This window comes from Saccostrea echinata, unplaced genomic scaffold (assembly GCF_033153115.1).
Source record: "Saccostrea echinata isolate AGI-Se365-2 ecotype Australia unplaced genomic scaffold, CSIRO_AGI_Sech_v1 ptg000003l, whole genome shotgun sequence".
In the NCBI taxonomy this organism is placed as follows: domain Eukaryota; kingdom Metazoa; phylum Mollusca; class Bivalvia; order Ostreida; family Ostreidae; genus Saccostrea; species Saccostrea echinata.
The window spans coordinates 8,434,688-8,506,776 of record NW_026889752.1 but is presented as its reverse complement, the minus strand read 5'-3'; the positions used below and the strand labels follow the sequence as shown (position 1 = coordinate 8,506,776).

The 72,089-nt window shown below is 31.9% G+C and overlaps 3 protein-coding genes, 2 long non-coding RNA genes and 1 pseudogene across 7 annotated transcripts in view; 3 read left to right on the top strand and 3 right to left on the bottom strand.

The window, feature by feature from the left end:
• Positions 1-1,437, top strand: part of LOC133178838 (uncharacterized) — a 2,262-nt gene extending 825 nt beyond the window's left edge. The window contains exons 3-4 of the long non-coding RNA XR_009720050.1: positions 1-87; positions 1,306-1,437. The exon at positions 1-87 is cut by the window's left edge and continues 1 nt beyond it. This is a non-coding gene — a long non-coding RNA (uncharacterized LOC133178838). The remainder of the gene's footprint in view (positions 88-1,305) is intronic.
• LOC133178837 (uncharacterized) lies at positions 31-4,753 on the bottom strand. Of its 2 annotated transcripts, none has more exons than XM_061313515.1 (7): positions 4,738-4,753; positions 3,714-3,887; positions 3,404-3,474; positions 3,282-3,320; positions 3,068-3,089; positions 2,851-2,920; positions 31-128 (listed from the first exon to the last, which is right to left on the bottom strand). In XM_061313515.1, exons 1-6 carry the CDS (start codon positions 4,750-4,752, stop codon positions 2,870-2,872), a joined length of 372 nt encoding a protein of 123 aa, XP_061169499.1. In that variant the 5' UTR covers position 4,753; the 3' UTR covers positions 31-128; positions 2,851-2,869. The 2 variants fall into 2 exon arrangements, with proteins under 2 accessions (XP_061169499.1, XP_061169498.1); XM_061313514.1 differs by lacking the exon at positions 31-128 and adding an exon at positions 2,555-2,630.
• A 6,902-nt stretch (positions 4,754-11,655) lies between these two features.
• Positions 11,656-12,246, top strand: LOC133178853 (uncharacterized; annotated as a pseudogene).
• Positions 12,247-26,463: 14,217 nt separating this feature from the next.
• Positions 26,464-31,276, top strand: LOC133178836 (uncharacterized). 2 transcript variants are annotated; one of them, XM_061313513.1, is made up of 6 exons: positions 26,464-26,495; positions 26,889-27,065; positions 29,636-29,709; positions 30,719-30,803; positions 30,933-31,026; positions 31,199-31,276. In XM_061313513.1, the coding sequence occupies exons 1-5, from the start codon at positions 26,481-26,483 to the stop codon at positions 31,023-31,025; spliced, it is 444 nt and encodes a 147-aa protein (XP_061169497.1). In that variant the 5' UTR covers positions 26,464-26,480; the 3' UTR covers position 31,026; positions 31,199-31,276. The 2 variants fall into 2 exon arrangements, with proteins under 2 accessions (XP_061169497.1, XP_061169496.1); XM_061313512.1 differs by having other exon boundaries at positions 30,933-31,048.
• A 29,739-nt stretch (positions 31,277-61,015) lies between these two features.
• Positions 61,016-61,826, bottom strand: LOC133178852 (putative nuclease HARBI1). The gene is made up of 3 exons (XM_061313526.1): positions 61,781-61,826; positions 61,294-61,617; positions 61,016-61,173 (listed from the first exon to the last, which is right to left on the bottom strand). The coding sequence occupies exons 1-3, from the start codon at positions 61,824-61,826 to the stop codon at positions 61,016-61,018; spliced, it is 528 nt and encodes a 175-aa protein (XP_061169510.1).
• A 7,824-nt stretch (positions 61,827-69,650) lies between these two features.
• LOC133178835 (uncharacterized) lies at positions 69,651-71,052 on the bottom strand. Its single transcript, XR_009720048.1, has 3 exons — positions 70,922-71,052; positions 69,932-69,967; positions 69,651-69,796 (listed from the first exon to the last, which is right to left on the bottom strand). It is a non-coding gene; the product is annotated as an uncharacterized LOC133178835 (long non-coding RNA).
• Positions 71,053-72,089: the final 1,037 nt, after the last annotated feature.

Here is a 72,089-nt window from a genome sequence, read left to right as displayed (position 1 = left end):
ATTATAGATTGGCAGTTAAGCGGAGCCTTCCGAGGACCATTGCAGACATACTTCGCCATAAAAAGAAATTTAAGCACCATTAGAAAAGTAAGGCTATGTGTACTTTTATCCCCGTGTTGATGATGAATCTAGAATAAAAAAAAAAAGCAGCATTAAATGTTTAGATAGTTTTCATATGACTTATTTTCTCTCCGAGTTATTTGCCTTGACCGCCATCTTGGTGGTTAACATGGTGTTTTTTTTTTTCTCCTTGTCTTACCAAGTTTAAGAGGGTGTAACAAAAATATTTGGGGAAAAGTCTTTTTAAAACAAAAATTATGAAATAAAGGAGGCTTTAACAAATGAATACTTTTTTTTCATAAAAACAATGTTTCCTACCACACAATGGCCAGTATTAAACGTTAAAGTTCGTTGAATAATGAAGGAAAATGAGCATGTTGACCACCAATATGGCGGACAATAGAACATAACTCTTTTTAAATCAGGCCTACTGAAAACTGTCTATTGAAAGTTAACAAAATAAACAAACACAAGAACAAGCAAACAAAAAAATTAAGCAAGCAAAAGATCAAGTAAACAAACAAACAAACAAATAGATGAAAATTCTGTCCTTTTAGTGCTATTTTGATAAAAAAAAAAAATTTAAGGATTCCTCTGTCTTATATCTTAATAATTCAAAATAGTGAACATCTCTTTACCTAAATCCCTTGTTGTCAGAACATTAAACTATTCCTGATTAAGAAAAAAGAAAAAAAAAACATAATAGGATTTTTTTTTTAGTTTTTTAGAAACAAACCAGCGGTGTCAGTTTGTGTACAATAATGCGTGCAGCATTAGCAAATCAAACACATCCGGTAAAACCTCTACAAAAGCATTACATGAAACAGAACTCCTACGTATATTTACAAACACAATTGTTTTTATAAGGCTTTGAAGAATGCCGATGTCATTAAATATTAGAATTTTCATGTTTTTTTTTTAATTTATTAAACTGAAATTATTTTTCAAGTACAAAGAGAAATCAAAAATTATAAACGAATCAGCAATGCAACGATGTCTTTGCTTCGTTAAATCGTTCCTCACTTTGAATGGCTCGTTCTGTAGTTACATGTACATCCTCTTTTGCTTCGGACGAAAATTAAATATACATATTGATCCTATTAATTTACAAATTAATTTTAGTCATTTAAAAATCCTTAACAGTAATGCCAATCAATGGTTAAATTCAAATGCATAAATACAACTTAAAATAATACTGCTAAGAATTTTTTTTTTTTTTTTTTTTTTTTTTTTTTTTTTTTTCAGATGTTTTGAAAACTTGGATTTACAAAATACGACAGGACTTCAATCTGAATTGACCCCCAAGCGGCTTGATTTTATTTTTAAGAATTATATGTTTTCAGTAATAAAAATATATTCTATTGCATAATAATGAAACTGTTCTTAAATTAATTTTTGTTAATGTTTTTTATGCAAATCTTCATTACACAGTGTAATTTTGTTAACGATGCTTGTTAATCTGTTCCCGAACATTGATAGCTCGAATACTCTGTTTATACTTGATTTTGAAGTCCCAACCACAAGTTTTGTAAGTATTTTATTCTTGATATCTGATTTCTTTTAGTTTTTACTCGGTCCCATCTAGATTAAGATAACGAGGTTTTTCAGGATAAACAATTCATGTAGAATATCCACACATATTACAAATTGCATAGCAGCAAATTCATAAAAATTTGCAGATTTTTTTGACAATCTGATTAAAATATATGATTATAATATGCATTTAGATGAATATCTATCATGTTTGCTCGTACATGTTTATAACAATCGAGTTAAACGTTAACCTATCTCGAGGTATTGCAATCACACTACATGTACCTATTTGTATACATTTTTAAGAATAATGCAGAAATATCTATCTGGTTTGAGAAGATATAAATTTTGATGTAAAACATTGCACACATATGTTGCTGCTGTCTGTTCTTGTGCGTACTGCAGAATGAAAATTAAGCATATAAATGTACACTTTTTATTACCTTACATTTATAAGTAAATGACAAAGAAAACGAATTATTTCTGCAATATTTATTCTATACCAACAATTAAAGAAAATATTATTTTGTTTAAGTAATCTCTTAAGATTTGGGTAACAATATGTGCCGCACAAGTGTGCACATTTCGTCTTCAGTGACAATGAATTCGGATATCTTATTTTTCGTGGACAACAATATCTACTGATGGGCGACAATACGCGCAGTGTCATTCTGCGCGTAATGTCACCGGTCATAAAACACATTTGAGCATAAAGGTTGGATTCATTCCAGAAAGTTTTTCAAAGTTATAACCAAAATATGATAAAATTGCTACAAACTGATGGCTGAGTACCAGCGCAGTTAGCCACCATTAGAAAAATTTCGAACTGGATGCTAATTTGTCATTTCATGTCAGTATTATATATTGAACACCATCTTGTTTTTTGTTATTTACCAAATACTAAATGTATTATTATGAATTCATATATACTATATCAAACATATAAAACATTTCAAAAAATGCATTATTTTTATTCAAAGCATGACAAAAGGATTTTAGGCCGATGCCGATGAAAGGTGATTTTCTTTTTTCATCTCCTTTAAGAATAAATTATATGAAGCATTTAAAAATTAATAAATAATCTACCTAGAAGAAATTTTTGTATAGAAGTCATAATATTCTCAGATGCGGAAAAATTAATAAAATATGTTGAATAACATGATAAATCAAGCTACCCTCAACCCTAACCTGTTTGCCTTAATATTTTTTTTTTTTCAAATCGATTAAAAAAGTTGTTGGACATAAGGTTTAACTTACTCTATTCTAAAAGGTTTCGTTAGTTTGTCCTTCTGCTGAAAGCGTTTTGTATGCTGTCATACTCGTACTCCTTTTCAATAAAATAAAACATAATAAATAACGAGTAAAAGTGAGAAAAGTACGTAACTGTATATTATTTTGGTCTCAGATGAGAGAGAGAGAGAGAAGGAGAGAGAGAAAAAAGATTCATCTGTACGTTTTTCACGCTCGTTTTTACCTTAGCGTCTTTCTTCTCAATGCTAAAATTAGAAATACAAGTCAAATCAAGAATTTTAAAATTTTAGCTATATAATCATATTTTATATATATATATATATATATATATATATATACATACACCCACACACCCACCCACACCCATCCACACACACACACACACATACACACACACACACACACACACACCCTCACAATATTTTAATGACCGTTACCTTTCTCCTGCGTCTTTATTGATTCCGGCTAAACTTCTCCTGATAAAAAAAGATCAATTTCAATAATATTTTCAAAATATATCTGAAAATTCATATAGAAACATAGTACAGATTTAACTTACCTCTTACAACTGATCCTTTTATAATAGAGTTGCATTCCTAAAGATGTGATTCTAACCTCATATAAGTATGTCTGAAAAAAAAAAAAAATATATATATATATATATATATATATATATATATATATATATATATATATATATATGTATATATATATATATATATATATATATATATATATATATATATATATATATATATATATATATATATATATATATATATATATATATATTCAAAAATCTTGAATAAAGATAGAAAAGTGTGGTTACAGAGAGAGCACGGAAGCATTTAAAAAAAAAAAAACAATACCCCGGATGACGTGCAGTAACCTTTGTAGAGTTTGTACCATCTTGTAGTACAGCCATTAGATGAAGAGTACATTGATGTATAATAGTGTCCGTGATAGCCGCAGTGGACAGAGGCAGCGTCCAACTCAGATTGGAAGAGACTGAACACTGCCACCATAAGAACGAGTATCTTTACCTAAAATGACAGGATAAAAATATATCTAACATATTCTTTTGATTTCCCTATTTTATACTTAAAAAAAATATTACAGATCTCAAATAACAAGTACATAAATTTTGTTTAATACGAGGTGACATTTGATTACGATCTTTTGTATGTGTTTCAGAAAAATTAAAGTAACAGCATGTGATATATTTCGAGATTGGTGCTTCTAGCAAGAATCCATGGCTTATACTGTAAATTCCTCATAAACACAAAAATATAGCGTAATTTTGTTAGACGTTCAACAAGATTTATTCAATTTCATTTCAATATTGCTTAATTTCAGGTAAAAATTCATAACAATAATCCATTCGCGAAATAATGCTCTCGAGCTAAATTGCAACATTAAGAACTTGCAGTGTTTTGTCTGCAACCATATATTGTAGGGATGCGCGATTTTATCGGTATTCCGGTATATCGTGTTTTTTTTATTGCGTGATATGTATCGTGATACGGAAACTAAAATACTTGTACTTGGTGCATAATTATAAATTGCAGAAATTATTCATTTATTTCTTCGAACTAAAAAATAAAAATTACAGTTGGTCTAAAAAATGTTGAAAAAAAAACTACGGCATCCAAACATGCTTTTAATAAAAATGAAAAAAAAAGTGAAGTTATGTTTTGTACAGTGTATTTGTAAGAAAATTTTTAGAAGTTCATTAGAAATTGTAGTAAAAATTCCGTGTAAAAATATTACGATACGATCGTGATATTTTGGGGGAAAAAAATCTTTTTTGTTAATTATGAGAGAGAGAGAGACAGACAGACAGAGAGAGAGAGTCAAATATTGTTTAACTTTCCAGTTCAATAATACATGTACCATTACAGACACCATTTTAAGGAGAGCTTTTATTCCTCTGAAAAAAGAGAAAAGATTTGATGATTGTCAAAATATAAAGACATTTATTCCAATTGAAAAAAAAAATGTCGCTTAAAATCAATTAGTCAGTTAACAAATTTTTTAATGGACAAAAAAATCTTACCTTTTAAACGACTGTTTTGGAACCAGAAATGAAGGGGTATTTATAATGATATGCTTTAAATTAGCACGCAGTTTATGTTTACAAGGAGATCCGCAAGCATGTTGTTTAAGTATGTTTTTATGTAATAAATCTGCTAGAAAACCTGACCTATAAAATCCGGGATCACAACAACATGAAACGAGTTGATTTCTGCCAATCAATTATATCTACATTTCTTGTAGTTTCTGGAGAGTATTGCTATAAAGATTTATAGTAACTGCTCTCTTAGAATTTTTTTACAAGTACCCCTATCTTTACCCCTTTTCAATGGAAAGGGAGGAATGTAGTCTAAATCTACATCATATCCGACAAAACACATTGTGAAAATGTTGATCAATGAGATGATGATACAATGGTATCAACAACCTTGTTTAAAGTCATCTTTTCGCAAATAATATGGTCCATATTACGTATTTTACACAAAATGTAAGGTGATTATCTTATCATTGATTTTTCCAATTACTCCATAATGATAAATAGTAAACGATGAGTGTGACAGGTTTGCAGGGGATCATCAGTCCTCCATTGCATATGATCCATCCTCTGTTTGCAGAGGTCCGTCATTGCGCTGCTCACAACTTATATTGTTTAAATTGACTTTTGAGCATAATAACTTTTGCCCTTCCTTGATTGATTGTATGTTGTTTTATGTTCCGATCGAGAATTTGTCACTCATATAAAGACGTGACCATACAGGAAAAGGGAATTAAATTTAGACCTTTACTCGGCACTCAGGGCCATTGAGGAGTGAGGGTTTTTTTATCGTGCCAACACCCACCGTGACACTGTTTTTAAGGTCTCATCCGAAGGACCCGCAACTTTTACTTCAAAGTGCCGAGCGCTTGGCGAAGGAACAGTTGCTACCTATTTGTTATCGACTTAGATCAGTCGCGGCCGTGATTCGAACACACGATCTTCCGATTACGGAGCGAGCGCTCTACCGATTGAGCTACCGCGACGGCTCATCTTTGCAAAACATTGTATATTCACTAATTTTACTCTGAAAATTATGTTTGAAAAATTAAAAAAAAATATTCTAGAGTTTTGAAAGAAATTCAAAGATTCAATTTTAAGGGTCAATGAGATCTCTGACAGGGTTAAATGGAATATATTGTAAATTGATGTGTCCCACTTTGCCGTCCTGGATTTTCTTTGTTTACAGAGTGGACACATATGACCCTAAAAAGTGGGTCGTGGGGCATGTATACGGATATTCCTATATTCCAAAATCCAGCTGCGCATCTGGTTCAAATGGCATTTTTATATTACAACTCCCAAAGTTGAATACACCCTCTCCAAAAAAGGTAGGAAATATAGTGATGTTGACAAATTGAAAAAAAAAATATCTGCTTCTTTAGTCTTTATATAAGAATGTCTCTTTACACCATTTCAGTGCTTATTTATACCCATATTCATATTGAATCAAATTTAAAAAAAATGCTCATAATATGCATCTTTCGATTTAATACAGATTAATGTTTGCAATCGTCATTTTTTATTTTATTTTATTTTATTTTATTTTATTTTATTTTATTTTTTTTTTTTTTTTTGGATTTTTAAGATATACTGTAATTATAATCGAAAAGTATATCCCAAATCAAATACCGGTAAGATAGATTTGATACAACTACAGCAAATTTTGACCTTTACTTGGCACTCAGAGCAATTGAGCAGAGAGGGATTTTTTTCGTGCCAGTACCTTCTGCGACACAGTACCTAGGATTACACGGTCTCATCCAAAGCAGTCGGATTCGAACCAGCGGCGTAAAGATCAGATCCTTACATCGCGAATCTAGAGCAAACGCTCTAACCACTGCGTCGTGGCGGCAAATCGTTATAAATGTAACTTGTCAGTTCACAGCATGTTCACTGTGTAGAAACGGACTAGGGTAAAGTGCGTTACCCTAGTCCAAGATGGCGATAGGCAAAAACGCTTCACATTTTCTTCTACAAATATTGGTGATTTCTGGCGAAAATTTTTACTTTATTTTGCGCCAATCTGTCGGGCATCTTCAGTTTAACATGCTCGCTTAGAGATTGTATACAACTTTAGCGTAATTAAAAAGAAAATGTACGTCAAAGTTTTGCTGCAGATTAGGGTAAAGTGTCCGAACCATTTATTTACGATTATGGTAAAGTTTTTTCGAGACTAGGGTAAAGTTATTTATTCTACAATCTGATTGTGCATGATTTTGATTTTTAACTGCTTTATACAGTTTATATGGTTGGAAAATGCTTTCTCGAAAATGTTCATGAACTGTTGCTTCCACAAAGAGGTCATACCGATTGCAATTTTTTAAATAACCATAATTTTCATTCAAAATATTATTCTTATTATGAACGTAATATTTTTTCGTTTAAGGTACATATATTAATTTATTGTTAAATAAATATACATGTATAAATGATGTAATTAATTTATTTGATTTAACTTTAAATATTGTTTCCTGTATAAATCTAAATCTACTTTGCATCTTTTAATCCCCCTTTTGGGCGAAATCATCGAAAATGAGCCAACAAACTGTATCTAATTTGCATTTGTTGGTACTCGACAGTTACGGAATTAAATCCGTACTGCGAAAATAACAACTAGTAATCATGCTCAAAGTACAGTTAAACAAAACAAATTGTGAGCAGAGCAAACAAGGACCTCTGAAAATAGAGGTGAGATCAGGTGCCATGGTGGAGTAGGCATCATCGGTTACCTCCGCCACTTATCCTTTGTTTTAATCAGATAAAGGGAAAAAGTTTTCACAATTCAGTAAGAAAATAAAGAACTTACAATTTATATGAAAGACATCAGTCAACATTCGAGCTAACAACATAATGTATTTGCTAACAAGATCATTGCATTGATCACAGAATTTACGAAATGTTGGCCCTTAACGAAATTGTTGATACCCAAATCATCAACTTATTCGTCAGCAGCGCAGTCGTTATACATGTGGAAACTGTTCATACGAAAACATGCTCTTGCTCTTCGAATTCACTGGCGACACAAACCCTAATTGCAGGTGAAAATCATATATTGCTACACAAATACGGGAAGTAAATGATAGAGGATTTGGAGTCATCACGTTTATCATCTTTTAAGCTTAGGTGTTGATGGCTTAGTTTACCATCAATGTCTATCTTGAGTTAAACATCCAAATATGTAATGTTTCAGAATCTGTACTATCTTTTATTGAGTTTAATGGGTCATATCGAATCAATGTTTGAATGAAAATGAATATTGTAAATTGACAAAGCATCATCAATATATCTAACTATTAAATTGATTGATTGATTGATTGTATGTTGTTTTACGTCCCATTCGAGAATTTTTCACTCATATAGAGACGTCACCATATACCGGTGAAGGGCTTCAAATTTTGACCTTTACTCGGCACTCAGGGCCATTGAGCAGTGAGGGATCTTTATCGTGCCAACGCCTGCCGTGACACGGGGCCTCGGTTTTTAAGGTCTCATCCGAAAGACCCGCAACTTTCACTTCAAAGTGCCGAGCGCATGGCGAAGGAACAGTTGCTACCCATTTTATCGACTTGGGTCTGTCGCGGCCGAGATTCGAACTCACGACCTCCCGATCACGGAGCGAGCGCTCTACCCACTGAGCTACCGTGAACGGTAACTATTAAATTGAAGGTCACAGCAAGAGACTTCTTCTTGACACTTGATCGCTAACGTGGAAACAAGTGTCGAATTTTGTTTTAAAGTATAATAATGTAAATTGTGAAGATATCGAATGTTGATTAATCCCATAAATCCGTTAACAAAACGAAACATATAAATGTATTGACAGTGTACAATGTTGACGACGTAGCTCTATCAATATCTATTTACAAAATGATTTTGACAAATAGGATGTAAGATAGAAGTCGAACTAAACACCTCCGTTACAAAAGAGCGCACTTTTTGTCCGGAAAGAATTTCTATGCGTTGCTAAGGAGATTGAACTTAAGTGGTTTGATTTTCTAAGAATAATTTACTGAATGTTTGAATACCAATTTTTTCATAGTTAAGAATATTTTGAGTACTTAGGTACGATTTTTATGAAAAAACTTACAAAAGTTTTCTGAATCGAACCCCAGGTTTATCTGCATTTATTATATACCCATCAATTTCCTTGTTTTTGTTACTGTTAATTTTACAGAGTGTGATCCGACTTTCCAGATCACCACACTGTGGTTTTCTGAATCCATATCACCCCTCTCTGAAACTGATGACGTAGTACACAGATAAATGACGTTTTTATTCTCGCGCATCAAAAAGTTCCTTGACAAAATGGTTTGTTTACTGGATAAAAGTTATGTAATTGATACAAAAAAGTTTTCCTTTTATTATACTTTGCTAGTTGTAAAGGGGTATATAATAAATTTATCATTATAACAGTAACTTGATCCGAAGAGCCGTATCACGTCTCGTTGACAGGCGCGGATCATCAGATCAAACTCGACGCTTCGCGTCTCGTTTGATCTGATGATCCGCGCCTGTCAACTCGACGTGATACGGCTCCTCGGATCAAGTTACTGTTATAATAATATATATTTATCTAACTCTTTGACAAATGTTTTGCCAAAGTTTTCTCATAAGGTACAGCAAAGTTTATTTTGCCCGTTTTTCTCAATCTAGGGTTAAGCGTATACGTGCTAGTAAAATACCATTTTCTGTATAATATGCAAATCTAAATACAAAAAAGTAATCGAGATCGAGAGAGTATACACATAAGTTAATGACACAAGGATATCAACCATCTCGTTTAAATTCGACAATTCGCAAATTCTATGGTTGATACAATGACCTTGTTTGCAAATACAGTCTATGTTGACTGACGTCTTTCATACGAATTATTAGGCCATTTTTTCCCATTTACCTGATCATGACAAAGAGTATACGGCAGGTTTAACAGGTCGTCAGGGTATGCTCACTCCTCCATGGTACCTTATTCCACCTTGTTTTCACTTTTCAGAGATCCATGTTTGCTCTGTTCATAATTTGTGTTTAAATTGGATTTTTTGCATGATTTATGTTCGTTATTTTAACATTTCATTGATGATACTTTAATTGATTTGTAGATATTTGAAAAGTTTTTTGCCGTAATTTAAATCAGCAGAAGACTGTTTTCAAGACTAAATTTTTTTTTATAAACAGAAACATAAACTGATTTGAACAAAATTAGGCCATTGTGCTCTTTCAGAAATTGTCAGCGCACTGAGAATTTTTCAAATTACATAGTGTTTGGTGCAATGAATTATGAATTTACTGGCAGAGTGCGTTCTGATTCTGCTGAAAAAGCACTTTTTAAACCCTGAAACAAGCAAAATGATATTTTACATATGCTTTATCCTAGTCACTCAAAGAGGTCACAAAACCTTTACCCTAGTCGTAAATTTGCGTTGCCCGAATCCTGTTCAAATTTTCTATCCGTAATTTGGCTTTAATCAGAGCAGATCATGCAAAAATTTTTGCAATAGGTATGTACTTCTGTTTAAAATACTAAAATTATAACCACCCATTTCATAATTTAAGCCTGTATAATGCGTAAACGAAATGCAAAATAATTGAAGCGAAATTGCCTGTCGCCATCTTGGACTAGGGTAACGCACTTTACCCTAGCTAGTCCGTTTCTACACAGTGATGTTTTAAAACTGCAGGGAATGACAATCATTTTGTTGTAAGCGTAAATTCATTATAAGCGTGTTCACTATAACAGTGTTTTACTATACATTTACATTTTCAGACAAGTTTCTGTAGTCTGTTGTTCTCCATTCAACAGTAGTTGTAAATTTGCATTACATTAATAATGATGTGTTAAAGGGAGACTAATAGACAAACATGCGCTTATGGTTAAAAAGAAGAAAAAAGCTGCTTCTTTTTACATTCGTTCTCTCTATTGTAACCAAAGGTTGTGACATGTTGAATATTATAATTCACCACGTTGCACGTGATTTCATACCTTACGTGACTTTGAATAATTAATGCATCAAGTGATTTGTAAGGTAGCATGTTTTGCACTATTAGGACATTGTGTTCGAACAAGTTAAATCGTCTGGGATTTATTTAAAACATTCTTAGCTTACATTGACGTGCTCATATTGAAAATTTCGTTTTGAAACCTTTGTCATTGGTGTACTTGCATTGTGCCACACAGAATCGAGATGGAGATGGAAGCGAGTGATCGAGTTTTTTAATAATACGAGGGGTTATCAAAAATTCGTGGATTGATGCGATAAAATAGATACTATATATACATAACATAAAATAGCAAAAGTTTAAGAACAGTTGAAAATTTTAGCTTGATACGTTGATAATTTGCCAAATTATTATAAAATAAAAAGCATCAATTATGATAATAATTGAATTTATGTATTAAATGCGAGTATTTTCATATGTGTAACATCTTCAGTGTATAAAGTGCGTTCTTAGATCCAGGCCTGCTGGCTGTAAGACAAACATTTTCTAGCCAATGGTTTAATGGGATAGGGTCACGTGGTCAACGGTGCGGATCAGAGCTCAGAACAGTTGTATTTTGATATCCGCACGCTGACTACTGTGTTTACGAAGCACGTGTAATTTGAATGACTAATTGAAGTGGACGCTTAAGAACTTGGGAAGTTTGTGCTTCGTAAGTTAATTATTCTGGAAAGTTTTACTATTATTATTTTTTTAGTCGGCTATGAGCGATAGTGGTAGCGTTGCGGGGGAAGTTTGATCCGAAGATGGCGTCTGGACTTAATCTTTGCATTATTGGACATTCTTACATCCGTAGATTGGAGGAATTTTGTTTGTCACAAGGGATTAAAAATTTGAAATTGGATGACAGTTTTATTGTGAATTTTCGGGGCAAAGGAGGACTTCGTTTGCGACACCACGGTATATCGCAGGGTCTGAGTGCTCGAAGGGAACTTTTTCATTTCATCTCGCCGCCGATGTAATTTTCCTCCAGATCGGAGAAAATGACATCAGTGATTGGACTTGTGAGAAGCTAGCGGGGGACCTCACATCTGCGGGATGGCATTGGTGTAAAGTTGGTAATAATCGGCCAACTAATTCGGCGATTGTCTTTTGCAGCCTGTCGAGGTTTTAATGATACTGTGGTGAAGACGAATGCGCAGTTGGAGTCCATGACCAAGTGTTTGTCTGGGATACATTTCTGGCGCCACAGGGGATTCTGGAAAGACTTGAGTTTTTTGGTTCCAGACGGTGTACATCTGTGCTGCTTCCCCACGCACGACCAGCCCATGCGGAAGTTTCTAAGAAGTATTAGGAATGCGGTTATTCAAATCACTAAATCATTGAGGCCAGTATAAGAGCTGATAATTATTTGGTGTTATATTTCACAGTGGGTTGTTTATGACATACCCAATGCTTTGTTTATAGCATATAGATAATGAATCCCAGTAATTTGGATAGTTCATTTACTTAACCAAGCATTATATTGCTATGGCTATTTTTTTTTTTTTTTTTTTTTTTTTTTTTTTTGATCAATTAAAGTCCTATTATTGCAGGCACGTTCATTTAGCATGTTCCTAGGAACACGGCTTTAGGGTTTGTACCGTACCACTTAATATGTAAATGCAAACTCCGGTCGTTCATAACTATGAATTAAACAAAATGGTTAAATTACTGTTCATAATGACAATAAATTTCGTTTGTTTGTATGTGCCATCTTTTTGCTATATTTTTCTTAAAAGGTTTGACTTTCTTGTTCTATATGTACTTTTTTCTATTCATTTTTGGGGGATCAGAGACAATTTCATATTTTGCGTAATTTAAATTCAGAGCTTGTGAGTCTGATACCCTGTTTTCCAGGGGAGAAACTTTATAGAATGTTGAAAAAAAGAGACCCCATCCCGTTTTTGACGTAATTTTCAAGCCCTGAATTGTTTGGACATTCCATATGAAATTTACGATAAAATTTTAAAGAATTTAAGGAATGAGGTAAAAATTTCAAATTTTACGGAACAATTACGTGTATGTCTTACCACATGCCTGAATTAACGGGATTCTTTGATGACAAATGCTTATATCAAAAGATTTTTTCTCGGTTACACTCTGGCAGAAAAAAAAAACGTCATGTTCGAGGTATTGCCGCCTGGACAAACCACTGCTTGCAAGAACATTAAAAATTTATTTAAATATAAATCTTATGATTAATGGTTTAGATAGAAAAGATAATGCTAAGTGTGTAAGAATTCATTGATGTATCTAAAACAGTTTTAATTTTATGGCACTAGTCCACGAACCTTTTGATAACCCCTCGTATTTCAATGTAACAGTGTTATTTATCTTGTCTAAATTTAGACCTATTCTTACAATGTTAAATCGATCTTCAATGCATATCTTATATACAATCAAGATCAGGTAAGTGTATATTCTCTATATTTGCAATGCAGTGAGGACAAAAATATAGAATCATTTTATTTTATCACACTGCAAACGTTTGTATTGTTCTCCCGCCTATCTACAAAATTAACATATTTGAATGATTTTTCATATTTGTATACAGTGCAGGAAACTAATTTTGTTACAGCATCGATGCTGATTTGAATGCTTCCTTTGCTTGCTGATTTGAATGCTTCCTTTGCTTGCTGATTTAATGCTAGTAATCCTTATCCTGATGCTGTTTTATAATTAAGTCAATGCTACCGGAAGTAGCATCATGCTACCGGAAGTAGATAATGAATTTCAGCATTGCCGTTTAAAGCAATAAAAGTGCCTTTTACAATTACTTGATCATAATATCTCAGTATGTATCAATAATGTGAATACTTTAACCAATATTCTTTCTTTCTTTTTTAATTTTTTACTGAATTAAAACTCATTGATTTTCTGATGCTAGTAGGATAATGCTGATTTTATGTAGGTCAATGCTGGTTTTATCCTTTGCTTGCTGATGCTGATCCTGGTAATGCTGTTTTTTAAATGCTGATGCTGATGCTAGCTCGATCCTGATGCTACTAATGCTCATGCTGATGCTGGTTTATGTAACAAAATTAGTTCCCTGCACTGAAGATATTGATGTAAATTACCATAAAACGTAACTGATTTTTATTTTGGTAAAACTTATTTTTCACTATAGAAATCAAGGGAAAACGGAAAATATGTTTAAAATATCTTTTCTCCTGTGAAACAATAATTCCTTTTTACAGGTATCATGAATTGTTATGCAACAAATTCATTCATACCAAGGTTTTTGGTGTTTCAAGGGGGGGGGGGGGGGGGGAGGCGGGATATGCTTACAGACAAAAGAAAAATTATCTTATTACCAATTTAAAATGAAATTACTATTAAAGATGTACTTATCAATTTTATATATTTGCATAAGTTAAACATATGAAAAGATTTTAAAGGTCATTAATCCGTTACATTGCTGAAAATCTGGTGATGACTTAGAGTATGCTATCAATGAATAAAATTTTCTACCCCCTTTTTGAAAAAAAAGTGCTGTTTTGGAATTCATTTCTTCACCTTGTCTTTTTTTTTTTTTTTTTTTTTTTTTATGTTAATCAGGTGATCACTCGCATCGCATGTATATTGTACCATCCAGTCGTTGTTTTCATCAGATAAGTATATGCATAGTAACAATATAACACATGCTAAGTTTGTTATTAAATAATCGTAAATATTTATAAAAGATATTGATTGTATGCTGTCAATCGTATATTATTATTTTGAAGTCGGGTTAATTGTATTTCGACCCAGTCTCGATCTTGATCTAAATAGCATGTTTGAAGTCATTTATCTCGTTTGATCTTTGAACATTTCATTGTCATTGTTTATATCAACTTAATAGTTTAATAGATACATGTACTTGTACTTACCATGTTTTGGAATCCCATTTTACGTGGATATTTATGATTTTCCCTTTAGAAGACTTCTCTGAGTGCATTTTCCCCGATTTGTCTATTACGGAAGTGGCGTGGGGTCGTTTTGGGTCAGCGATTGGTTAACTGAGGTAACCAGTGGGTTCTATAAGAGTATACAAAAAGCGGAAAATTCCTCTGCTGCAGAAGAAAGGGGGGTGTGGAGTTAGAAGGAGAACAGAAACCTCCACGTTTTGTCCCATAGGAATTCTCCCATTGTTTGCATTTTTAATGGATGGCAGACCCAATGCAAACCAGATAGGTAATTATATTAGTTAAGTTATATTGAATATATTGAGGCGCTGAGATATCCCTGAAAGAGGCCAATATAAGTAGAGTATGGGAAGATCTGTGGTTCTTGCATTTTATTGACACTATTAAAGATATAAATTAGGTGTCAACAGTATATTAAATTAAAGAAAGTATATTTTAAGTACTAGTGCCTAGTTTTTTTAATAATTTATTGTGAGATTTAGATTATTCATACAGGTTATGGTAGTGATATATTTTTAAGATGTCAGATATTGTGATTTTATTATTACAATATACAAATCAAATTGTGCATAGTGTAAATAAATTTTATTTGTCGAACTATTATTCTGACTTGATTATTCATTGTGAATAAAGTTAACATACGGGAGTGGAAAGCCGACAAAGTAGCCCCCACTCTTCCAGAGGTGTGAGGCGCAACAGTGTAAAAATATAGCTTTTGACCCTGGTTTCAAAATTATTAATCAATTACAAATGAACTCTTCTTTGCATTCAAGCAAGTTTTAATTGCCATGAATGACATTTATATTGAACTAGATGGGTGTAAAATGTAGGCAGGAATCGAGAGTAAGTGTGCTTAGTTCTTTGGTACCAAATCGTAAGAATTCTTTCATCAATGAAAAAAAAGTTAAATACGGTTAAGATTTAAAAGCAACAGTTAGATCATGTATCTGTCAAGTATTATTGGTTCTAAAATCATCCTTGTCCATTGCAATTTCCATCACTATCAAGATGGCTCCAGCTGATATACAATGGTGATATTTCTATTCTGTTTTGATTCACATACGACCGATTTTCTGTAACATACAGGTAACTCTTGATGGCTCGAACTTCGATCTCTCGAAGTTCTTGATCGCTCGAAGTGAGTCCCCGGTCCCGAATTTTTCCCCTATATAACTAACCAAATTTACTCTTGGTTTCTCGAACTCTTGATCTCTCGAAACCCTTGATCCCTCCAAGTCAAAATGCGGTCCTGTTATGCATATTCTATTGGAATTTACCCTCGATACCTCGAAGTGGATATGTGTATACAAGGTTATATAATTAGCACCTTAACCTGGACATTTAAATGGCCCCAAGCAGAAGTCACGGGTCTCGAGGTACGAGATGTTTATTCAGGTAACATTTATGCTGCGAGGTGATAATTGGTTTATAATTAATCATATTTAGCCTATATGCTATTTAAATATTTATCAACGACTGTCTTACGATAATTTAGAGACGCAGTGTAGTGAAAAGTAGTAGTCGGTTAAAAGACGAAATACTAATTTATTTTTTTTTTCCGAGTCAGTGTCAAAGTTAAACGAAAAAAGCAGAAACAGCCTCAATGTCAATACGACGAGTATTATTAGACAAATACAGAACTGCGTTCAATGATCATGTTTGGAATAGTCAATGCTATGTACGACGCTGTAAAATGTCGTCTTTATGTAACGAATTTGTAGTATGATGTCCGTATTACAAAGAATAAATAAATATATATGAAATGACGATATACATTTTTTGCTTTACTCAGTATAATGAAATATTCATCTAAATTACGAAAAAATATCGTTGTTTTATAAAAACCACATGTAAGAGGTTAGCACTGCATGAAAATCATTACATCCGGTAAGACTAATTTTGAAACCTGTCAACAAACCCGGAAAATTCCGGACTCTTGAAAACTCGAACTCTTGATCTCTCGAAATTTTTCCTCGGTCCCGCGGCAACACACATGCAATTTTTTTTCGAGTCAGCAGAGAGAAAGCACTGTCAAGGCAAGATGCGTCTTTATTAATTGTCTGGGGACGTGAATGCAAAAGAATTTCGTGAAATAAATTTCGTAAGTTCTATGGTCGATACAATGACCTTGTCAGAAAATACAATTTATTATTAAATCAAATGCTCACAGACTTTTTTCATACTAATTGTTAAGCCATTATTTACAAACTGAATTGTCGACAGATTTTTCCTTTATTTCCCGATCATGACAAGGAGCACACGGAGGGTGTGACCGGTCGGCAGGAGATTCTCACTCCTCAATGGCACCTATTTCCCACCTCTGATGTCATAGAGGTCCGTTTTTGCTCTGCTACTATTTTGTAATATTTAATGGACTTTTGAGCTCGAATATTGTTCGTTATCTCCACATACTTCATGCACTTGGTAGGCTCCATATTCCCACACACGAATATATGTTAATAAACATTGGAGTCATCAGATCTTTTTTTGAAATAAAAACAGACTTATCTTGTCAGACTTATTTTGTCAGTTTAGTTAGAGTATATCGAGGAACAAACCAAAATTCAAACCATAACCTACCACTTGGCAAATCGAAAGTAAGACAAGAAAAATCGAAAGAGGGGACATAAGTGCATTGAGTACAATGTTGAAAAAGCTAAGATACATGTACGAAAAAATTGAAATCTAACTAGTGAATAAGTGAACAAGTGAATAATAAGGATTAATTGAAGATATTCTGTGTGAATCTACTAGAGAAATATGTCCTCTAACTGAATTATGCTGGGGTTGTATTTAATTTATCCCATTTTGTATAAATTGCGATAAAGAATGGAAAATGACCCCTTGTATGTGGGTAAGTTGAATTTCTTGTGAAATATTTTCTTAAGAAATAAAATTCAGACTTGCCCCAGCACTTTATATATACCCAAGAATACGTTTAATTGATTTATGTAACAAGCCGTTCACAATAATTTTGTTTTTCACTTGTGCCGATGCGATTTTTGTTCAACATTTAAAAAAATTTATAAGTGTCCGTCACGTGATCAACACAGTCATGTGACATCAGAAAAAAATGCTTTTTTATAATACCTTGTTCAACTCTCTTTACGACTTAACTGTGTATGTATACATAGATTACAAATTAAAATCAAAACATAGCTCAAAATAAAATAGTATATATCTAGTGCATATTATGTATTCGGACAGCCTTAACATAGCTGCTCGACAAAATGATTCCTGATGTCTGGTTAATTGTCCGACCAGAGTACAATAATGACGACCATTATTTATTCAATTCATTCAACTCTCATTTATGTCAGAAATGTTGACTTCTTTTTTCTTTTGCCGATATTTTTGATATCTGCTCGTAATATTCGACCTAAAACAACTGCAATCCGTTCTTTGAACTGTTAAGATTCATATATTTCAATTTCTTAATAAACAATTTTTGAAATGCTATGTTACTTTATCATGTACCAGATGTAGGATTTTCCCTTAAAAATTTTGAAAAAAAGATAAATCTTGTTGATGGAAAGATAACTCTTGTAGACGGATGCTTTTTTTTTCAAGCACAGAAAATAATGTGATATTCTTATTTAAAAAAAAAAAACAACAACAACAACATTTCAGTCTGTTTTAAATATGAATTTAAGGGAACCGACTGGGGTTTTATTGTGTGAAAACTACCGGTACTTTAGAGAATTCCTTTAATTTTATACTATATGTGCCTTACAATGACTTCAGTAGACATGCCAAGTTTAGTGAAAATCGATCGTCTTATTTTTTAGGGACCATCTCAAAATACAGGTACATTTACGAGGGCCGTTCAAAAATTACGCGGACTCTGCTACATGTATTATTTACTCTTACAGACGTCAAATACTAATAAAATTTCACAGAAACGTATTTCCTAGCGATTCCAATAAAATTTTGGTAAAATCTTTGGATTTTGATTAATTTATCCTAAAATTATTGCTGTTTTGGTATAGCTGATGGAGGTGTACGGAACACGACAAAAAAATTGAAAAACAAAGGTGCAGAATCCAAAATTTTACTTTTTTTTTTTTTTTTTTTTTTTTTTTTTTGTAATTCGCGATATTATTCAACAGTTCTCTCAAAGGTATCTTTTTATTGTTTTGTCTTTATGTATTTAGATTTCTGAAGTAATATTTGAAGTACTAAAAGAAATATAGCGATTTTTCTCCGATGCGATTCTTATGAAAACAACTGCAAAAATGACGTCTGGTGAATAGACGGAGCAACATACTTTTATCAAATTATATGTAATGTTCGAGATAACGCCAACATAGACACAAAATATGCTTGATGAAACATGTAGTTAACTAGGATATTCCCGACATATGGCAAAGTGGAATTTTAGACGGTTAAACCTCGGTAAAAGGCAATCCGGGAGGGGACGGGAAGATCATCAAAGAAATCTTTATCTGAACTGTTAATAACGTGATACATGTAAGAATGACCAACATCACACAATATTTCAGAAATTTCGGCAGTTTTGGGATTAAAACAGAAAAGAATATACTATACTATATTCATAGATTTTAAGCTTGACCAGAAATGGTTTATGTATGTTTATGCTGAGTGGACAAGGTATCCCAAACTATGCAGTATCAAACCTTGAGGGGAAATGTTGAAAAAATGAAAGCTCACAATTTTGAAATGCCCATGACGTTGAAGATTTTACTGCACCGTGACTTCATGATATGTCCTGTTTAATCGCATAAAATTGATCTCAATTGACATTTTGAAATGGAATTTTGAGGACCATATATTAAGTAAAGATTCTTTTATATTATGTATGACTTTTTGCTTGATTGTGTGGTCGATTATTTTTTTTTTTATGCAACAAGTCCGCCTAGTTTTTGAACGGCCCTCGTACTATAGGATTATATAGGAAAATACTATTTTTTCGCACTTCGGAGCAAATTATATTAATGCTACTTTAGACTTTTTGCTCAAATTAAATTATTTGATAAGTAATACTATGCTGTACATTTTATGCAAGAAACACAAAATTCTACCATCTGGCTTCCTTAAAAAGGAGAAATTTTAATCTCTTGAAAACTGGAGAGGCATCATACTTTTTTGTGTAGCAAGCAAACTTCTAAACATATGTTTGAAATAGAATAAAAGAGGCAATAAACAAAATATTAGTAAACAAACAAAGTTAAACGGATTTACATCCATCAGAAACTTTCCAGACCAAAAAGCTGCACTAGGCCTTCTTAAAGAGCATGATAAAGTTATTGTACGAAGTCTTAAGTAAATGTAATGTGTAAAAGAACCCTGATTGATAAAATCATTTATAATTGCAAACACCGGGGTTAAACAAGGTTGTCCCCATCATCAACACTATTCCTGGTAGCTGTCAGCTTGGTACAGTTCCGACCGAAAACAACCTAACATCAGAGCGAACCCAAAATGCGAACCCCGGGTTCGGTTTGCGTTCGCTCGGGGTCCGCTATTTTGAAAAAAGAATTGGGTTCGCTCTGAGTTCGCTGTACGTTCTTACGGGGTCAGCTCTGGGTCCGCTGGCAGTAGTTAAAATGGTTCATTGTTGTTCCGTGGCGATAAGAAGCACATAATCCTGTTAGACACAAACGGAAGACGTTAATAGAATTAGCAGAATTTCTCCATAGATATATTTTCCACCTAGGATAAGCACATAGCGAGAATGGATTCCCCAACATGAAAATCGGCGTAGTAATTTTTGGGTTTTTTTTAATTTTTTTATTGACATAAATGTTTTAATAACTGCGTGTAGACGGGTTGTTAAAAATTGGGACAGTAATTTAAATAGTTGTTTACATGGAATGTTGTAAACGTATATAATATTAAATGACTATGGGTTGAGGATAAGAACACAAACATTGGGTACTTATTAATATACAAAGTTCTTAATTTTTTTTTTCGAAATTTGATTAATTGTCAAATCATATTATAATCTAAAAAATGAGCTGCAGCCTAATTGACGAGAAAGAGATTGAAATGCATTGTTTGTTCAATATAGTTTTGGTTACATGTAAGTGTACCGATTTTTTTATGGGGATGGGGTGGGGGATGGGAGTAGGGGGGGGGGGCAAAACTATAGACATAGATTGTTGACTAGAAACCAAAACTGTCTTAGATTTATGCATAAAATAGTGAAGCTAACCTCATCAAACTCCACAGCTGCGTACAGAAAATATGACAACAGAAAATATGACAACAAAGTAAATAGATGATTTGGTGCCAATACTTGACCTGCATGCCAACAAGGTACTCTACTTTCACTGAAAGAAAGTAAATATTCACTCATATGTGCATACATGCTGTATGTACATTTGTACTGTAACTGATTTGTTTTCTGTGTTCTTAGTAAGTGGTACTTACATGTTGAACTACGGACATCTCTATTATAAAACTCCCTTTATCCACGTCCTCAATGAGCAACAAATCACAAATTTAACGTACTTGTGTCCCATGCTGAAAAAAGGAAAAAGATATAAGGCTTTCAATATTATATTTGTATATACATATTTGTGTATGCTTTCTTTTGATATATCAAAATCAAAGTAAATGGAAGGAAAAGTCCTTGACATCTATAATTTTCTTAGATTAAATACATTAATATAACATATCACTACAGGACATTTACTGCAAAAATATATCAGAATGGTTACAAAAACTTATGCATGTACATGAGAAGAAGAAAACACTTGCTGTGGCCTTCAACTCGATATTCAGATATATCAACGACGTGTTATTAATCAAAAATATATACTTTCATTTGTATGCAGACCCAGTGAACTTGAAATAAAAGATACCACAGAGTATGAAACATATTTTCATATTTGGATATTTAACTAAAAAAAAGACATTAATGGTGATCTGACAAGATTCTTTATGATATACTTAATGACTTCAAGTTTTCTGTCGTCAAGTTCTCTTGCTTATGTACAATATATCATTATCACGTGCATATGGAGTTTATGTCTCCCAGTTGATTTTATACGCCAGATCATGCTCTGCATTCGAAAAAAATTCTGACAGGCTATTGACAAGGAAGTTGATGAAACAAAGACATCAACAGCCTCGTTTAAAGTAATTATTTTGCAAGTTCTGTGATCAATGCAATGACCTTGTCAGCAAATACAATCTATTATTAAGTCAAAGGCTGAGTTTTTTGTTTTTTTTTCATACTAATTGTTAGACCATTCTGAACACATTGGATTGTCTACGGATTTTTTCGTTTGGCCGATCATCGCGTACCAGTGCTGACCAGTCGAAAGGGGATGCTTACTCCTCCATGGCACCTGATCCAACCTCTGATGTATTAAGAGGTTTGCTATGCGCCCGAGTTTTATTGTTTCCATAGATTTTCTAGCTTGATTATTGTTCCTTATCTTCATTTTCAATACTTCCAAATTTACAAAGGAAAATCAATTAAGATATTCTCCCGTTCTTCATGTTCATAGTTTTTAAATGTGAAGAACTGCGAAAAATTAGATCTCAAATAAAAAGTGGTTTCCTTTACATGTAGGTAATAAACTAAACTGAATATTGGTGATAATGAATGATTTAACCAAAAATAGGAATCAATATTTTACTCCTATGTTTTCAGATTAATTTGAAAAGAACTTATTGTGGCCCTTGTTTTTTCACCAGATTTCTAATGTTTTTAACAAGGCCTAATGTCCTTAACAGTCAACTGAGTATGATACAGCACTATAAAGGATCCATAGAAGTATACCCTGCCCAACACCATAACGCTTGAACAAGTGGTCAAAAATTTCAAAAATCTGGTAAAAAAATAACGTCATTATAAGCGGAACGTTATATATTAATATAATTACAATATAGACATAAACGTTTTTTTTAACATTTCATTAACGGGTTTTTCTTTTATATTACTAATGTAATAAGTTTTACTATATTCCTTGAAGAATGCTGAATCACACCGGAAAGAGTTCTAACACACGCCGGAAACAGTTATAACACCATCCCGAACATCCTTGCGTGCTTTTATAGCTCGGGTTCGATATCTAATGACGTCGGTTGCTAAGCAAACTTAAACAACGGATCTTAGTTCAAAACGTCATGAAAACGTCTTTGGACTCGTTGTCTAAAATTAAACGATTTAGACGATTTTTCATTTTTAAAAATGTTATATAATATCAAACGGGTTCTCGGGTGACTATCCCAGGGTATTTGCCCCTCGGTGACAGGAAATCCCTGGAATGTTAAGTCAGCATTGGGTGAGGCGACATAACACTCCACGGACTTCCTGTCACTTTTGTGCAAATATTCTGGTATGTCACCCTCGAAACCATGTGATATAAGTATAATATAACGTTCTGCTTATATGAGGTTCCTATATATGTTACTGTATTATTGTTATTCAGCGGATAGGACCCCGTGCCGGAAAATTATCAAAATTATTTGAGGGAATGCAGCACATGTTCATTAATTATATTATATGCTGAGATAGATAAGTTTTCCATAAATTGAAATTAAATTAATTGTAAATCCGGATGATTTAGTTTCTAGTACGTGCAAAGTGATGGGCTTTTATAACGGCAACATCTGGTGAAGTTCCTGTTTGAGCTAACTGACCCGACATACAAGTGCGATTTGACATGAAAATGCCAAAAAGGCCATACTACAAAGTCATGAAATAGTTTTTTTGGATTTTTTTTTCTCTTGAAAGAATTTATTGTTTGAAACTTTTGTGCGGAATTTTTCCCTCAGTCTTTTTTTTTCTTCATTAAAGTTGTATAATTCCCCGAGTCATTACACACCTTTAGAATATGCATTAAAAAGAACAATGACTTTTGACATTTTTTTTTATGTTGGTAAAAGTATATCAAGATGTAATGAATATAGAATATTACACTGCTGTTTTCATCTCGGCCCTGGTATACCCTCTAATGTGTCTCGGTCCGCACAATACGGGCTGATACCAGAGCTGAGATGAAAACAGTGATGTGATTTTGTTTACATCATATATCTTAAACAAAAGGCAATGAAACAACAAATATTAAGATATTTTCAACAAAACATATTATAAAAATTTGTCGCAAGAAATAGAATTAGAGTTATCTTTATTTTTTTATGTTCATAAAGTAGGCAAAGATGTTACTTGACGAAGGTGTTTAATCGTGTAGAGAAATGATTTGCCCGATTTGTTTATCAAAGTCTAGTTCTAGTGTTTGGAAACATATTACATGTACATTCCGAAGCACATTAGGTTAAAAAGATTTGAAAGTCCGAAAGTTTAGATAGCTCTACTTTCACTTTGGATCGAACCGATTTACAACTTGTTTAATGAATTGTTACAGGTCTGAAATTTATAGTAACTGTTTGTTTTGCTTACGATTTATATTAAATTAAAAAAATATACAATTAAAAGAAAACTTGGTATTACCATACTGTCAAAGCAAACAAACTTCCATTTCTTTTCAAAATATGATGTGTTGACGTTCTCAGTAAAGAATAGTTACCCCTCCCTTACGTCACAAGTACCATGATTTAGCGCTATTTTCTCAATATGAAAAAGTTGAAGATAATGAAAAGTGACCGATCTCAAAAAAACTACAAACAATACAAATCTGTGAAAGGGCATAGGACCCCAGATATTTCAGATCAGGAGATCAGGTACCTATGAGGAGTAAGCATCCCCTGTTCACCGGTCACAACAGCAGTGATCCCTATGTATTGATCAATTAAACAGAACATTCAGTGGTAAAATTTAGCATAAAAAAAGCCTAACAATTGGTATGAAACAAGTCAGGCAAAATATGCCATAATGATAGGTTATATTTGCTAAAGGTCAATATAACGACCATAGAATTAACAAAATCATGACTTTAACGCGGTTGTTGAAATCCCTGTAACATCAAGTTTTCTGTAAGTACCCTGCTTCTGTTTAATAATTTATTGTACTCATGATCAGAGCATGCTCAGCAAATAATCTTGGAGACATAAACACCATCAGCAGGTGAGAGTAGAATATTACCAAACAAAAAAGGAAAGCTGACGATGGAAAAGACTAGACCATCTCGTTTTTCATACAATTTTGTTGTCATACAACATTCTACATAAATAAATAATTTTCAAAGATTCGGATCTAACTTAGTATACAAAATATTTTCATTAACATTCAAATATAATCAAATATAATTATTACTCTTCATTCACACAAATCAAACAGAAATAATGGATTTTAAAGGCAGGACAGCCCTTGAAAACGTGCAGCTTCAAATCTAGACCTTTACTCCTCACTCAGGGTCATTGAGCAGTGAGGGTTCTTTATCGTGCCAACGCCTACCGTGACTCGGGACCTCGGTTTTTAGGTTTCATTCGAAGGACCCGCAACTTTCTCTTCGAAGTGCCGAGTGCATGGCGAAGGAACAGTTGCTACCTATTTGTTATCGACTTAGGTCAGTCGAGGCCGTGATTCGAACAAACGACCTTATAAATGGAAAACTCTAGTATACACTGTACTTATTAGTCCCTACCGGTGAAACCGGAGGGGACTATAGGTTTCCTCTGAGTCTGACCGTCTGTCTGTCTGTCTGTCAGTCTGTCCCACTTGGTTTTCCGCACTTTTTTCCTAAACTCTTGCAGATATTGAGCTGATTTTTGGTATGCGAGTGTATCTTGATGAGTTACAGATCAAGTTTGCATTTCGTTCCACTTCATTGATTTTTGACGGAATTATGACCTTTTCAATTTTTAAGGGTTTTCCGTGATTTTTTTTTCTAAACGCTTGCAGATAATGAGCTGATTTTTGGTATGTAACTTAACGTGATTACTTATAGTTCAAGTTTGGATTTCGTTCCGCTTCAATGATTTTTAACGGAATTATGGCATTTTCAATTTTTAAGAGGAACCAGATTACACTTGCCGGTAGGGGACTAATATTGCTAATGCAATACTCTCAGAATGCTTGTTAATTATGTGATTATGTGATTATCATCTCTTCTTTGAATTTTGTATTCAGGGCATTGTTATTAACTTAATGATATGTTTTCCTGTATCTAACGCTTTTGACATATTAATGATGTTTTAAAGATATCAAATAATTTAAAATTGAAAAATAAACCTAATTATGTTTTTCGTTAATAATTGTTTAGTTCAAAAAAATATATCGACATGATTGGTTGAAATAGCCACATTTTGAATAGTTGCATATATCAGTATCTCAGAAAGTTGAAAAAAGTCAGATGAAAAAAATAAACATACCTTAAAATTAAAGCTCCTTCTCGGTAAAAACTAAATGTTAGAATGAATTATTGAAAACTGATACGCATCCCGTTTTGTTTACCCGGATTTTGTTTGTTAATGAAATCAACACATGTTACATTGAATAGTATCCATGACGTCTTTTTACGGATATTGCAACGTATTTTTTTCCATGACATGCATATGTTACAAATGTTTTTTTTTTTTTTTTCTATAAAAATCCCTTAATGTATGAACAAATTACTTGTTGTCCAGAGGTAGGAATCTGTAATGTTTAATACTAAAAACTGAAGCTAGCTCTGGAAAGATCATATGTATAGAGAAGATTTTACGCTAATTTTCATGTTTCTGTCACTATATTTTAAAAGGAAACAAAGATCAAATAATGTTTTATAATTTTGTTTTTATTTCTTAGGGGAAAAGCTCTTGGATCAAAAATGGCTTCTCTTAAGGTATATATTTAATTTCATTAAAATACAGATGTATGCCATTTGGCGAAGATTAACAAAATATCAAATAGAGAAATTATATATGAAGATCAGTTATCTTGAACTAATCAACGGAAAAAAAACATGTAATATTGTCAAAGAAGAACATATTGACACTGATATTTTAGTCTTTTTGTTAATTCTTTACAAGCACATGCTGCTATGTAATAAATGCAAAATGCAGTGGAGACGAAAAATTTTATCCTCCGAGAGAATTACATTTTGCGTTATCATATTTTGCGTCAAAATCAAAACACAAAGTGTTATAATACCAGTTTATAACATAATGCGTCGTTATTCCATCTTGCTTCTTCATTACAATTTATTTTGTAATACAACTACCATACAATTTTGCAGATAAATCTCCTTGTCGTCAGCATTGCCGTGCTCTGCGTTTACGTTGTCTATGAAATATCTGCTGAGTCAGCTCACTGTCGTTATCACAGACATACCACTTGGGACTATCGAGTTAAGAATTCCACTCATGTGAAATATTACTACAGGGTCTACTACGGGATCTGCAATTCAACTGGGGTAAGATACTGAAAAGATTTTACAAAAAAACTTTCTTAACAAGAATGTTCAGCAATGTTGGACCGTGCCTTTGACATTGGTTCTGAAGTTAAAATTAACAACCTAGGAACAACTCAAATTATTGGATACTCTGGCAAATAAATACTTCGTATTTCGGAAAACCTTGACATGTTTATGAAAAATAATCATCATATTTTAAAGTGGACTTACCCAATTAGTAACTAAACAGATAAATGATAAAGATTTTGCCTTAATTCTGTATTTGTTTGAACTTGAATTTCTAATTGCACGTTACAATGTTTATTATACAGTTTACTTAAGGAATTATATTTATAAAAATAAAATGATAATAATATAAAAAAAATAATAATAAATATTATAAATAAAGTATTCCTTTGCATGGAATCATAAAATCAGCATAAGGAAATGTCTTGAAATAAGTTTGTAGACTCTCCCTTTTAATTAACCGAAATTAATATTTTTTTTTTCTATGAGTATGTACATGTATATACATATAATTATTTTTAATTCAACATTATATCTCAACTGAGTATATGACGTGTAGAGGACAGCCATATTAACATGCTTTTCTTAATACACCAAATTTAAATAATAGAACAAATTTAAACAGGGCATTGTTGTTATATGAAAAAATATGACCACATACATTATGTTGCCTTAAAAAAAATATTTTTCTTTGTAAAAACATGAACAATGCAATGTGGCATGTTGTTTCTTTTTTAATGGGATAAGAGACATGAAATCAAATAAATTTACTATTCATTTTTTTTTTACAAAGTTCTCAATTTAAGTTGCAAGGAAATAAACTTAAGTATTCATGAATGTACCTAGTCAATTTTGTAAACAATTTTTTTTAGTAACAGGATCATAACATATGTTCAGAAATCTCCCATAGGCGTCTGAAGCAAATTGGAAGTGGGGGGGGGGGGCGACACCAACAAAAGAATTGAGGCTAAGCCCCAATTTTCAATGAATATATAATGTCTATCTTTGCAAATAAATGGGGGGTGGTAAGTACCCCTAGCATCCCTTCCCGGTTCCGACGCCTATGTCTCCAGCAAAGTTCATGCTAAGAAAATAGTTTGAATGACCTAGTACGTAATTTGCTAAATGAATGTTTCCCGCTAAACTCCAAGCAAATTATGACTCGTGTGCAAAATGAATGATATATCATAAATAAAGATAGCGTCATCGTAAGTAGTCCTAGATGAAGACAATGTTTATGGCTAAATGATGTGTCACGTACTTTTTCAAAAAAATCATCATAACGGTGAAATTCAACATCCTTCCAAACTGAAAACGATAACATTTGAAATTTCCTTATAAACGATAATAAGTGCTTTCCGCTTTCTTAATTCGATTTGACTTGAATAATTTTGTGGCTTTCCGAAATACTAATGAACGATTAAACTTCGTCTGATGAGTAAAGCGTACATCCAAATGAAATTCTTACGCAAGTAAAGAATAATGTAAATGTATTCACCATATAACTGAATAAACGTCTGCATCTCAAGGTTAATGCATTAAAATAATGTTTGTTAGTACATAACATATTTGAAGCTGTTAGTGCAGTAAACCTAGTTGTGCATTGCGTAATGTGTGCACAGATGGTTAAATTTGCTGGATGCCTCATATGGAATCAACCGGGATTGGCCAATATGCCGATCCCAATAAGGAAACATCCAATAAGATATAGATTTTGGTACAATATGCAATACAGCACGTATACTTAGTGTAACTGCAATTTTCATATTTTTTTAAACATGAAAAGAAGCATATGTGGGGAAAAAAGAAAAAAAAACCTACAAAATTTAATAGTTTCTTTCCAAACTCACTAGCTCTTTTCAAAATATTTTTTAAAATTAAAACACAGTGTGTCGTATGAAAACTATTCCCAACCTTGTGAGAATACAGTTGACAAACTAGTCAAAGCAGAAGATAAGTGGAACGGTGCTCGATTTTGTCGAACCGCGTCAAAGTGAAGGTAGTGACAGTTCCCAAATAAGAAGTGAAAGTAACAGGTTTTGCAGATAGTTGGTCCCGTGTCATGGAATCCGTTGTCATGCATAAGAAGCATCATTTAAGGATACATAACACAAACAAAAATTTGATGCCTGGATTGGTATATATATTTTTTTGACTTATTTTTAATAGAAATTACATAAATAATAAATCCCTAAAATATAAAGAAATCGTAAGTTTTCTTTGGTGCTTAGATATGCACATATTTTTAACATTGCGACAAAATCTTACGAAGTTCTCCCACTTTACCTGGTTAACATCATTCAGGTTACTTATCTGAAAATAAATCTATGAGAAATATTGCTGATTTCTGAAAAAAATGTTTGTTTGTGTTATTCATCCTTAATGACCCTGATTGCCGAGTAAAGCTTTTAATCTAAAGCCCTTCATTGGTTTTCGATTATATCCGATCTAAATAAAACTTTCTCGCAACGAACGTAAACAAAAAGAACGTTAACCAGTTAATAAATCCAGTTGAGAATTTGATGATTTTTTTTTAATCGGTTTTTCTTTTTTTTTTCTTTCAGAACTTGGTTTTGGACTTGCGTGTTTCAGTTAATGGCGAACCTTTGTATTACACAATAACGTATTCCTTACAAAAGTGAGCATATCGTCCTTATACTGTTGTTCAGAAACAAAAATGGCATTGTTTATAATTATTTATTACATTTTCAACAGTGAAATACTGTGATTTATTTTTTGAATAAAAGTGATATTCTCTCACAGTGTGAAAGGATGCCAAAATGATATTCTCTCACGGTGTGAAAGGACAAGTAAGTACAAAATAATTTCTGGCCTGTCATAAGATAGAGATAGTAACTAAGCATCTTGATAGAGCTAAAACTGCAAATTTCTTTTCAAATATGATGCTAAAATCAATGCTATGTAATGTTCTCAATCACATAACTTCTAAGCTATGACGTCTCAACCGCTCAACTATGACGTCAAGCCTATGACATTGTGTTAAGAAAAGACAGAGGCAAGGGAAAATCAAAGAAAATGTAATAAACAGAAAATTCAATGTTTTGTAGATGAATATGGAATTTATTTCACTCGTGAGACAGGATTTTTATTTATATTTTCACTCGTGCTTTGCACTCGTGAAAATATTTTTAAAAAATCCTGTCCCAATCGTGAAATAAATTCCATATTCATCTACAAAACATTGAATATCCTCTATGTACAATATTAGCTATAGTAATCCAGTCTAACAAAATAACAAATTTGCTTCGTCATGCACATTTCCTAAAAGTAAAAATATAGGACATTTGCTTCCATTTGCATTAATAAAAGCTATAGGGGAAATATAGTCATCTTCCCTATTTTCTACATTAACAATTTTAATGTAAATGCGTCTTGAAACAAAGCATGGTAAATACCAAAATTTGGTATATAACTGGGCACGTAAAACATTACAGAATTAAAGATTATTGATTTTATTATTTCTTTTGTATGTATCATAATATCTTATGACATTTGTCTCAATAAATGAAAGGTTTTATTGTACCCGAAAGTTTGTAGCTGTGTTCTTGATTCTTTAGCATTCTTTGAGGTGTAAACAAAAACTATTTTTGTGTCTGTTTTATACTTTACTCGCCTTCATAATTCAGAAGAAGCACTGAAGCAGACGATGAAAGCTTTGAAGAAAGGGAAAGGAACAGTGAAGGAGAGGAAAGACAGACAAAGAGTGCAGAGGTATAAGCAAACCTTTTCATCTCTCTCTCTCTCTCTCTCTCTCTCTCTCTCTCTCTCTCTCTCTCTCTATTATTGATAAAAATGTATTTTTATCAAACTACATATTGTCTTTTTATTTTCCTCAAAAAGGCGTCTGATTATTATCAAATACTAAGAGACATCGAAGGAAAAAAAGATTCTAAAAGAAGCAATGGATATTTGTCTACTGAAATCGGAGGCTAAAGTAAGGCACAAATGAGTCAGAAGTAAGTCATTAATATTTTATATCAAAATATTCAAAAGAAAGCTCATGGGTTTACTAATCGATTAAACTATTCGAGGATTTGATTGATTTTTTTTTTCAACTTTTCAAACTATTTTTCCATAATTCCTGTTGAATATTTTTGTTGTTATAGGACACTTGAAGGATGGAGAAACTAAAACAACACTCTTTTATTTCAATTATGAATGAAATAAAAATTTTTGCATTTTGATTACTGTTTATTTGATCTCTTATGTACAGAAAAAATATGCAATTGCAATTTGAAGCAAGGTGCATGAAAAATAAATTGCATTTTATCAATATATGTACCACTTCCTAATAATATTTACAAAGTAGAGGGCTATGAATATTTATCTTATATTTTGATAATTACATCCTTATAAAAGCCAACTAACAATTAAATTGAATGACAAATAAGATGACGTCAGCATTTTCATCGTCTTTCATTATTAACATGTACATATAGTAATATCCTCCTATCACCTATACATGGTGTTTACGTCTCCCAACTTATTTGAGAGCATCCCTGAGTACGAACAATTTTTATACTGTAGCAGGACACTGACAAATAAGTTGATGTTACAGGGATGTCAACAACTTCGTTTAATGTCAGCATCTTGTAAGTTCAAGGGTCGTTTTAGTGATCTAGTTAGCAAAAGAAAAAGGCTTTCATTGGGTCGTATTTTGACTGACGTTGTTCAATGTTTTATGTCCTGATCACAGATTTGCATTGTTTGTACGTCTTATTAAGATCGATTATGTTCGAATTATGTTCGAATTCCTCATCTATTTTATTAACTTAATTGTCTTTTCCATAATTAGTAATGCAAAGGATTTACCTGTGCAACATGAAAGGTATTTAAAAATTGCATTTTCTTGAAAGTCAGTTTGTGTAGGCTCTTCCTTAGCAGGTTTAAGAGAGTTGATGAAATTGCTTTTGAAAGAAACGTAATATTTCATTCCAAAAATGATCCAGGCAATTACTTTCGCGTTAGCACATGTGTGAAGTAAAGCCTTACTTGGTATGCATTTGTCAGAAAACATAAACAAGACTATTGATTGAAGGAAATGATGCCCCAAACACCTAATTAACCAGTGATAATATTCTTTATATCCATTAAAGAGTAATCCAGTCTTTAGCCTTTAGAAATATTTACCGTCTTCTATGGATCAACTTCAATCTCTTGATTGACTCGATAAACTTGATATAGCCCAAATAGTTAGTAAATAGGTGTTTCATTATACCGAAGCCGACTTTACTTCTGTTACCTCACAAACCAGATACATCACAATACAACAACCCATATATATAGTTTTGAGATGAAAAACGACACAAATGAATGCTTCGGGTGAATAGTTTGTTGACTATTTACCATGTGCAAATATCACATAACTATTCCATGGTAGGGGATGTTTAAAAAAAATAGAATATTTATTTGTCATACTTTTATGTAGAAAAAAATCACAGAGGTACATGTATAATATATATATATATATATATATATATATATATATATATATATATATATATATATATATATAAAATAATAATCATACCTTACCATTTTTTTCAAGAATCATCTCAGGCGTCGACTTAATAAGTCATATGTTGAAAATACTTTTCTTGCACTAGGCATGGTGTTGGCTTGAAAATAAGAAGCAATAAACCCTTACCAAAATTTAAATACACGACATTCTGAATTCTTAGGTAATCCTAACATTGGTCCAAGTGAGTCATATATTGAAAATGATCATATCGAGGAGAATCTTTTTCTTCACTCCTTTAAACAAATGAGGCAAAGTGTGTGTTTGATCATAATAAATGTAGAACTCTCTACAAAAATTATGTAAAAAAAAAAAGAAAGAAGCGGAAAGGGTTCTATGATGTTACAAGAAGTGGTTGGAAAAAGAAAGAATAATGCTTACTTTTAAGCTTAGTGGATTTCTGAGCTTTATCTGACTATCGGGTTATATTCTCCAACAATTCCTCCGAGACTGGAATTATTTCTTAAATAAAGGCCAACTAACCGCTAAATTGTATGACAAACAAGATGGTTCAGCTTTTTCATCGTCAAGTTTCCTTATTTATGTATATGCCCTTATTTATGCACATGTAGTTTTATACCCCTATCATCTGTTTATGGTGTATACGTATCTCCCAACGTATTAGAGAGCATGCTCTGAGTACGTTATCAAGAACACATTCAATGAATAAAAAAAATAGTGATTATGCTCTCTTTAGCAATTCCGTTATCATTAAGTCCATGATCTACAACCCATGTTCTAGGACCTTAGTTGGTCATTATTTAAAATATGCTCCTCTTGTGGACATCCAAAGGTTAACTGTTTGCGTGACTGCAGTGAATACCTAACCGTTTAAAAAATGTAAAAGTCATGGCTTCTTGTGTCAGGGTTTATATAGAAGGGTCGTTCAATAAAAATATATTAAACATGAATATTTCCCATACGGAAAAAGAAACCAAGAAAATTACATGTTTATAACAGCCCTTTAGCTATATTTTAAAACTTCTTGGTCGCTTGATCCAGGATCAAGTCCAGTTAATGGGCTTTAATCTTTATGTATGTAATAGATAATACTTCTAACACACCACCATAAAAATTAATTTTTACCTTTTTAAAAGTTGCGTAAGACATATCTTATCTATAAATTTGTAACCATCATTACAAGTAAGAAGCTCAAATGCCCAAACTTTAAAAAAAAAAAAAAAAAAAGATAATTGAAGAGTAAGCATTTCAAAGAAACACATGAAAATTGTGCTATTGCGTTGTAAAGGAATAAATTTTCATTTCCTTCTTTGAAAGTGTGTTCTTTGTTTATATTCATTAAATACTGAGAAAATCCTTACAAAAAATTCAATTATAGTTTACTATAACTTTGATACTTTCATTTACCATGAAATTTTAATCTAATACTTTTTTGAGATTTCAAAGCAAACAATCTCTTGAGTTTGATAACAATAATGTAAAATTTGGAAATGATATGCGAATATACAAGTAATAGTTCCTCTTGATATATATTTGACTGATTGATTGTATGTTGTTTAAGGTATTAGGGGTGTAATGGTCATGACCTTGAATATGACTAAATTCAGTGTAGTTATAATGGACAACACTTCAGGCAATATTTCCCAAAGTTTCAAGCAATTCTGTCCAAACATAATTTTTCTATACTTATTTTCATGCCTGTACCCTCTAACCACTGGTGCACCTTTAATAAACAAAAGGTACAGATGTAATTTTTACCTCTACTCTAGTTAGTCGCAAACAGTTGAATGTTTCATGTATTCAGCTGCAACACTAAGCAGTACAGATTGCATATATGCACTCTTTTTAGTTCAAATTCATCAGGTATGATATATGAATACTTGTAATCGAGAGAACTTGTCTACTTTGAGTGACAATTTTGGCGATTTTTTTCATAAAATCTTTCGTAATATTCTGTCAAAGAAACATATGGTAGGAAAGATCAATAAAAGAACAATATCAATTATGTGTAAGGTGTGTTCGTGATAATATAACAACAACAACAAAATTATTCCATCCACAATATTTATCTATATTCTGTATCATAGCGATGTACCCCTAAAAATTTAAGCCGTTATTTTTTGTAAATGTCATGGGATATGTGATAATTAATGAAATAATGAGCATATATAAACAACAGGTTATTGTCATATTGAATACACTTCACTTTAGTCAGATTCATTTGTTCAGAAGATTGAACTCGTCACAGTGACCTTGACCCAGACAAAGATTTGCAAAATGACCTACATTTTTGCAGCTTCCATGTGCATGAAGTTCTTTACAGATCAAAACATTACTATACAATGTAGACTAAAATATATACTGACAGAAACACTAATCAAAAGGTAAAAAAAGACTAATTTGTTCTCCACATGTATATAAAAAATATCAATAAAAAATATTCATCCCCCCCCCCTTCTAAACAGTAAACTCATGTAAAAAATAAATTAATTAATTAATGTAAATAAAATAACAAAAATTACCCTAACCCAAAACAGAATAAATCATTTATTCCCATATCTTATATTAATTTTTTTCCTTTAAAGTTGTAAAACCGGTATTTACATTCTATTTTTTACTGATATATTTTGAACATCTCACATATTTTACGTATGGACATTGAACGTCACTTATAAATTGCAGATTCTACAATGCACGCAATGCTATCTATTACGTACATTTTTACCCCTCAAACGGTTTGCTGATATTGAGAGAATCACAAGAAATCGCGATGATAATGTAAAGTTTTGAAGAAAGGTATACTTCGTTCGTTCTTCGAAAATGGTGATATTTTTAGAAGTTGGAAAAACTCATGAATTGTGTATTTGAAGGTATCATTGTTTTGACTGCATATTTTGTCTAACAAAATATATTAACGTGTTTTCTACGTAATATCATATTTATTCTCTCCTCCGCTAAGTTATATTCCTTTTCTTTGGTGTATGTTTTATGTTAGCGTCCTAGGCCGTCTTGACGACACTCCATTTTTGTTTAAGAAGTACAGTGTTCCGAAAACTGCCAATGCCAGACACCTCGGTAAATGCCGTCATTTTTACCGGAAATGGCGTATTACACCTCTAATACCTTAACGTTCCACTCGAGAATTTTACACTCATATAGAGATGTCACAATATACCGGTGAAGGGCTTCAAATTTTGACCTTCACTCGGCGCTCAGGGCCATTGAGCAGTGGGAGATCTTTATCATGCCAACGCTTGCCGTGACACGGGGCTTTGGTTTTTAAGGTCTCATTCGAAGGACCCGCTACTTTGACTTCAGAGTGCCGAGCGCATGGCGAAGGAACAGTTGCTACCCATTTTTTTATCGACAGTGGCGGCCGAGATTTTAACCCACGACCTCCCGATCACGGAGCGAGCGCTCTACCGACTGAGCTACCGTGAACGGTCCCTTTAATATAAAAAAATGTGTGAATATATGATTTCGAGAACATAAAATATAATAATCTGAAATCTATAGTAAAAAAAAAAACTTTGATTAACTTTAGTTAACACTTTCAACTATTATAGTAAAAACTTTGATACTATAATAATTAACTATAGTTAACTATAGTAAACTACAGATAACTATAGTATATTTTTTTGTTAGGGAACACATAACTGGGTATGCAGCTTTTGACCATAAAAGAGAGTAGTAGGGCAGTCGGATTGGTGTCTTCTGGGTGTTTCTTTGGAGATGTTTGTTTAAAAATCAAACAGTTCAAAAAATTGCTATTGGTTGAGTGTTACTTTTACTAAATTAAGGAATGTAAGGAACATCCTCTGTGGTTTAATGCTATATTTAATAGACACCACACGCTACTGCAATATTTTATCGTACGCTTATGAAAACTGGAAGCGGACTGGAAAGTGTATGGATGCCAAGGCACTTAGTGACTTCTCTAGTTGACATGATTGACATCTTGCATGACATCATCTGAGAGACGGGGTCACGATCCTTGATGCAATCTGTCTGACCACTATCGGCGACCACTAACTTTATCCAGCACACAAAAGGCTCGCAAATAGCGTCGGGATATTAGTTTCAGCGCAAGATGGTCATTTCAGGGTGTTGTGTTGAAATAAAGAAATCTGTAAATTCGACCGTTTTAAGCAAGATAATTTAGATTTGCTTGTTTCGATGAGGCAGATGTCGTATTTGCAGATGAAAGAACTGATGAGTGCGTTAGAAAATGTGTCTCGTGTATATATCGAAACCCCAAATTTAGGGTTTACGACCAAGCTGCTGTTCTGTTTGTTTTATGAAGAAACTAGTGTGAGTATATGGACTCATAGAGGGAATACAACTTTTATCATGTAGATGAATTATTTGCACAATGTCAAAATTACAAATGTATCTTAAACGGATAAGTTTGGAATAAATTCATCTTGTTTTTGGAAAAGCACTTCCTGTTATCTATTTGGTCTTTCGATTATTTTTTCCTTACATTTCATAGAAAGCTTGCGCTTTATGGTAAATCCATTTCTGGACGAGCTCTAAATGACTATATACAACTGTTTATCATCATGAAATGAAAATCCCGCATGTTTTAGCTATCTTTATGGATGATGCTATCACATTTAAAAAAGAAATTAAACAAAAAAAAATGAAAAAAAAAGTAGCGTGAATCTAGACAACAATATGTATATTTAGAAAGTACAAATAAATCCGCAGTCATTACAGAACAATATTTATTTCTTATCTAAACAGAGAATATTTTCATTTTTTTTTTCATTAAAAAGAAAGAAATTTCTGAATGAAGTTTTAGTAGGTAAGGATTACATTTCCTTGGAACTCCAGTTGAGGCTATTCAGCTGTATCGAGCTCTGTGTCAATTATTTCGTCCATCTTAACAACAAAAAATAGCATTACATATAAATATCTGTAAACTGAACTGTGAAAGACCGCGAAAAATGCCAGATTAACATATAACATATTCAAATCTATTGAGTATTGCAAAATTCCACTTACTCGTTTTTCCTCTTCTTGGGCTCTAGTCTGAAATAAGCATTCAAATATTCATATATTAATCTGGTTAAACAGAATATATATATATATATATATATATATATATATATATATATATATATATATATATATATATATATATATATATTAGTCATGTCTGTTTCCATACAAATATTTTGGAATATTGTAATTTTGATGTATTATACCATTTATTGTGTTTGCAATTGGTTATAGTTACCAAACTTCTAATATACATGTTTGTAAGATTAGACTTGTACATTTTGCTAATGCATGTAATTTTTACTTGGTCTCAACCGGTGTTTGCTTGTCAAATTTTGGTTTTTGTATATACTAGCTTGAAATCTATCAAGCCTTAATAAACAACAATTTCAACACATACATGTGTTAAGTTTTAGTTTTCTAGGTTATTGTTCATTTAATTTTTGCTGGAAAGAGGAAGCATAAATATCATTTATGACAGTAAATAGTTTTATGCTGACAAATGACTTAATATTGCAAGTTGTGTTTCATATTTGTGTTATGTTCAACATATATATTTGTTCATATAGTAATTTAGTTGTAATTGTAAGCCCTTACAAGGGCCTCCGCAATTTTTCCCCACTGGGAGCCTCAGGGTCGTTGCGGCAATCTGATTGGTTGAGAGTTAGCGTTTCTTTGTACGATTTGTGAAAGAAAAGTAGACATATTTTGTAAGAGGAGGCTGAGAGAGATTTTTAAACCCTCCCACCTCCCCCATTTTTTATGACAAAGAACTTTGAGCGTTTCAGAGATTTTGCAAATCTCCTCAACTTTTGGAGCCTTTGGACCTCACCTTCTGCCACGTACAATGATTTTTCTAGTCATGTCTGTTTCCATACAAATATTTTGGAATATTGTAATTTTGATGTATTATACCACTTATTGTGTTTGCAATTGGTTATAGTTACCAAACTTCTAATATACATGTTTGTAAGATTAGACTTGTACATTTTGCTAATGCATGTAATTTTTACTTGGTCTCAACCGGTGTTTGCTTGTCAAATTTTGGTTTTTGTATATACTAGCTTGAAATCTATCAAGCCTTAATAAACAACAATTTCAACACATACATGTGTTAAGTTTTAGTTTTCTAGGTTACTGTTCATTTAATTTTTGCTGAAAAGAGGAAGCATAAATATATATAATTATATATATTTCTTATTATAAAATAAACTTTGCAAGACAAAAGCTTTTGAACTCTAAATCTTTTTGTTGATGGTGCATAACTTCTGCATATCAAAATTATTTGCAGAAATATAAATAAATACATTTTACAACATTTAAATTGAAAAAAAAAAAAATATCAAATGAAATATCAGACTAAGTACACGAATAATCAATATTTCCATTATTTGTTTTGGAACTATCAGACAGCATTGAGTTTCAAAACTTGTATAGTGCTTTTTTTCATTCTCTAAAATTATTCGAACAAAGGCAATTACTGACTAAATGCAAATCAAAACAGAATGGTAAAAATAAGTGAATAATAAAATTTTATATCTCCGATCCAAAGAATGTTTTCTTAGTCAAGACGTTTGTCACACTTCGAGGGTATAATCATCATTTTAAGTATCAAGATATATATAAAAAAAAGATTGAATAAAATTATTTTAATAATTTGTATTGAAATATAACGATTCAGCATTTTTTTTTTAGATCTAACCTTGAATCGTTTTACCTCTATGAGAAATGATGCAGTAGTTTCATTTATTTGTGGGGGGAGGGGGGGGGGATTAGCTCTTTTTCTTTATAACCCTTCTCAAATTAAAACGTAATATTTTTTGGTTTCCCTTTCTGTTACTTCCTAATAGGAACATAGTCATGGTTACATAATATTTAAATTTTGATAAGCGTAAGGTATTACATGCTAACCCCCCCCCCCCCCAAAAAAAAATAATGAAAAGTAGCTACGCTCACCCTGGGGATGGGGTAACAGCTACACCTTCTCCACCGCCACCACCACCATCGGCTTCTGCAGCGACAACGAGGTAAACCCGTCGTAGAAGTGGCAGTAGTGGTAGTAGTGATAGTAGTTGTGTTTTCTGCTTGAAGTAGACAATAAAGGGACAGCAGGAGAACCATGAACAATACAGACCTCATCTAAAAAAAATCAAGTTGATAATAATAATTATTATCATTTCAAGATATTTACTGCTAACATAATAATGTATCAATACACATGCAAACTCAGTTAAATACTGTGTAAAAAAGCTTACCTTTTCGTTTACAGGTGACAGTGCAGTGAATGTTCGTCATCATGTACCTTGTCTAATATATATATCATGAAGCAGGCAGCATCTGTGTGGTGCAATATTGCATGTTTATTGCGCTTGTTGAATTTGAACAAATCATGATATGCAACGTTAAAACAAAGTTTAATTTAAAAATCAAATAAAGCTGATCCGAAAGTAATACAATATGGGTTTCTTCCATTACTTTCTTAAATATAGACAGTTCATTTTCTATAAACATACTTCTTTTGAAAGTGAAACCCAAGTACTGTCATACCGAAAATATTTTTTTTCTTATGAAACGAGAGATATTTTACCCCAATATCATTATGTATGATATCGCTTTTGAAAAACAAGAGGTATGTGAGCAAATGCTCACTAGTATTACCCCCGCTCTGTTGTGAATTTGGTACGGCCAGATGCACGGATAAAGTGGAATTTGAAATCGGGTTCCTACAAAAAATAATTCCACCATATGACATGCCAACTCAAAGAGTGTACTAAAATTCCAAGTATCTACAAAGAGCAGTTGCTGAACAAACTGCGATGAAAATTTGTTACAGACAGACATGTAGACAGACAGGGATAAAACAGTACACCACCCTCTCCTGTGGAGCGGGGTATGATTACAAGATTGTATTAATATTTAAAGTCGCTTTTTGTATGAAGCATAATTGTCATTTCAGAGAAGTTCTGACTGTTTGCTTGCATTTTGCTGTATATCGGTATCCTTCAATGACAATTTAAAGTGATAATCTTGAATTGTTTGTTTGTTGTTTTTTTTTTTTTTTTTTTAAATCCGAATCTATTACGATGACCTTATTAATGGATGTAAATATTCTTTCATCTGCTTTGATAAAGATAGTTAAAATATTAATCATTGGTACGGTATTATCAAGTTACAAATCTATTCCTTCTTTTAAAGATAAATTGAATCTTAATTAAGAAGTGCTAAAATCCAGGTTTGGCATATTTTTGGTGTATTTATCATGAAAAATAATCATAAAGTAAAAGACATATAGACCTAAGATGAATTCTGCCCATTTTTTCTCTATTGCTTTTAAACTAATTTTGGAGAAGATTATCATGCAAGGTAGTCATGCAATGAAATGTTAAGCCTATCTTAAAATGCTATATATGATCTGTAGATCAATATAATATCCAATAAACAGAACAACATACATCAAAGTGTAAATTTACGACTTACATACATGTAGTTAACTAATAGTATCTATTTTCAGACTTTGACCTGCTGAGAAAAATAAAGCAACCTTTATACAAATTTTTGAACATTGATTTTGATTCATTTTTTAAACAACAAGGCGTACTAGGTAGATAACGTATTGCCGGGTTCGTTTAAAGTGATATTAAATGGCCAAGGGTGTATTCAATAAACATAACATATAAAACATTACTGTAAATAACAGCACTTCGTCTAATCTTTTTTTTATTCACTTCGGATGTTTACTTAACAATATTTTAATCTGGGAGTATCGAATAATGTCATGTACATATTACATATTCCTAATATTGCTATGTTGTTGTTTTTTTTTTTCATTATTAATTTATTGATGTAACACTCTGCTATACAGAACTTTATAGAACATCCTGGAAGCCGTTCGTTTATGATATATATTAGTCATTTTATAAGCTACATGTAAAAAGTAAAATCCGGTATTTGGTATTCATTTTATATCCTGCTTACATGTACCACCGACTTTTTTAGCCTTGCATTTATCACGTTATGTTTTGATAACCGACATAGCAACAAGTGATCCTATAATTCAGAATTTGATATATTATACCTGTTCAGTGGGATAAGCATCAGGATATTTGATTGAACTTCTATCAAAACAAACTTAAAATAAAAAAAAAATGCGCTTTTCCCGATATTCAGAAAACTGTTAAACAGTCCCAATTAATAATCGCTAAAAAACATTTCAGCGATAAGAGTTTAAGTATAATTGGTCCAAAGTTCGGAACAGTCTACTTTTTGTATATTAAACAAAATGTTTAGATACTTTCAAAAGCAATTGAAAAAAATACGTTTTTGGTGACTTTGATGCTTTATATTACAATGTAATTATAATTCCGACAAGTACATATGCATATATAAATATTTTCTTTTTCTACAGTTTTGATTGTACAACACCTGTGAAAACATATATGTTTGTTTGTTTGTTCGTTGTTTAACGCCCTCTTGAGAATTTTTCACTCATATGTAGAAGTTGCCGGTAGAGGACTGCAAATTTAAACCTATTTTCTGCATTCAAGGCCATTGATCAGCGAGGGATCTTTATTATGACAGCACTTACTGCGACATGGGACCCCGGATCTACAGTCTCATCCGAGGGAGCAGTCTCCAAGCCCCGCAGTGGTATTTGAATCCGCGACGTAAGGATCAACTCGATACTCCGCGAATCTAGAGCAACCAATGTAACCATTGCGCCACGCGGGCGACAAAACATATACATGTTTGTTTTCGGAGATATCCGAGGATTTGAGATTTCGAATGTGAAATATTAAACAAATAAGTGATTGGGACTTTACAATTCACTTAGACATATCCATGGTATTCCAGATATCAGTATTCGGGATACCGAAGTTCAACTGTATGTAAAAAATATGCGTTTTATCAAATAAATTAGTTTCAGTAATAATTTAAATGCTTTGTTTATGTAACAATATACAAATTGTAATACTTAATTACTTACATGTATTTTCCTATTACAGCTTTGGTTATTTGGGATTTGGACTGGGGACATCTTCCTGGGTAGCTTAGTGGTTGAGCACCTGACTAGTGATACAGGGTTTTTCCTGTGTTAACTTATTAGTCCTGCAAATGAGGGGGGGGGGGGGTCGGAAATTGGACCTTGGATATCGGCCTTGGTACTCATCGGGTAAACGTTAATTAGAACACTTAACTAGTGATACAGAGGTCCCACGTGCGACTCCCAATCTAGTCATTTCCTAAATATTTCTTCATTCATTCCTCCTTTTCAACTACATAACAAATTAATTACAATTTCAACTCAAAATTTTCTCTGCATCAAACCATATACATAAAACAAACGAAAGGTGTCCAAAAAGTTCCTGTACATTCTATCATTAAAAAATGCATGCATATTATAAAAAAAAATCTGGATCAACATTATTTTTCAATTTCAAATGACATAGCACTTTGCGATATTGCACTGGTCCCGTATTAAGGGGTGGATTTGGACTTCAGCGTGGGAGGAGGTCAAAAATATAAATGATCCTGAATATCATGTATTTTCGATAGTTCTCTGAAATGAAAAATATTGTCTGTGATGTACATGTAGTTAGGCACACTATCTGCAATCTTTGGCTGACTCCGCTACGTTCCATACGAGCTTCAGATGTAATTGGTGGATGAATATGCATGAAATTGACGCAATTCTCCGCCGAAACTGCCTGTTAACTCATTAATTTCACACTGTATGAAGTTCACCAAAAAGTAACTTATCTTGACTAAATTTACCTTTTTATTGGTTTTGATTACAACCTTCTGTTATTAATCTTTAAATGCAGAGACATTGTTGGACCTGCCACAAAGTAATTTTTTGGAGGATTTTCGAATTGGATCTCATGATTGTATTGGCAAAAAGGTAGAACATGTTCACTTCCGAGGTTAAAATGCGAGGCACAAGCCATCCGAGGAGCTCCGAGTGAGGCACCATATACTTCTGTATCCCCAGAAAAGAGAAACAGAGAGAGAGAGAGAGAGAGAGAGAGAGAGAGAGATAGATTAGTGAGAAATGTTAAAGCCAAGCAAGAGTCTGCATAGTGGAAAAGAATAAAACTCATGTTACAGTTACTGTAAACGTTGATTAAGAAATAAGCTTCTATTGTCTTTGCTCTGACCCAGTAGGGTTTGGGAAGTAATGCCAAGTATCCAAGTATCCGCACTATCCTGGCTACGAACATAGTTGCCATATCTTGAGAATTTTTTTTATATATAAGTATTAATACAAAGACAGCTTATATAAAATGACCCAGATGAAAGTGTACATTATTTTCTCTCTCTCTCCCCCCCTCTCTCTCTCTCTCTCCGTTAGACAGTGCAGTTAGACAGTGCAAGCAGTGATAAGGAAGAAGAAAAATTAATAAGATTTAGAAAATAATAGTTTGGTCAATAGATTTACACGGTCATTCAAAATCTATGTCTTAAAGTGACCGTAGCTAGCTTGACTTTCGAGTTTGACCTGTTGCAGGGTCACAGTTGAGTTCTGTTAAGGGGGTAGGGAGGAGGCGCACAATGTATCTATCTATATCTCCTGCTCCAGATTTTTTTTTACAAGGCTGATATTTTGCAGTACATTGTTGAATGAAATGCGATCGCATCCAAAGAATCTCCGATTTTCAACTTTATTTTAATTGTTTTTTTTTCGGGGGTGGGGGTATATTGAGCTCTAATTTGATTTTTTAAATTTACGTTGCAAGTTACTTCAAAAAGTCAGTCAAATTACATACGACGACAAACTAAAATTGACACAGCTTTTCATTCAGGGTTGGAATATACATGTATATTGGATAAATATCGGACACACGTCAACGAATGTAGAAAGGAACCTTGCAGTAAAGAGGTGTGGCTTATGCCATCTCATCGCTGCCAAAAACAATCCAAAGTTGCTAATGTTATTAATTTCTTAACCAATTAATAAAAATCTAGGTCCCTATTGAACAGGTCAAGGAATCTACCTTATATGGATATTGTTGTTGTTGCGCAAGGCGGTGTTTACTGCAAACACTGGTCCAATCCAATGAATGAACACAAAAGCGTGCTAGTTTTCTACATGTTTATATAATATATGAATAATTAAAACATTTGTAGAGCGTCCTATTTAATAAAAATTTCTCTAAGACGCTTAACAATTAGATTATAGTAAAATAAATGTACAAGATAGTAATTAAAGCCTTAAAAAGAATAAGAAAATGAAAAATGCATAAAAATGGAGAAACATTCAAGAAAAAGAAGAGATAAATTAAAATAGGAAAATCAGATGATTTGTATTTGAGACATTTTAAAAAATAAAAATTATAGAGGTTTAAAATTCAGGAAAAGCAGCCTTTAAAAAAGTGTGTTTTAGCAATTTTTAAAAAAAAAATTACTACAAACACGTGGTTCAGTCAAATTTATGACACGATTTCAAATGACTGCGGGAAAGCAACTAATGACTATTTTCCACGTTTTTGTTAAAAATAGGAATATTAGGTACTAATTAAGATTTCCTATGAGGATATTAACAAACAAACCCAATTTTCCTTGTTAAATAGTACATTGAAATACCGCTCACAAAGTCTTTACAAGTAATAAGTTAAGAATCCAGTTTTTAAAACTTGATATTCTTACATTTGCCATGTATTGGTGTTATTTGTCGTAGCATTGTAATTTGTTTGACCAGAAATTAAAAGTTAAAGCATTTAAAAACATAAGTTTATTGCTGCACGGCATGTAATAAGTGCCTTGGTCATATTAGCTTATATATCAAAGTAGTATACGTAGTAAACAAAGTATTTCTAAACCATTTCAAACTGTAAATGGCCATCGGAGGTCATTTATACATGACATTACCTGAGTACACCTTAGAGTAGATTGTTTTGGACGATGGAATACACTTGAAAATTGTATTCACTGACCAGGGGCGTCGGCAAAGGTGGGGGGGGGGGCAGGGGCGGCGCTCGCCGCCCCAATAACTTTGCCAAAAAACAAAACAAAACAAAACAACAACCAAAAAAGCAACCTAAAGAAAATGAATATTAAGGTTGGTCCGGGCTTTCAAAAATATCTGTCAAACTATTATTATTATTTTTTGTTGTTGAGTACCTTAAATATTTCATAAACTAAGTACGAAGCCCATAAAAGACATGCCTTTGCATGCTTATTTTCATATTCAACTTGTCTCAGAGTACATAGTTACCTCTTAAAAATCATACAGCCAAAATTTAACATAGAGAAGTATGATCTCATATTTTATTTAGTTATGCACCAAAACATGTCAAATTTAGATTAAATCTTCTGAAAAATCAAAAAAAATATATATTTGCTAACGGAATTTCTGAAGATTTTTACTCGAAAACATTAATAAATTGATGCTGAATCTGCCCACGTCCTTCATAAAAATCACAAAATACCTTAATTTTGCACACTTGTAAAATATCTCAAATGTTTATATGCCATTTTTCCTTTAAAAGTATTTAGAATTATATCTAAGGTTAGGAAAAACACATATTTTATCATGATTGACCAGATAAATATTACAAAACAGTCTTTTGAACATGTACATGTGATATCACGTTTTACAAAAATTCTTTGTAAAATTTGAAAAAAAAAAAAATAAAAAGATAGTATATTCTTAAAATAAATAATAGATCTCAAGTCAATTTGTATGAAAAATACTAAAAATTTTGGTCCATACAGGCAATTAAGTATTTTGTGTCTGTGTGTCAACTTAAAATGACTTATACATGTACATGTAGATCCAACAGCCAGCTAGAGTGCAGTGTTAATTTCCGTAAATAATTAGTTTTTGTCACAAAAAGTTAGTTAGACCCCTCCCCCTTTTCGATCCAGTTCGCCTCCCCAGTGTCAAATACTTGCCGAAGCCCCTGCTGACAGTACAGCAAGGGAATACAGGCAATTGTCCACAAATGAGTTATAAAATAGAGTGAAGAATACCCAAATTTTACCATTGTAAAACAATTGTTTGTAAGTATGAGCATGGAATTAGTAGATTATGATGTACATATTATATTAAGTGTGTAAAATGCTATAGGAAAAAATGCAACATGTCTTTCCGAGAGCGATTAGAAAAACTGTCCTTTTCTAAACGTAGTATTTTCTGCAGTAAACCAAAATGCAGCTAGACTCAATTATCTGAATTGTCGGTTTGTCAGTCACGTTGGTGCCTCATTTGGCATGTAAATTCATTCCGACGTTACAGAAAATAGTTTTCTCGACCTTTTTAAGTTAAGACACCCCAGTCTGCGACTAGCAACATGAATTACATGTCCACAGAAAAGGAGATTTTATGAGAGAAAGAGAGAGAGAGAGAGAGAGACCCCGCTTCTGTAAGACACGTATTGCAATGAATATATACATAATTATGAATTTATCATGTTTATTCAGTTGGAGTTACCACGTTTGAACACGTGTTTACTCGGTGTTTATGTAGACTGTCAATTTGATTGGCTATTGTATTTATGGAATACCTGTTCTACAGGTATTCGAACGACCCATTTGACCACTTTTTTTTCTTTCTAAAGAAATGGGCGTGTCATTATATGACAATCAACGTTCTAAGAAAGCTCAAAACGTTCCATTCAAACGGAAAATTTTACCACTCTAATGCGCTTCACCGTAAATGCTAACCGAATCAATAAAATTGACTCCGCTTACTACGATTTAATTGGACGGCGATTTGTTAAAATGCGTAATACTAAGTAACCCTTTGTCATGTATTTCAACTAATCAGCAGTCAGGAAGACATCCAATGAACAAAAGCGTAAGAATGGGCAAAGGACAGCTCAGGATCCTATGTAATGCGAAATGGCAAGCCTTAAAGAAATACCAATTACTGTTATATGATTGGTTGGTGACTTCTCTAACACTGGAGAGTTCTACAAAGCTCTACCCCGATCCAACGTAGAGTCTGTGATATATATATATATATATATATATATATATATATATATATATATATATATATATATATATATATATATATATATATATATATATATATATATCATTACAATCAGTGTTATAATAAAACACTTTTGAATAAAACGTTTTGTGAATCAGGTACGTGGTATTTTTTTTGAAAGGGGGGATGCAGCCGGAGGAAAAAAAATCATCTGCAAAAACTTCGACAAACAAAAAAAAGTAAATTGTCCGAACCCCAAGATCCTATACAAGGAAGGGGTGTGTTTCAACTTTTTTCATAACGAAATTATACATACATTACGACATTACCTGATTTTCCTATAATGTTGCAACAAAAAGTGAAGGGGGGGGGGGGCAGCCTTTCAATGAAAATTTTCAATTAGTAAAAAGGAATAAGGTACCCAAACGTCATCCCTGTAATTACTGGTGCATTATGGAAGGGAGAGAAAGAGAGGTATATCACATATTTTTCTATATATTCAATACATTGTTATGCTGAAGCCAATTTTACACCAATTCTTACAGTATTTGCTCCGCCTTTCACGCATATTTATCAACCTTTTTTAATCTTCAAAGACATATATATATGTCAATTATCAAAATTCGCAAATCAGTAAGGACAAAATAAAACTTATAATTGTTTTTTTTATTTTTTTTTTTATTTTATCAGTCTTAAACCATTTTGGCTATCAAATTCGACTTCAATATGACTAAATTCTTTGACAAATTAATACTATCATTCCAATATCAGCGTGTCGCCGTGCTTAATCAAACGTGCTACTTTGATTACCATAAAACTCATCGAATGGCTGTTTGGTTCAATTCATTGAATCCTAATTTGCATATTAAAGACAGGACCAACAATACTCTCGACAGCACTAACCAATTCGCATTGAATGAATGTGTACAAATACTCCAACGGCATTTGTAGTAAAAACTAATTGCAGTAAAAGTAACACGTCGTGTGTGTGTGTGTGTGTCTTTCATTTTTGTTTTGTTTTTGTTTTTTTCTTTCTATAATCTGGTATTATTATATGATTGCATATGTGAAAATGGAAGGTAAACAGGGAATAAAATATTAAATGGAATACCAAGTCTAGAAATTAATATGTTTATTCGGCATTTGATAAATAAGAACAAAACACCTACATGTATATACTCCGTTGCCCGGAAAAATGACAATGTGTCGTAAACAGTGATTTCATTGCATATGTGAAAATGGAAGGTAAACAGGGAATAAAATATTAAATGGAATACCAAGTCTAGAAATTAATATGTTTATTCGGCATTTGATAAATAAGAACAAAACACCTACATGTATATACTCCGTTGCCCGGAAAAATGACAATGTGTCGTAAACAGTGATTTCATTAAAGGTGCATAAAGAAACTTTGATTTTTTGGTGATAAAAGTGAGGCATATATTTTTCTGATTTCAATAATATTTTTACTTTTATGAAGCACAATTCGGCTGGATTCAAGTCGGGTGAATATGTAGGGAGAAATATATGTTTTGAACACCAATAGTTGATAGCCAGTTCCTGAGAACCACCTCAGACATATTATGATGGGTGGGTGCATTATCCATTATATGACGTATCACCTCGTTGAAGTACTTTTAAATTTTGAAACAACAACACAGAGGGTTTCTTTTTTGATGAGTGGCCATAAACTCTTTTTCCATAAAAAACAAAAACAAAAAAAAAAACAAAAAAAAAAACAAAACAAAACAAAACAAAACAAACAAAAAAAAAACAAAAAACAAACAAACAAACAAACAAACAAACAACCAACCAAAAAAAAAAAACGAATCCCATTTTATCAATTAATTAAATTTGAGTGTAAATGAGTCTTTATTGTTGACATGTAGAAATAGTTGAGTGTACTGTAAATTTGGTAGAGTAAATCTACTAATGTGAGACACTGTGACACGTTTCAGAGTCAGATCTTTGTTGGTAATATTTGATACGGTCTGTAAACTAATATTTTGAAGAGTGTTAGAGTATTGTAAAATATTATACAATTATTGCTGTTTTTTGAAGTCAATACGATTATTTAGACACCTGAGGAGTACAATATTTACCCAGCCCGAAGGTTTTGAAGGTCTCATCCGAAGGACCCAAAAGTAAATGAAAGTAATATGTAATTGAGCGGATTTTAAATTACATGTAACTGTAATTTGATTAACTTTGAGAAAAGGCGTGTAATTTACTATTACATTCAATACACAAAGAATGAAGGCGTGCAAAGCGCGGACGATCCTCAGCTCTGAGAGAAGACTTTTTTTCAATTCTAAAAGTTCATGAAAAGTTATATTTTTCAAAAATGATATTGTCAATAAAATCTTTTACACAATTGTTTCCTATATTTTGTTTAATAAATTATTGACAACTAATTTATTTTATACTAATTTTTTTAAGGTATGCGAAAAAGAAAAAAAGCTTCACATATGAATCGAACTCTCTCCAAAGCTCACGGTTAGGCATGAGACTGAACGCGTTAACCACTACTCTACGAAGTCTGCTTATCGTGTGTGATTTAAATAAACGAGTTTGTTGAAGCGTAATTTTTTTCAGAAATGTTTGATTTTCATATAGAATGGGTTTAGACTCCATTTTGTCGAAACATGAAATAGATTTTACGCTTACTTTTCCGTCATATAAACGTTAATGAAGAATGGAGACTTGACCCATTCATGTTCAAAAATCAATTTTTTATGGCTCTAATAAACCCATTTTCCACTAAATATGCTTTACTGTCAATTTTAAAAACAAATTATCAATCAAAAAGTCATTCAATAAAATAACTGAATCAAATGTGTAGAAGATGACATTACGGAAAACATTATTTTAGAAAAAAATATTACTTTTCCGTGAACTTTGAAAATTTGAAAAATATATTGTCCCAGAGCGGGGGGTTGTCCTCGCCTTGTACGCCCCCTTTCTTTGGAGATTTTCTCCCTTGGTGCGCTCTTTCGTTACGGAGGCAAGTTTTGTTTCCGCGTAAACCTTCTTTTGACATCAAGTATCCTAATCCTAAACACGTAAAGAATAGCTCAATATAATCATCAAAATCATTCCCAAAGGCGATGTACTTTGTACATATTGACACTGGAATAAAAAAAGATATTTTTACACACACTTTCAGTTTGACACATAATGCATGTTTGTCAAATTATACTAGCTTTCTGAGATATATGTAGCTTACAATACTGAAAAAAATGCATCCATTGTTTTAGATAAAATATTAAAAAGCTTAAAAAAACTTCGAACCTGAGAGATGTAGGTTAGGGGACACAGTATATAAAAAAATCATGAACATTAAATTATGTAATAGAAAAAAAGGCTGTTACTGAATCTGATATGAATCTAAAGGAATGTTTATGCATGACTATTTATTTCGAATACATGTTTTCTAAAATGTATTTTTCAATTTTATTTATTATATTAATTTTGCAAAGTAATGGTTATTTAATCAATTACAATTCAAAGTCACTGTAATGGTAATAGTAATTTAATAGTAATTGACTAGTAATTGAAGGAGTGGGCAAGTAATTGTAATTTAATTAATTACTATCCTATGTATTTGATCCAATCCCTGGAATGAAGAGTAATAAAAAAATAATTATTTAAATAAGTATAGTATGACTGATCCCAGATTCTGTCCCTTACATTTTTTTTTTCTGCATATACATTTTGTACGGGTATGTACCAATCTAGTACATTTCTAAAATTAATATAAAAAATATGCAGATGGCGTTTTGACGTCGTATTTTCCACTTTTTCTGAAACCCATTTCTATCCATTAGCGAACTAAACATAAAAAATCAGATATCAAAAATGCATTTTCAAAAATACTTTTTTCAAATGATGTTCCTCATCTTCCGTCGAAGAAAGGCTAGAGTGTATATGTATACTAATACTTGGTAATAAATTTATTCTTACTTGTGTATTGATTTTCGACAGATTATCCCGATCAATGCATATGATAATTATAAAAGTTTTGAGAAGCTTGTTTTGTTTTGTTTTTCTTTTTTTCTTTTTTTTTTTTTGGGGGGGGGGGGGTGATAACATATAGCTGAATTAATTTATACGTTGATTTTTTTTTTTTTTTTACCTCTTATCGGTTATGGTACAATATGACACTTATGATTTTACAAGCAAAACCGGGCTTTGACTGACCACGTGTTAATTTTTACTACAAATGCCGTGGGAATACTTGTACACTCAGTGCGATTGGTCAGTACTGTCTTGGGTATCGTGGGTTCTGTCTTTAATATGCAAATTAGGATTCAATGAGTTGAAAAAAAACAGCCAATCGATGAGTTTTATGGTAATCAAAGTAGCACGCTTGATTTAGCAAGGTGACACGCTGTTATTGGAATGATAGTAAAAATAAAATTAGATAAACTATGAAACCGAACCAGGTGTTAAGTGCAGTCATTTGTTTGTTTGTTTGTTTGTTGTTGTTTTTTTTTTAATGTTTCTTTTTCTTTTTTTTAAATAAAATAAGTTAAATTCAAAAAATACAAAAAAAAAAAAAAAAACTAATTAAAATGTTTCTGAAGAATTAAACATTAAGAACACGTTCATTTCCATTTGCCGAATTAATGAAACACGCTCTTTATTGATTTCCTGTTTCTAAAATGTCCACCTTATTGCTATTGCCCGTGTTTGTGCTTACGGGAGAGCTATGTATATGTACACTGTAGAACTAAGATTTATTTTTTTAATAGTTCGAGGGTAAACATTTTTTTTAAAATACCCTATACTATTTCATTTTAAAGTGTCTTGCATTATATCATCCCTAAAGTCGTTTTTAACAATGTTCGTCAGTCCTTGATCCTAAAACAGACAAAAGCGCTTAAAATGACAATATGTTGAACAAATTGTTATCAGAAAAATGTAGGTCTTAAGACATTATTTAAATTTCGAGGCAGTTTAGCGTTATTCATATATATTTCGCTTTCTTTGCAGTTGGCTTTGCAATGTATAATATTTGCTATTTTATCTCAGAAACATAACAGTGAACATTTAAACAATAAGATTACCACTCATTACCGCTACCTATTCGATTCATTCAGTCTGTAGTCATTTAGCGTCAGTTGAACGTCATGGCTACTACATGTATATGTATTGATAAGTTTGTGAAAAATCGCGGCAATGTAAGATTAGTCATTGATGGATATAAAATTCGAATAAATAAATAATATATGAACAATTCTCGGTTTTAAACTTTTCTAAAATGTTTTATGAAACAAAGTAGTTTTTTTTTTTTTAAAGTGAAAAAAAAATCCTGCTCAAACTCTTACTTTCACCTCTCCGTGGTAGACAGAGGAAACAGGTTTTATGCATGTATATGTTGTATTTTTCCCTGGAGTTGAAGAGTTCCAATACATGTACCTAAAGGAACTGTGTGCTACATTTTAATGTCTATATATGCTATGGTACACTTCTAAAATAAGTTTGGATAAACAAAACATCTAGAATATATGTTTAGTAATTTTTGTATATTTTTCTTTGAATTATACAAGGATTTTCATCAATTGTTATCTTTTCAAATCCCCTTGTAGTGCATTTTGATTTTTTTTGTCTATGAACATCTGATGACACTGTAATCTCAAATTAAGAATATCTTGAAAAAAATTTCACTAGGTAAGGTACGTTGCGCATGACCTGAAGCGCTGGCTAACAAAGGAGGCAATGTAGCTTTAATGTATACTTCTAAATGTAGCGATAATGTATACTTTTTTGTAGCGGTAATGAGTATGTAGCGGTAATGCAAATTTTGAAAATGTAGCGGCAATGATACGTACCCCAAATTGGAACCTTGAATTCATACCTGCTGAGTTTCAAATGCCAATCTGGTATTCAGATTGATGTCTTGAATATTTGAAATTAAATTCTATAAACTGAAATAGTGAATCTTGATCCTTTTTTTTTTTTTTTTTTTTTTTGGTATAAGCGTTTGAGTCAAAACTCTAAGCTTCCATAAAATCTTAAACCCTTTGCTAGTTGAATTCAAGTATAAAGTAAATTTTAAAATATCAACAGATAAAATAGGTACATAATTTAAATTTTCTAAACAATAGGTATTTTAAAAATTAATATCACGAATTAGAAATACAAAATTCGGTTTTAGGATGTTAGATATATATAATTTAGATAAAAAGCTAATAAAAAAAAGAGTACATGTAAAACGCTTTTTAAAATTCGAAGACATAGACTCCTAAAACTTTTTTGTTTTCAAATTTTAAAACAGTTCAACACCAGTTTTGGTTTTTAATTTATTTTTTTTTTAAATATTAGAATTCTTGCAATGCTAAATAATTCTCGAAATTTGAAGTTAAATACTGCATAAAACCGTCTATGGTAATTTTTTTTAAATAATAAAGAGCCTAAAGAGCCTAAAAACTCCAAAAAAGATAAATAAATACAACATTGGTTTTAGGTATTTACATTTCACATATATATATATATATATATATATATATATATATATATATATATATATATATTAAATCTTAAAGAACACAAAATCAATATTTGTCATTAAGTTTAGAATTTTATACAAAGATGTTCACTTCTGAGAGTTTTGAATTATTTTCAATATTTAAAGTATGAAGTGTTACAATTATAATATATTTGCATAAATAGAAAAAATACTAGTAATTTATTTAAATCAAATATCATTGTATTAATTAGAACATTTCCGTGATTAAAAAATACTAAGATAAAGATTGAATGAAATTCGGATGTTTGTAATTAACCTAAATTAAATTCAATGAATTTGTAAGAATTCAATATATATATATGGTATCAGAAAAAAATACATGTAACAATTAACATAAAGTCATAAAAATTGATAAGCATTATAATTTATGAGTGACTGACATATAAAATTTTAATTCACATGTAAGCATATACGTGTACCTAAATTTACATAAATTTGAAAAAAAAAATTAGTATGATTTTTTTTTTCAATTTACACAATAAGCATTAAAGATGAGATAGCATAAATTTATTATAGACATCCCCCCAAAAAGAAAACTAGCATATATTTTTTTATTTGCATAAAATTTCCTATTCGTATAAATTAGCTTACATTTGCATGAATTAATATTAATTAGCCTGTTCCTTAATTTGCATCAATTAGCATACTTTTGCATAAACTTACATTAAGAAACATAAAATTTCCTTATTTTGCATAAATTAGCAGACATTTGCATAAATCTACATTAAATGGACAATTAACATATGTCAACATAAATTTACATAAAATTCCTTTAGTTTGCATAAATTTGCATAAAATGCCCTTAATTTACATAAATTTTCATAAACTACCATAAATTTGCATAAAATGCCCTCAATTAGCATAAATTACCATAAATTTGCATAAGATATCCCCAATTAGCATAAATTAGCATATATTTACCTAAATTAACTATTAATTAATGTAAATATATGGTAATTTATCCTAATTGAGGACATTTTATGCAAATTTATGGTAATTTATCCTAATTGAGGACATTTTATGCAAATTTATGGTAATTTATCCTAATTGAGGACATTTTATGCAAATTTATTTAAATTTATGCTAATTAAGGGCATTTATGCAAATTAAATGCATATTTATGTAAATTTAAGTATATTTTTTGTAAATTAACGTCATTTTAAGCAAATTTATTTAAATTTATGAAAAAAATATGCTAATTTATGCAAATTGAGGTCCATTTTATGCAAATATATGTAAATACATGGTAATTTATGTAAATGAAGGAATTTTATGCATATTTATGTAAATTAATCTAAGTGTATCCTATTTTAAGCAAATTAAGGAAATTTTACGCAATTTTGTGAAATTTTATGCTATTATTTTAAATATTTATTTTAATTTATGTAAATTTATTGCAATTTTTATTTATTCATGAAATTTAACAGCAATTTTATGTAAATTTATGCTTAATTGACGAAACGTATGCAAATCTATTGCTAAATCATATAAATAGATTTAATCTATGCTATTTTCATGACACTGTTTGCTCATTTATGCATTTTTATGTAATTTAATGCTAGTCAAAGCCAATTTATGGTTATTTTTATCTTTTTGGCTTATACGCTAAATTGATTCATTTTACTTGAAATTGATAATTATTTATGCTATATATATATATATATATATATATATATATATATATATATATATATATATATATATATATATATATATATATATATATATATATATATATATATATATATATATATATATATTTATATGGTTATTTTACAAAATTATTGGCTATTTCATGTAAATTAACCTAAACTAATTGTAAATTATGGCCTGGATTCGGTTGTATCAACGGTTTGTTTAATCTAATGAGTTATTAAGCCTAATGAATAATTAAATTCCTAATGATGCATTACTTAATGAAGGCATTATGTAAGCCAATGAAACCAAGATGTTTGCAAAGAGTTTATTTACTGGAAGTTGTGAGTCGTATAGCTGATCATATAGTGGCTCTCCCGAAGTGCGCCGTAGATCGTATTTTATAATGTACAATACATAATACTCATTTACGTATGAAATAGACAAATCAGATTCAAGTAAACAAGTTATTCAATAAATCTGTACAAAATCCTGGAATTTTATAAAATAAATTGTAATTGAAACATAAACTTTAATAAGCTTCAGTCCAACGTCCCAGTATTGTGCAAAAGTTAATATAATGTTAAGATCATTTTTAGCAATGCTCCGTTACTGTTCCTGTATCGACTTCCCAAGATAGATAAACATCCTGGTAGCTTACATTGTCCTTAATCCGATTACCAGGTTTGTTTTTTCCTACGGAAAAGTCTTACACTTTCATATCCCGATTGGATTATAGGTCAATGCACTCTATCTTAAGTACATTGTAAATAGTTTAATATGTTTATTTTCTGATTAAAATAATTGTCTCAAACCCTATAGGTTTACAATTAAAACATGTTGTACAAAACCTTTATTAGAGTCTTATTAGTAAATGGATCATTAAATATTTAGGAATTCATTAAAGATCTATCAACAATAGAGGAATATCCCGCAATGCAATGCGTTACCACTTCCGGTGGCGTTTTCATGGGCGTTTCCTTTGTTTAACATATTCCAATTATTTAATAAAAGAGTCCAATTAAAAATCCACCAAAATGGTCGCTGTTTTTAATTATGACGCCAAAAACTAAATTACGTCATTTTATCAATTCTGTGAGCGTCTTGAAGGAAATAACATAAATCTAACGGTGACAGAAGAACAGCAGTCTAAGTCGATTAGAAACCGTGGCAAAAATTTAGACACAACAAAGATTCAGTTATTGACGGAATAAGTGGAGAAAGATATTAATATCCTCAACAGTAAATTGACCAACAGTATAACAAACGAAAAGAAAAAAAACTAGGAGAACATCACGACGCAAATAAACTCTTTGGGGATCGCAAGCCGTTCCACAAAAGAAATAAAAACTAAATGGACAAACATGCACCAAGCGGCGAAGAAAGAGTTCAGCCTCAACAAAATTTCCCAAAGAAAGACAGGAGGAGGCCCCTCCACTAAGCCTCTATCTACTTTCAGAAGATTGTCGACTTATATAAAGATTCGCCGACATTCAATGGATTGTCTGGGCTTGAGACACAATCACTTGGAAAGTTTAAGTTAAAGCAGGCATGTCGATGAAAAAATGTATTGAATTTCAATTATTGTTAATTTGCAATACGTCTTAACGTATTATATAACAGATAGATTATGTTTAGATTCATTCAAGTAAAGTAGACGCAGTGGTAGACAACTATTTAGTACATACATGGATACATTTCATTACAAATTATGGGGAGGGGTCAATTAAGAAACGACCATTTGATTCGGGGGAAAGGGGGGAGGGCTGGCAGACTTTGGAAATAAATAATCCGTCCTCGAAAATGTTTAAAATAAATAAAATCTGTCCTCAACTGGGCAAGAAAATAAATAACTTGTCCTCGAGTCTACGATTGCTAGTAATATCGCAAAAAATAGAGCGCCCCCCCCCCCCCCCCCAAGGTAATAAAGTTTTGGACTTTGTTTTTGTTGTTGTTGTTGTTTTTTTTTTTTTCTTTGCTTTTCGTCAGACTTTTTGAAGTGAAGAAGAAAAAAAAAATACCTGGCCTCCATCTTCTCGGAAATAAATAATCTGTCCTTCACCGACGTTAAAACATGATTGTGACGTAAATCTTTTGTCTGTTTTATCCATTCTATAGGTTAATATTGAGCTAACTCCCCAAACAATCCATTAATTCACCTGTAAGTGTCCATTCTTTTTGGAAAACTGTACATTCTTTTTAAGAAAGGATTGGACAGTTACATTCTTTTTTCAAAAGGATTGGACAGTTAAAACAAACAGAATGGAGAGTAACAGGTAAACTTTGGAATGTGCCCAAGAGGAAACAAAAACAAATACATTAAATACGATTTGATTTACATGTAAATAACAAAAAGAACGTAGAGATCTTATTTAGTTAATCCAGAACACAATGCCTGCACAGCACCTGCTCGATTTTACACTTTTAAATCCATGAATAATGCCCATTATTTCAATACTCAAAACTCAATTTTCATAAAACTTGAATTTAAATGACACAATTTCACATTTGATTTAAATTTCGAAAACATCATTCCCTTGAGAAGAATCCATTTTAAAAAATAAAGTACGGCTAATACTAAATCCACCACCCAGAAAACAGTTTGCACTACACTGCTTCCATAGAAAATATTTAAAACATTTCCAGATTTGATTTGAAATATATATTTTCAGGTCGAAGTTTTTTGCTCGTGGCTAATCCAACACTCAGAACACAATTTGCATCTCACCATTACATTGCAGCAGTCAATATATCCTCAAAAATTGATTTGAATTAAAACATTTCCAGATTTGATTCGAATTTGATTATCTGTCGAAGAAGAAATTCATTTTGGGGTAAAATTTTAGCTTATATTTTCTTTTACTATTCTCTGTTCCCAGGTCCAACTATCACTGATTTTGTGCATCTTTTAGTTCATTAGATTTTGATTCTGTCATATACTCTCTCCATCGGAGGAAAACATGCATGCCTTTACAACGCAAACTATAAACTGATTTTGAAGCATCGCATCCTTGTATAAATACTAGTATCCCCCAAAATCCACCTGTAACTGTCCATTCTATAGACAAAAAACTTTTGCTATTCGCATTTGAAAACACAAGGACTATTCAACAAATTACTCTGCATCCCAGCTTACCTGTGACTGTCCATTCTGTAAACAATGAACTTGTATGTGTGCTACCTGTCATATCTGATACCAGTATTGTACATTTTTTAATAATTCTTAGAACAAAGGAAATCATGTTTTAAGTAGAAGAAAGGCCTTAAACTGTCCATTCTGTAGAGAAAGAACTAATCTCGGGCCTACGGCCCTCGATTAGTTTTACGGCCCTCGATTAGTTCTTTCTCTCACAGAATGGACAGTTTGAGGCCTTTCTCCTTTACTGAAAATAAATAATCTGACTCTGTGAAATTTGCCAGACACCCCCCCCCCCCCCCGAATCAAGTGGTCATCCCCTTAATACACTAAAACGAGTTTTCTCCCTTGGTCTGGGATTGATTACAGTATGATTACAGCAGTAGATATCACAACCAACGCCTTTACATGCCGCCTGTATGTTAAATCATTAATCATTTATCTCGTTAAGTTTCATTTAAATCTTCCCAACAGCAAATCACAAGAATCCCTTCGTTAAATCCATAAATAGGCAGAATAAATATAATACAGTCCTTCAACATTTATTCACGAAATGACGTCACTGTACTAACAACGCCACCTTTTGTAAAAAAGTTACTGTGATGGACAGTCAAAAGTGTCGTGTCCTTATTTTTATGAAAACCGCGGATGGTTACTTCATTTGAGTTGGTGGTCTATCTTATTTCATTTAAAGGTTTTGTCATGATTTTTTTTTTATCTAATTATAGAATTTTTTGTACATGGGTGTGAATTTTGACAACTTTAAAAGTCATATCCATGATTTTTTTTTCGGGGGGTTACAGTTCACATCAGCTGTAACGAAAGTAAGACTTGGACATTTTTGACAAGCATACAACAAACAAACATACACAAAACCCCCAAAAGCTGAACATAGCAGCTTGCACAAAACTTAAAACCTTATTTAATGGGGAAGGGGGGTGTAGACACATAAGTCTATTTTCCAAGTCTTTTCTTACAGTATTAAGAGGAGCTTGTGTTTCCAATTGGGGGAGGGGTCTTAGGTTATTTTTTGTTTACTCTGAAAATCACCCCCCTCCACCCTCCACAGTCTACAGATCCCTCCAGGGACTTTGTAAAATTTAAAATTTGTATTTACAGGGTGATGGGCACCAGAGAATTAAAACAAAAAATGCATTATTATTTTTTTTTTTTATAAACAGACGAAAGCAACATAAGTACCTTGGGCTCACTCCAAACTATGTGCATGCTAACGGAATTGCTCATTCCGAGCAATGAAGGAGAGCAGGTCGTCGATGAGTCTGATCTTGCGCAGAATGTGGTCACCGTGGCGACAGAGGTACATGTAACTGCGGCGACAGAGGTAACCGCAACAGAAAAACCAACAACTACAGCGACGACAAGCATGGTGCCAAACATGTAATTATAGTTCAGAAATAAATAAATTGTTGATATAGACGTGCATAAATATCTTTTAATTCAATAAATAATCAATATACTTATTACATCAAATTCAAAATGTGTCTCTTCCTGAAGAGAATCTGCTATCACCATTCAAATTGGCGAAATTTAAGTATAGTTCTGCATTTAAAGTGTTTACACTTACCTATCGACGTATAGTAACCTACATGTGCTAATGTAAAATTTTACATGTAAATAGGTTATAACATATATTATATAATATAATAGGATAAAATAGAAATTCATGATTGCACACATCGCTTAGTTAACAAGTTTAAATCTATGGAATGTCAATAAGCTCCAAAGTTCGATCCTGCATCAATAGTAACTTATAAACACATACATTATAAGTCCAAAAAAAAAAAAAGTGGAGAATATAGGACAGCGCAAGAAGGTAAGACCTGAAGACGTGACTCAAATGCAGTACGCAGTGCTGGCGGAACGACAACAGAAATTATGGGAGCAAACGGTGTACTATAGGTTGATGGACAAAAAGCTTAGACGGGAGTTGGATATGTCTTCTGATGATTAACTGTTTCTTTTTTTCATTTTTTCTCATATTCGTGGGTTTTTCTTCTAACCTATATTACTACAAGTATAACTTTATGAATTTGAAAACAACTATGTTAAGCGCACTTAAAGTGTTTGTACAATATAGAAATGAAATACAATTTATGAATAAAATACAATAACTATACCAGTGTATACCAATAAACGCCTTAACTGTTTCCATTGGTACACATAAAATAAATGCAAGTTCTTAAAAATAATGTTGTTTGATATAATTTCTTATGTTTTTCCCATCCTCGGGTCCGTTGTACTGCCCTTGAATATTCCCATCGACGTCCAAGTCTTGATCTTCGTCTGCAAGTGGCTCCCGGAATGAAATAGCAAGATTGTGAAGTACAGCACATCCTCCTGAAATCAAAACATATAAGTTCACACAGCAGGTACCTAGCACATGCAAATAAAATTACTTGTGAATACTAAATGAATATGTTACTAAGCCTATTAACTACATCAGTCTAAGCCTTGTACCTATGACTGTCCAGACCCTCTCCGGTGTCATCACTATTTCAGCATGGAGGACGTGAAAACGCCTCTTCCACCAATCAAATGCACGCTCAATTGTCACCCTGGTCTTGGAATGGGCCGAGTTAAAGCGTTCCGGAGCTGGTGTCGATGGTCTCTGATACGGGGATATGAGATAAGGTTTACATGCGTAACCGCTGTCACCAAGAACAACCCCATCCTTAATCGAGTGAAACTTCTCTTCTATAGTTTGTCTTATTCCTGACATACGGAATATATGACTGTCATGTGTACTTCCGGGCCATCTAGCTACGATGTTGGTAAATCTGCCTGAAAAATATGTTCTCGTTTTGAAGTAAAATATATCAGGAGTTGGGATTTCAGAATATCGAAGAAAATCTCTCTCTCTCTCTCTCTCTCTCTCTCTCTCTCTCCTGTATAATCACAAATCGCCTGTACATTTACTGAGTGGAAGCCTTTCCTATTAACATACGCTGGTTCATTTTGAGAGGGGGTTTGGATTCGTACATGGGTGCCATCTATGCAACCTATGATACCCGGGAATCCAGCTAAATTGAAAAATTCGTTTTTGATGATGGTAAGTTCGTCATCGGCAGGCCATCTGATAAATCGGTGAGCCAGGGAAACAAGGGCTCTAGAAACTTAACGGACAACTCTCGAGACGGTTGACTTGTTCACTCCAACAGTATCTCCGACGACTTCAAAACTCCCACTAGCGTAATATTGCAAAGAAATGAGGACCTAAAGATTTAAAATAAAGTGGTATATGTCTTTATGATAATTTTAGTCAGAAAACCCCCCCCCCCCCCCAGTCGAACAATTTATTTTATTGGCTTTTAAATTACCTAAGATGTTATTCTAATGATTCAAAGAAAGAAAACATTGCTATATCCAAGAAAATTTCGAGAGGGGCCTACCTTAAGGGAAAAATAGGAAAAGTCAGTATTAGGCAAGTTTTTTGTTGTGTTTTTTACAGACGTATACATGCATGTCATATCAATTTAAAGTGTATACGTATTAGAAAAGATATGACTATTATTAATATACATGTATTTCAGTTTATGTTTTAATTAGTTAAGATAATTTTTAGTTCCCCGATTTTTTCTAATGCCATGAACTATAGACCAACTTCCTGTGTTCTGGTCCGAATTTTTTTTTTTCAATCCGACATTTCTAACAGTGAGCGGAAGAAATTGTGATAGGAATTGAAAGAAATAGTAAAATATTAAATTTTGATTTTTTTTTAAAGTCACTTTTGTCGATAACTAAATAAATAACCCGAGTAGTTAAAACATTAGTTTTGATTTTTAAAAAACTTAATTTAGGTTCAAAGTTCATAATATTTAAACCAAATTCAGTTTCTGCTTTGACATAGTCTAGGTGCAGAATTATGCGCTTTAACAGAAAATGAATTGTTTTTAGTCCTGCTGGGACGCCATACAAGTTATGAAACAGACAATGAAGCTTTTCGCTTATTGAATTTCAATCTTGTCCGAAGCGCAGCCGCACATTACTACAGGGCTCTTCGTCGGTTATCGCTTCCCTAACGCTGTCAGACACACCATGATACTTTTTTTTTCTTCTCCGTTTTCCCCTCTCATTATTATTTTCTTTTTTCGTTAATTCCACTCTCCCCTCAAAGGGTTTTGTAAATATGTAAATATGTTTTTCTATATTCAATTTTGTATGTTTTTGTCTGTTTAAATGTAATGTTTGTGATATTTATTTAATTGTATGTCCATTTATATTTCATATATCTCCATATGGAGGAAATAAAGAATGAATGGAGGAAATAAAGAATGAATGTATGAATAACTTAATGAAGAAAAAAAATAATTAATTCAGCCAAAATTCAATTAATTGATAATGAAACACGCAGGATTAATGAGGTTGATTAATTTATTCAATTTACGAAAAATGGTGAAGACCTACAATATTAACAATGAAATCTGATAAAATTACTATTGTAGAAATTGCATATTTTTATGTAAACTTAATCTTATGCATATCAGGTATATTAGTTCATTTTTTTTTTGTTATTTATGTTACATACATGTATTTTATTAATGTGGGCCTTCACCATTTTTCATACATTGAATAAATAAATAAACCTCATTAATACGGCATATTTCCATAATGATGGCGAATAAATCAAGATATTACATAAGTTGTCAAATAAATCTTAGAGGAAAGATTTTAAATGATTCAAATAATACAAAACGCTGCCCACCCCGAAGACGACTCTCCTCTAAATGTATCACAAAACAGCCACAGCATTTTAATTTTAAAACGGAATATTTTTACATTCGGCTGGCCTTTGATAACCCAGACACAGTCGGTTGGTGTTTTATACATGTACAAGGACATATATAGACACCCCCCCCCCCCAAAAAAAAAAAAAAAAATAATAATAATAATACTAGCATATAGTTGCGGATAGTCAGTTTCCAAGCACCTGTGACATGCTTACATGATATGCAGAAAGGGGAACAACTCTAATATTTTAGAATCACTTAAGAATTTCGTAACAGTTCAGCTTTGTATGATCAAACAAGATTATTCAAATAATATGAGATGTATGTATGTATAATCATGTATCATGTTCATGTATAATAATTATTAATTATTCTTGTCCTATATGGGTAAATATTGTCAGGATCCGCCACCAAGGTGACGCAATATGTGACGTAATCAACTAAGAAAAAAAAAACAACAAAAAAACAAAAAAACAAAAAAAAAAAAAAACAAAAAAAAAAAAACAAAACAAAACAAAACAAAAAACAAAACAAGGGAAGGGGGGTTGTGGTGTTTTTTGACTGTTTTCGTATGGACAGTACATGACAAAGTAAGTTTTTTTAATCAGCTAAGTAGAGTGTACCTGTAATTCTGTTGACAAAGTCTGCGACCTTCTAGTCCAATGGCCGATTATTGGATCAAGTAAATCCACGATTTGTTTTATTGATTCCTTTCCAAATCGATACTCGGATACCGCCTCCGAATTTCCTCGTCACTCGTGTTTTGTACAGAAAAACGTTCTCTAAAAACCATATCCGCTCTTCTTCTACCCAACTGACCAAACGTCACGTTGGCCGCCATTGTTAATGAGCGTTTAAAGAAGCCCTCTTGGCTTCATTGAAATTTGAGAAATTAATGAAATTTTAATGCATCGATTTGTTCATTAAGACATTGATACAACGGAATTTAATTACACATTAAAATGATCAGTTTAATGAAACTTTAATGATTCATTGAATATTGATTTGTTTGTTTATTTCTCTCAGACCATACGATGGTATATGAGGTACATGAACATATTTACATATATACAAAATACAAAGTCAAGTAAGGAAGAGTAGTATGAAATGACAAAGTATTACTGAAAAATGACCAATATCTTTTTAACAAACAAAGACAGCTTTATCAGTGAGTCAACATTTGTGGTGGACATAAGATTCTCAAAATTATAAACATTTACATGAAAACAATACTTCTTATCAATAAGTTTTATACGTAATGAGGAAAAGTATGGACACTCCATTACATAATGGAATTCATCGCCTAAAGTATTTTATTACATAAATTACATATTCTTAAAGATCTATCAGTATTAATCCATCTACCAGCTTCAATTGGAAGTTTGTGGTTACAAATTCTAAATTTTGTCAATATAATTCTTAAATCTTTTGGGAGTTTACTTAGGTACATTTCTCGTCCAAAATTGTTTTTAAAAATCCTGTAATTTAAACATTTAGGTGAATTTTCTATGCTCATATGCCAGTCTTGTAAAAATTGACTTAACAATGTTTCTTTCACAATAGATTTTAACCATGAAATACTAGAAAAATTTTGATTCATCCACACATAAGAGAGACCACATGAATTCAAAATATCTTTTATACATTTCAACCATGGATGCATAAATAAACCTTCAGAAAAGCATTTATGGAGAAAGCAATACATTATATATGTAATCTTACGTTCATGTGACATCAAAAGTTTAGCCCAATAAGTAATCATTCGTACCTTCATACGTATTATTAAAGGGTATCGCCCAGTTTCCCCATATACCATACAATTTGGAGTGCTGGATTTCACATGTAAAACAAATTTCAGAAATTTTAAGTGTACCTTTTCTAAAATATCTATATTTTCGTAGCCCCATACTTCACACCCGTACATCAAAATTGGGCTTATAACTCTGTCAAAGAGATCTATTTGACAACCTACTGGCAAATTAAAATACCTTATTTTTCTAAGTACTCCATACATGGCTTTTGATGCTTGTTTAGTTAAATGTGTTTTGGCACTTCTGAAAAAACCATTACGGGACATGATAACACCTAAGTATTTAAATTCGTTCACAATTTCAATTGGTGCACCTCTATACAAAAATATTTTCTTTGGTATTCTTCCTCTAGAAAAAATTACTATTTTAGTCTTGTCTGTATTTACTTGAAGCTTCCAATGGTCACAATAATCAGAGAAAATATTCAGTGATCTTTGTAAATCCTCTGGATTATCAGATAATAAAACTGTATCATCAGCATAAAAAAGTATAAATAGTTTAAACATAATCTGTATTTCAATTTCTAATGTTTCACTAAAGCTCGTAACCCCTTCAATATTATTCTGCAATAAATAGTTTTCTAAATCGTTAATATATAAAGTAAAAAGAAATGGGGATAAATTTTCCCCTTGTCTTACTCCAAGGTTACACGTGAAAAATTCAGAGATATTTTGATCAATATATATCTTCGATTTAATACCACTGTACATATTTTTGATAAATCTTAGACATTTACCATCTATACCACTTTTAAACACTTTGGACCACAAACCAGATCGCCAAACAGTATCAAAGGCCTGTTTAAAATCAATAAATGCACAATACAATTTTTTCTTACTAAAAGAAACAAATTTACACAAAAAATCTAATATCAGTATGTTATCTATTGTACCATAACCTTTTCTAAAGCCAGCTTGGGCTTCAGTAATCAATTCTAACTCATCAGCAAAAATATTCAAACGTTCACATAAAATACTGGTAAATACTTTTCCTAAACAGCTTAATAGTGTTATTGGTCTATAGTTTTCAGGAAGAGTTGGGTCTCCCTTGTTTTTATATATTGGCTTAACGATACAAATAAACCATTCCTCAGGTACAAAACCAGTATCAAAAATCAAATTAAAAAGGTCAACATATAGTGGCAAAAAGCATGATATCGTTGTACTTATATATTCGTTACAGATTTGATCATACCCTGGGGCTTTATTATTTTTCAGTTTGTTAACTGCTTGCAAGATTTCTTCTGCAGAGATTTGACAATTTAAAGGGGAGTTATTATCGAGATTGACATCATTATCATCTACATCACCTTCATCATCTTTAGATTCATTATTTTTTTTTTTAAAAATCGTACATTGCTTTGATATCAACTACAGTTTTACATCTAGCCTTCGAACTATTTAAAATTCTCCAATATTCCTTAATATCACTTTTCTGTAGATTTTCTAGTTTTGACGTTATAGATAAAGAATGTTCTTTAATACATTTATCCATTGTTTTCTTGTATTCTTTACTTGTAATCTTAAGATTTTCGGAGTTCTCCGGGGTTTTGTGTTTGTTGTGAAGACGTTTAGCCAAATGAAATGTTCTTCTTGCAGTGCGGCATGTCGCATTGTACCATGGTCTATTAACTTTATGATTATTTTTTAGTTTTGATTTGTTTTTCACATCTAGTGTAATTTCTGCAGTAGATAGAAATAGACTACACAATTTACTAGAAATGTTGTTTATATCGCTATTTTGGACAGTATCAAGATTTTCTCTAAGTTGTAAAACTTCTGTCTGTAATTCTTTCAATTTATCAAATTCAATGTTTTCTTTGAATTGTTCAGATTTTTCCGGGTTCCATTTATACTGTTTGTTATTGTTTTCGTCACACGGTTGATCGGTTGAGTGAGTTTCTACCTTTAGGCTTTCGAGTTCAAATGTTATTGGACAATGAACATCAGAATATAAATTACAAAAATCATGAATATAAAATTTTTTAAGCAATTTGAACATATATACACTACATATTACATAATCTACTGTACTACTACTTCTACACGTGAGTTTATCTTCACCAGCTCTACCGTTTGCTATAAATACATTGTTATTTTGACAGAATTCAATGCATTTGTACCCGTAATTATTGCAAGTAGTATCTACAGGTAAACGATCAAGTTTTATATTCGTGTCACATAAAATGCTACCATGTGTAATAGCTTGTCTTGTTTCTTCATCCCAATTATTATGATCTGCTATAAATTCATCAACATTTACATAGTCCTGCAGTTTACCCACACGGGCATTAAAATCACCTAACAAACATGTATATTCAGTGTCATGTGAGAGATTAAACAATTCTCTCTCTATTTCTAGAAAACAATCTTTTGAAGCATATTTTGTATTTTCAGGGGGTATATATACAGTTCCAAATAGAATGTCATTTGGTAGATTAAACAAAGTTTTGGCAAGTGAAAACCAGTAGACATATGGGCAACATGTATTATGTACAGTAAAAAAATTAACAAAATCTACTTTAACAGCTAAAACTATCCCGCCAGATTTAACCTTAGCTATATCAAATCTATTTTTCATGAAAGTACAATAACCTGGTATGTTAATATTGTCAGTATTATCCGTTTTTGTTTCAGTTCAACCGGATCCTGTTTTACAAATATTTTTGGGATTAAAAACTGGTATTGCTTATGTATGTCTGAAGGAATCTTTCTGAAGAGTATTTCTGGATAATAAAAACAAGATCTCTAACAAAACCGAATTTTGATGTTTGGTTGTGATTGAGATACTCGAACATTCGTATCGTAAAAACTTGCCTCGGAAGGTGATTATTATCCATGCAGCAAACCTTTCCAAAGAAATATAGTTTTCTTTTATCAATTTCAGCTTACAATAAAATGTTGAAACCTTTTCAAAATATTCCAGTCTTTTGTTTTCAAATTGTTCCATAACTCACAACCGAATGATACTGAAGGTAATACAATTAATTCATGTACATCTATTTTCATTTTATGCTAATGTATGCCGGTTTATTTATGCAATTTTACAGTAATTATGGTCATTATGGTTAATTATGGTCCAATTATTTTGTAAATAATAAAAGTAAGTCATAAACTAAAATTTTCATGAAAATATCGAAAATTTGGTTAAAGGTAGAACAGGATTACAAATAATACCATACAAAAATGACCATTCTACGGTCTTAAATGGTAAATGGAAAGATATTAAAACGAAATTAATTTAAAAAAAAAAAAAAGAAATGTTTAAAAAGGTTGAGTAGCAAGGTATACATCCTGATTTAATCATAATATTTTAAAAAGTTTGCTGGTAAGCTTACAATGCATTAAGTGACATATCAAAACTAAATCAAAACTCAAAAGCAAAGCAAATAAATTCTAAGATCATGTGCACAGACGGGGTACTAAGTTTTTCCAGGAAAGTCTCCAAGTAATTATAACTTATGAGAAAAAATTTCGAATTTTGGCATCTAATTTTTTGTCAAATTGATTACAGGCAAACAATTTGATAACTAATCTATGCATATAATGTGTGTTGTTAATTTTGTTTTTGTTTTTTGTTTTTTGTTTGTTTGTTTTACGTCCCTCTCGAGAATTTTTCACTCATACGGAGACGCCACTACTTGCCGGTGGAGAGCTATACTCGACACTCAGGGCAGTGAGGGATCTTTTTTCGTGCCAGCACCTAATGCGACACGGGACCTCCGTTTATACGGTCTCATCCGAAGGACCGGTCTCCACGTCCCACAGTGGGATTCGAACCCGCGACGTAAGGATCAACTAAACTAAGATCTTTTTTTAGAAATCAAGACGAGGAGTATGTTTTCTACCTGAATTTTCCTTAGGAATAATGTCATGTAACTTTGCTGTTAATTCAAATACCCTAAAATGTACAAGGAAGGGAAACTTCCCGTCGAAAAAAAGAAAACGTAAAAAATGATATGCCTGTTCCTAAGAACTTTTCAAGAAAAGTTGAATACGATGAAATCTATTTATGTTACAAATAATTTAAAAAAACTAATTATTTGCACCAGAGCTATTTATGTGTGATAGTAAAAGAATTGCGTGATCAACCAACTCATGTGATATCACAACAAATTTGTTCTTATATATCTGAAAGAATATTCTATGCAAATTGTGTACATTTGTACATAACTTACAAATTAAAATCAAAACAGAATACGCAATCTTATGATGTTTTGAATGCCTTTCAAGGCAGCCTTATCATTGCTGAGATGTATACGTGGTGAATCTGCATGTATGGCAAAGAAATTTGTTTAATCATTAAACATAGCTGAACAAATTCTGTTTCAACAATTTCCTCTAAAAAGTTGAAAAGTATAGTTTGCGAAAAAAACTTGGGGAAGGTCTATTCAGCTGTCTCAGAGTCAATTATTTCGTCCATCTAAGAAAAAAAAAATCACAAAAAATTAGAATGGATGTCTTTTGTAAGGAACTGAGAAAGATATTAAAAATATCACATCTAAATCTTTAAGAAATTTAAAATTTCATTTCTAACTGCAATTTCAATTCAACATACTGGCCTGTCCTGTTCATTGGGCTTATCAGCTAAATCCTATGATAAAGAACCATAACTGAATTTGTTTTTGCATAGCTAAGTACATTTTGAGCAAATGCATTTCTGCATAGCAAACACTTCTCAGATCAAACAGTAATATTGAACAAGATAACTTAGATCAGCTATTTCATGCATGATATTTATTCATTTAAGTAATATATATCTACTTAAGTGATGTTAAAATCTTTAAATTGTAAGACACTTTATAAATGTTTCACATGAAAAGCAGACCAAAGAAGGGATCACTTTGACCGTCTGTTCGACTCTCACACTTTAGATCTTGGGAACTCTCGGAAATTAGGGTTTGATATTTTGAGTAAACGTATTATAATAAAAGCATGACGTTATAACTTGAAAACTTAACATTTTCTTTTCACATCTGTGACAAAATTTGGTTCATGAAAATTCTGTCTCTTAAATTGAATATGAATTAAACATTTATTAACACTTTTTGTGAGAGAATTGATTTGGTAATCAATAATTGTGTAGAGTTGCCCTAATGTAGGTTTGTATTATAACAAGGATTTTGAAAAAGAAAATCTCGATTTGCGGTGAATATTCTAAAAAGTGAAATTGTGCTTTCTCTGAAATGGACACTTTCATTTACATTCAGACAAACTTGCAAGCCCACATTGCATTGATCTTCAAAAACATATCGAATTATTTCAGTACGTTTTCTATTTATTTGTAAACAAATATAATGAAAAATTAATACAAAAGGTGCTCTGTTGTGAAAACAAGAGCCTACATTATAGGTAATATTAAGTAAAAATGATTTTTTTTTTTTAGATTCTTCAAAACCTCTTTCAATTTTAAAAGTAGGAAAATGGTAACCATGTTCAGTTTTTTTTTTTTTTTTTTTTTTCCTGGCGATTTTTATTATTTCATTTTTGGATAGCCAATAAAACTTGAAATGCCCGAAAATCAATATGACAAGCTATATATGCTCACCCTCTCCCTCCTATCACAGCTACATCTTCTCCACCACCAGCTGCAGGGACATCGTGATGGCTCCTTTTTAGCTTCATCTGCTCTCAGTATACAACCAAGGGACAACAGGAGAACCACGACCAATACAAATTTCATCTACACGAATAAATTTTTATATGTATTTTTTTTCTTAGATACTTTTATGATATTTTAGAACATGGTGTAATTAAGTTAAATAATGTGTAAAAAGCAAACCTTTTCGTATACAATTGACAATGGTGCGAATGTTCGCCAGAATGTATTTTTTCTAATAAATATACATGAATTATGTAGGATGCAACATATGGAAGGCGCAGTATTGCGTGTTAATTGCGCATGTTGAATTTGAATGAAAATGTGAAACGTCAAAACAATGTTTAATTTGAAATTTAAATAGAGTTTGTCAGAAGGTAACCAGATATGAGTTTTCTCCATGATCATCTCAATTCTGTATGATTGCATATATCTTTGCTATAAGCACAATGCTTTTGAAAATACTCGCGAAACACTATTTTTTTCTTTTAGACTGATAGTTCTTTTTTACGTCATTGAGAATGGTTTCGCTTAAAATATGAGTCAGATTGTATTGATTTTGTAAGCAGCTTTGTATTTAAAAAATTGACATATTTTGGAAGATGTGACGGCATGCATGCACTTGCCTCTATATCCGTTTATGATTAATAACTTTGATAACCTTGTACGCAATTTTGATTTGTTTTCTAACGAGTTAAGCCTAAAAATTAATCTAGTACGATAGTTTTATTGATTATTTTTATATTCTATCGTTTTCATATTTCTACGTTTAAAGATTAAAAAAAAAAAACACTCGTACATAAATTCTTTTTAAACCCCCCCCCCCCAAAAAAAAAGAATTAATAGATCTGAAATAGGGAGTGTTTAAATAAAAAGTTTCGTATGCATCATGGATAGTACTTATACTGACATGAAGGCACACATATAACTTGTAAATCTTTACTTTAAATTTTATATTGCCTTTTGGCTTCGTCTACAGAAGAAAAACATGTAATGACATGTTTAGGTCTTCCCAGAAAGCTTGGAAATGTAGATCAATATGATGTCCAATAATCAGTACATCATAGATCAAAATCAACCTTTTTATGCATCAATACTAACATATCTATAGATACAT

Bases quoted from the DNA above. Each gene is read 5' to 3' on its own strand.
- LOC133178852 (XM_061313526.1), bottom strand. From the start codon at position 61,826: ATGGCACCCATGTACGAATCCAAACCCCCTCTCAAAATGAACCAGC. The intron at 61,618-61,780 runs GTATGTTAATAG...CATATTTTTCAG, and splicing joins CCCTCTCAAAATGAACCAGC to GCAGATTTACCAACATCGTA. The intron at 61,174-61,293 runs GTACAAGGCTTA...TTTTGATTTCAG, and splicing joins GAGGGTCTGGACAGTCATAG to GAGGATGTGCTGTACTTCAC.
- LOC133178836 (XM_061313513.1), top strand. The intron at 27,066-29,635 runs GTAAGATACTGA...TTTTTCTTTCAG, and splicing joins GGATCTGCAATTCAACTGGG to AACTTGGTTTTGGACTTGCG. The intron at 29,710-30,718 runs GTGAGCATATCG...TTCATAATTCAG, and splicing joins ATAACGTATTCCTTACAAAA to AAGAAGCACTGAAGCAGACG.
- LOC133178837 (XM_061313515.1), bottom strand. The intron at 3,321-3,403 runs GTAAGTTAAATC...TTTTTTTATCAG, and splicing joins AAAAGGATCAGTTGTAAGAG to GAGAAGTTTAGCCGGAATCA. The intron at 3,090-3,281 runs GTAACGGTCATT...TTCTAATTTTAG, and splicing joins AATAAAGACGCAGGAGAAAG to CATTGAGAAGAAAGACGCTA.